Here is a 72,089-nt window from a genome sequence, read left to right on the forward strand (position 1 = left end):
TTTCGAAGACGAGGTGGTGTGGATAAAACATTTTTATAAACGGAGGGGGGGAAAATGTTCGGTTTTAAAAATACCCGGCTACGTGTGTACATGGCATTAGTGTGTTTCATCACTGAGTTACTCACCGCAGTGTCTCCAGTTTACACTCGTGTTTCTTCAGTAGATCACAGAGCTTCTCCACTCCTGAGTCTCCCAGTTCACACCCACGCAGATCCAGCTCTCTGATGTGTGATGGATTTGTACAGAGAGCTGAAGCCAAAGCAGTGCAGGATTTCTCACTGCCGCTGTTCCACAGTCTGCAGAAAGGAAACGGCATTTAGTCCATCAGGACAGAAAAAAAAGAAGAGACACCTGAGGTGAATTTTTTTTTAAATTCTGATTTCCTTTTATCCAAGTGTTCTCATGTACACTAAGGGAGTATTGTTCAGTGGTTACATTGCCCCCCAGAAAACAAACACACACACACTTATTGAAGCTGCATGCTGCCTTTTTCTGACTTATTTGGACCTTATGCCAATCACTAGACTGATAATTCAGTGTATTTTGTGAGTGTTACGGGTCCCACACTAGCAGTCCCAGCATTTTTCTGTCTACCTAGAAGACCCACATAGGGGCCATTTGGCCCGACCGCTTTTCCCCAATACACTAATCACTCATTTTGTTATGGTAATGAGGCTGTTAGTGGCAGTGTGTGGGGTGACGAGGTCACATTTCACACACTTCAGTGGTGAAGTCATGTTGGCTACTTCTGTGTGAATGTGAGAATGAGGAATAAAAACACATTCTATTCTAAAATGTGAACATGTGAATGTCCCATGTGACCATAACGACTCATGTGACTGCAACCAGACAATTGTTTGATGGATAAATACCTCAGTGCACATGGACTATTGCTTCAGTTCCCTCAAGAATTTTGTGGTGAAAGAAGCTCCTCTCCAAGGAACGAAGATGCAGAGATTCAACAGGCATTGTAAGATTTCTTTTCTAAGCTGTAAGGTAACTAACAGCCACATTTCCATAACAAAATGAATGTCTACAGGGAGGACTTGGGGCCAATTGGCCCTCTTGTGGGTTTTCTAGGTAAAAAGGCCAAATGGCCCCTGTCTGGGACTTCTAGTGAAATATCATGTGTTGGGAATACACAAAGATGCAGCAGGTCAGATAGCGCTCTCATTCATGGACATTCATTCATTGACAACACTTCGTTCTGATGTCAGCTCTTTCATATTGGATTCCATACTAACTGTAAATAATAACATAGGTGTTACTTAACATACAACTGATCATATGCCACGTTCTGGTCCCTTACAATAGACAAAATACTGTGTGTGCATTCACTCTCTATGGACATGTATTCCATTAAAAGGAAGTATTTCACCAGTAACCAAATTCAACATCTTACATCAACAATAACAGTCTGCATTTCAATCAATAATCATGTCTCTCTCTACATCGTAAACATGCAGATCAATCTTAGTGTCTACTGGGAGAAGATCTAGTGTGGGTGCGGAGTGAGTGTGTGTGTGTGTGTGTGTGTGTGTGTGTGTGTGTGTGTGTGTGTGTGTGAGAGAGAGAGAGAGTGTGAGTGTGTTCCTGTGCCTGCACGCGCATTTGTAACGTTCCCACCACGGAACAGCATGTGTGTTGCTTATATTCTTGCCATTCAATTTACATTTCTCACTCAACAGGGAATAACAATAAAATAGATACAGAAATAGTGTGACACACAACACTTTAAAGAACAATCGTGTCTTGGTATATCCTTCCCTCAGCAACCACATACAGACCAGTTCCCTCTACTGTAATGCTTAAAGGGATAGTTCGGGATTTTTGACATGAATCTATATGGTATCCCCGTCAGCAGTGTCGTGCATCCACACTGACTTACCCCCGACAGTGTTCTGTGAGCCTAGATATTGTACAGTGTTGGTCAGTGCACAAGTAGTTCCGGCAGGTTTCCTGGGGTCTGCAAAGTAACACGTTTTTCTTCTCAAAACAGCTCGTGTTCGAATGAGTGATTTATTAGCATAACAAAACGAGGGTTATGTATATAACCGCGGTTCTATGAGTTTCGGATGACCGCCAGAGGCGGTGCTTTCAGCACATGGATATCCATCACACGAACGTGCAGGGCGAGTAATAGTAACAACAAAGTCACGTGTGACCTGGGTGACGTCACCCCGTGACCCCGGCATAAAGGACCGGTAAACCCAGGAAGTGACCTCTTGGCAAATCTTCTCGTGTACACTCCGAGTGACTGCCAAGCTCTGGCGGTCATCCGAAACTCATAGAACCGCGGTTATATACATAACCCTCGTTCTATTTCGTTTCTACTGACCGCCAGAGGCGGTGCTTTCAGCACATGGATGACTAATACCAACCAGGTCATGAGGAGTGCCTACCCGTACCCAGTGCTGCTGCGACGGGCCTGGAATGACAGCCGTCGCCACAGGATTATGTGGGACGACATTAAGACGGTAAAACCTGGTGAAGGTGCAGCTGGAAGCCCAGGAGGCTGCGCTGCATATGTCTGAAAGGGGCACGCCCTTCAGTGATGCCCATGAGGCCACCACGCCCCGTGCAGAGTGCGCCCTGACAGCCGGAGGAATCGGGAAGCCACTGTGCCTGTAGGCATGTAATATGGCCTCGACTATCCACTTGGATAGCCTCTGCTTAGAGAGCACCAGACCCTTCGTCGGTCCTGTGTGGCACAAAAACAGGGCGTCACTCCTACGGAAGCCCTCTGTACGCGACACGTACACCCTGAGGGCGCGAACTGGGCACAAAAGTTCCGACCTCTCACCATGGCCCGCCTCGAACGCCGCAAGGCTAAGGGGCTGGTTGACGAAGGTAGCAGAGAGGGTCTTCGGGAGGAAAGAGGGGTTAGGCCACAGGGTGACCCCACTGTCGCCGGAGTGCCACTGCAGGCACTCCCCACTGACTGACAGCGCGTGTAGTTCCCCGACACGCCTCGTCGATGTAATGGCCAGAAGAAAAGCAGTCTTCAGGGAGAGCCATGAAATGTCTGCCGTGAGCAGGGGCTCAGAACGGTGCGTCGCAGAGAGCCTGCAGCACCAATGAAGGTCCCATGTGGGTACCCGGCTCCGTCGGGGGGGTCTCAACCGGAGAGCACCCTTCAAGAAACGTGCCACCAAGGCGTGGGACCCCACGGTCCTTCCCCCAACTCTGGCATGCTGAGCAGAGATGGCAGCTGCATAGACCTTGATGGTGGCAGGGGTAAGACCCTTATCAAGGCAGAGACTGGCGGAACAGTCGAATGGTCGGCAGGGGGCAGCATGTAGGCTCCTCCCCCCGAGTTAAGCACCAGTTGGAGAAAAGCCTCCATCTGTTGGCATAGAGGGCATTGGTGGGGGGTGCCCGAGAGCTTGCAATGGTGTTGACCACTGCCGGCTCACAAGGACCTTGCAGGGGGTGCGGCCCTTCAGCGGCCATACCCAGAGCTGCAGACGGGCTGGATCCGGGTGCCAGATCTGCCCTCCCAGCTGTGATAGCAGGTCAGTCCTCACTGGCAGGCACCAGGGGTCGCCGTTCAGAAGTTGCAGCAACTTGGGAACCACACTCGGCCCGGCCACCGGGGGGGCGACAAGCAGCAGCCCGTGGTGGTCCATCGCAACCCTGTGTAGGGTTGGCATGATCAGCAGCAGAAGGGGGGAGGCATACAGCAGTTGCCTCGGCCAAGCATGCGCCAGCGCATCCTGGCCCAGGGAACTGGGGCCGTGGAGGCTGAACCACAGAGGGCAGTGTGTCGACTCCTGGCAGGCAAAGAGGTCCACCTCTGCCCTGCCAAAACGTTCCCAGATGGCGAGAACCACCGCTGGGTTGAGTCTCCATTCTCCGGGATCGGGGTCCCGGTGGGACAGCAGATCTGCTGCCCTGTTGGCAGTGCCTGGCAAGTACATGGCACGCAGGCTCAAGAGATGTCGATGGGCCCACCGCAGAAGTTGGCCAGCCACTTCCAAGCACTGGAGGGACTTTGTGCCTCCCTGGTGGTTGATGTAGTACACTACCGTGGCGTTGTCCGTCCGCACCAGAACGTGTCTGCCGGTCAGGCCTGGGAGGAAGTGCTGTAGGCCGAGGAACACAGCCCGTAGCTCCAGCACATTGATGTGCTGCGCCCGTGCAGCACCGGGTGGAGGTGGAGACCGTTGAACCACCTCTGAAGCGGCGTAAGTCCAGAAGTCCCAGCGGGACCAGAGAGGAGGCTGCCGTAAGCATGTCCAGCAGGCGCTGAAAGGTCTTCAGGGCGAGTGACCTACCCCGTCCGAAGCGGCCAAGCAGTAGGCGGATGTTGTGGATCCTGGTCTGGGAGGGAGTTACCATCAACGACCTCGAATCCAGGTGCATGCCCAAGAAAGTCGTCTCCTGGCTGGGCACCAGCGAGCTCTTCTTGTAATTCACCCTGAGCCCCAGCTCTACGACATGCGAGAGCACAGTCGCGATGTTGGTGCGGGCCTGAGCTGCTGACCGTGAACAGACAAGCCAGTCGTCCAGGTAAGGCAGGACACGCAAACCCCTTGCCTGAAGTAGTGCCGATGCCGCACACCCGGTGAACACACGGGGTGCCAGCGATATCCCAAAGGGCAGAACATTGAACTCGAAAGCCTGGCCCTCGAAGGCAAACCGCAGGAACTGCCTGTGGTGTGGCACAATGGGAGCATGGAAGTAGGCGTCTTTCAGGTCGAAGGTGACAAACCAGTCGCCCGCCTGGATGTGGTGTAAGACATCCACTGTACGCAGCATGCGGAATCTCATGGTCCTCAAGTGGGAATTGAGGGACCTCAGGTCGAGGATCGGGCGGATACCGCCGTCCTTCGGAACCAGAAAATACCTGGAGTAGAACCCACCTTGCTGTCTCTGCCTGTCGACGGGAGAGACTGCTCCTTTCTCCAGGAGGGTGGCGATTTCCTGCCAGGGGACGAGGGACCTCCCCGGATGGCTCACGGTGGTGTGTTTGACCCCATGAAACGTGGTGGACGGCGGCAGAACTGGATGCGGTAACCCTCGGTGAGGGTCACCAGCACCCAGGGGTCAACGCTCTCCAGCTTTGGAGCTGTTCGCTGGAAAAGCGGCCGACCGCCAGCGCGCTGATGTCAGCGCCGTCCAGAGCGCCCCCGTCGGTCACCATGGGGCGACGAGGAGTGGACTGGGTGTAGGGGGCGGCACCGCGGGTCCGGGAGGTGGTGGGGCGGCGAAAGTCATCAACCCGTCTGGTCTCCTGGCGGGTGCGTGGCCGAGACAGAGTCGGTGTGGGCCCCCTGAAGGACTGGGCAGCATTGCCATGGTGGTGGGCCTGGCGGGGGCCAGCGAACTGCTGTTACGCCTAGATGACCTGGGCACTCCGATCCAGGGCTTGCTGAGTGGCTTCGCCAAACAGCTCCCCGGGGACAACAGGGAGAGAGTGCAGCACACGCCGGTCGGGCTCGGCCAGAGGGGACTGTGCCCGCCCTATCTGCTGGCGGCCGAGGGTGAGATACGACATCAGCCGGCCCAGTTCCCGCGACGAGTAGGCAAAGGCCTGGAGCCGCGTCACACAGCTCCCGTGATGCCGCGCTCGTCCCCTCCAGCGTCTGGGGGTCCATGACACCTGGCTGGCAGAAGGGAACTTAAATAGGGCGAGAACGCTCCAAGTAAGTAGCCCAAAATAAACTACCAGGCGGAAATAAATAAACGACCGGGCGAACACACCCATGGTCAGGAATATTAACAAGGATGGCGCCGTGCGCTACAGAACTGATAAACAGCGGCGAGAAACACCGCTTTAATTTAAATGAATGAAAACCGCTTACCTGAGCGACAACAAACCGGCCTCCAGCAGCGAGGACATGCCTCGGGGGGCTAGTCAGCTAACTCCACTGAGCGAGAGCGCTCAGCTTAACGGAGTAACAAACAATACGAATAAAACACACAAGACAGCCGGCCCGTGAGCAGGCCGGAGACAAGGCTACACAAAACAAGCAGTTGATAATATTAACAAGGATAGGCACTGTGCGCCACAGAACTGATAAACAGTGGTGAGAAACACCGCTTTAATTTAAATGAAAGCCGCTTCTCAATGTTGGGCATCTGCAGGAGGCCATAGGTAGGGGTGTCCTGCATTGCCGCCAGGGCCCTGCAGTCACTAGGGAGGTGGGAAGGCATCTAGGGTCCGCCCAACACCTCTGTAACTCCTCGATGTATGAGGCCGAGGGCGGGACAGACAACGAGGAAGGCTATGTGGGACCTCTGAAGGAAGCGCTCTGATGCTGGGCCACCGGGGCGTGTCCAACCCCAGACGGGCCAATGCAGCCCTCAGCGTTGGCTGGATGGATGAGCATCCGCCTTCCGACGCTGCCACGGTGCCATGGCTGGTGGCCTGGGAACCGGCCGGAGAGGTGGAGCCGTGACCATCGGACCCACCGCAGTCAAAGCTCTCCGAAGCCCGGATCGACAGTTCATCCAGGCCGCGTGCATCAACGGCCGGTGACAGAAGCGGTGGTGATGGTGAACAGTCGGGCTGCCAGGCAGAAGGGGTGGCTGTGGGAACACTGCCCCCTGTGGCGGAGGCTGAAGATTCGCCAGCAGGGCCTTCATCTCCTCCAGCTCGGTGGACATCACCTCCACCTTCTGAGCCAAATCGCCCGAGCGCTTCTTTTTCGCCTTAGAAGCGAAGACGTGTGGGGGAGCCCACGGCGCTTGCTGGGCCCCGCTGCTGCAGCCGACACCGTGTCCTGTCCCCCCGAGGCCCGGGGGATGTCAGACAGAGAATCCAGCCGAGCCAGCCTGGCGGTCCGCGCAGCCACGCTCAGGCACATGCAGTCTGCGCAGGCCATGTCCGTCAGCCCCTGCCGCAGGTGATCAATACCCAGGCATGAAGGGCACTCGCGGTGGCCGTCCTCCGGTTCGAGGGGGACCGGCAGTTGGCGCAGCGAGAGAAGAGGTCCATGACGCCTGGCTGGCAGAAGGGAACTTAAAAAATAGGGCGAGAACACCCCCAGGTAAGCAGCCCAAAATAAACAATCAGGCGGTAATGAAAAACGACCGGGCGAACACACCCGTGGTCGGGAATATTAACACGGATAGGCGCCGTGCGCCACAGCACTGATAAGCAGCGGCGAGAAACACCGTTTTAATTTAGATGAATGAAAACCGCTTACCTGGGCGACAACAAGCCAGCCTCCAGTGGCGAGGACACCGCCCCGGAGGGCTAGTCAGCTAACTCCACCGAGCGAGAGCGCTCAGCTTAACGGAGTAACAATACGAATACAACCCACAAGACCGCCGGCCTGTGAGCAGGCCGGAGACAAGGCTACACAAAATAAGGCGGTTAATAATATTAACAAAGATAGGCGCAGTGCGCCACAGAACTGATAAACAGCGGCGAGGAACACCGCTTTAAATTAAATAAATGAAAACCGCTTACCTGAATGAGGACAAGCCGGCCTCCAGCGGTGAGGACACCGCCCCGGAGGGCTAATCAGCTAACTCCACCGAGCGAGAGCGCTCAGCTTAACGGAGTAACAAACAATACAACACACAAGACCGCCGGCCTGTGAGCAGGCCGGAGACAAGGCTACACAAAATAAGGCGGTTAATAATATTAACAAAGATAGGCGCAGTGCGCCACAGAACTGATAAACAGCGGCGAGAAACACCGCTTTAAATTAAATGAATGAAAACCGCTTACCTGAATGAAGACAAGCCGGCCTCCAGCGGTGAGGACACCGCCCCGGAGGACTAATCAGCTAACTCCACCGAGCGAGAGCGCTCAGCTTAACGGAGTAATAAATCAATACGAATACAACACACAAGACAGCCGGCCTGTGAACAGGCCGGCGGCGAGGCTACACAAAACAAGGTGGTTAATAATATTAACAAGGGTAGGCGCCGAGCGCCGCAGAACTGATAAACAGCGGCGAGAGGAACGCCGCTTAATTTAAATAAATGAAACCCGCTTACCTGAAGCGAAAACAAGCCGGCCTCCAGCGGTGAGGACACCGCCCCGGAGGGCTAATCAGCTAACTCCACCTGAGCAAGAGTGCTCAGCTTAACGGAGTAATAAATCAATACGATAAGAGAAAAGAGTTGGTGGACTTAGCGCAGTTTCTTGGAGGGTGCATAAGCACAGCCCCAACCCTACGGGTAACGAAACTACCACAGCGCTTTGTCCAAATTTCAATCCAACTCGCAACCTGCAAACGCGAGAAGATGTAAGAGGTCACTTCCTGGGTTTACCGGTCCTTTATGCCGGGGTCACGGGGTGACGTCACCCAGGTCACACGTGACTTTGTTGTTACTATTACTCGCCCTGCACGTTCGTGTGATGGATATCCATGTGCTGAAAGCACCGCCTCTGGCGGTCAGTAGAAACGAAATAGAACCCTTGTAGTCCAAAAAGTCACACCTTGTAATTGCTTGGGGCTACTTTCTCTCAATAGCGATCAGTGCGCGCTGTCACTGTTAACAGTTGTGTGCGAGCTAGCCAACAACTTTCATTAGTTGTTCGACAGAGTGTTTAGCAGCAGCAAATTGCTTTCCTCCTCAGTATACAAGTGCGCTTCCATGGCAGGGAAAAAGAAACTACCACTGCTGCCTATGTAGTGCCCTATTTATACAAATGGCTGAATCCTGAATGACTCCTATTTGTATAAATAGGGCACTACATAGGCAGCAGTGGTAGTTTCTTTTTCCCTGCCATGGAAGCGCACTTGTATACTGAGGAGGAAAGCAATTTGCTGCTGCTAAACACTGTCGAACAACTAATGAAAGTTGTTGGCTAGCTCGCACACAACTGTTAACAGTGACAGCGCGCACTGATCGCTATTGAGAGAAAGTAGCCCCAAGCAATTACAAGGTGTGACTTTTTGGACTACAAGGGTTTTGTTATGCTAATAAATCACTCATTCGAACACGAGCTGTTTTGAGAAGAAAAACGTGTTACTTTGCAGACCCCAGGAAACCTGCCGGAACTACTTGTGCACTGACCAACACTGTACAATATCTAGGCTCACAGAACACTGTCGGGGGTAAGTCAGTGTGGATGCACGACACTGCTGACGGGGATACCATATAGATTCATGTCAAAAATCCCGAACTATCCCTTTAAATGCTAAGAGTTAGCAATCGCGATTAGCATTAGGCTAGCTAACGTTCGTTCATTCGGGCTGAGGGAAACACAGAACCAAACCCAACTACCTGCACTATTCATTACTAGCATGTTTAGGCTACGGTAAACATATTCATTACCAGCACATTTCACAGTAAACCTCATACATTACATATCCATCTCCAAACTGCATTCCTCATTTAGCTGACAGGTGATTTTGTACCAAACACTCAGTGGCTTCACTGGTGACCGTTAACTGGCCGCCCTCGCTGCACCACAAACAACTGACAGGAAAACTCATTGCTAATCCCATTACAACCATTACACAGGCCGCTATCTGCGCTCCTATAAGTGTTACTGTTTACAGAATTATGTTTTGAGTGTATTTACCTGTTGGGAATACACAAAGATGCAGCAGGTCAGATAGCGCTCTCATTCACGGACATTCATTCATTGGCAACACTTCGTTCTGATGTCAGCTCTTTGCAAGCTTCCTATGTGTATTTCTATGTGAGAGCTGCTTCTTCTTTTAATTGGCGGTTGGCAAACAACTTTTTGGAAGCATTACCGCCACCTACCGAAATGGAGTGCGAGTCTGGGTGTAAACTACCTCTACTATAAACACACACACACATCACATCACATTATCTCTAGCTGCTTTATCCTTCTACAGGGTCGCAGGCAAGCTGGAGCCTATCCCAGCTGACTACGGGCGAAAGGCGGGGTACACCCTGGACAAGTCGCCAGGTCATCACAGGGCTGACACATAGACACAGACAACCATTCACACTCACATTCACACCTACGGTCAATTTAGAGTCACCAGACTGTGGGGGAAACCGGAGCACCCGGAGGAAACCCACGCGGACACGGGGAGAACATGCAAACTCCGCACAGAAAGGCCCTCGCCGGCCCCGGGGCTCGAACCCAGGACCTTCTTGCTGTGAGGCGACAGCGCTAACCACTACACCACCGTGCCGCCCCCTACTATAAACAAAATAATTAAATAAAAAAAAATATATATTATAATAATAAAGAAAATTAAAAAAAAAGGTAAAGAAAGAGTGAAAGAAATGAAAGAGAGAAGCCATTATATTCTTCTAATCAGTCCAGTGACTTCCATAAAGTGAAATAGATGCTTAAAGCACATCTTGCTTGAGTTCCTCTGCAAAATTGCTTTTACATCAAAAGGCACACTTTCTGACTGTAATCCAAGGATGAGGTGCTGCCTCTCCTGCTCAAACTTGACACAATGTTCAATTGCATGCTCCACTGTCTCAATAGAACCACATACACCACACTTTCCATCCACATGCTTTTTAAAGAGAAATAGAGTACTGTTCAGACCAGAATGCCCAAACCTCATTCTAGATATAATATCCTCCTCTTTGGTGGATCTTGCTGTTGGCCTTGCATGACCTACCACCCTTTGAATTGCATAATATTTCCTCCCAGTAGCTGCACCATTCCACTCACTCTGCCATAACTCTCTGGACTTTGACTTAACTAGTGACTTTACCTCAGTCTTACTATAGGCAATTTCTAAGGTGACCTCAGGGGTCACACATGCTTTTTTGGCGTTCATGTCTGCCAACTCATTCCCTCTTATCCCAATATGTGCTGGGATCCATAAGAAAGTTACATCTGTACCTGAGTTTATAATTCCGCTAACCAATTGCGCAATTTCCAACACTAAAGTCTTGTCTGGACTCTGACATAGTATTCTGAATACTCATCTGCGCAGAAGCAGAATCTGAAGCAATAAGCACTCCACCCTTAGGACTATATCCCTCTATCCAGGATAATGCAGTGAGGATGGCTACTAGTTCTGCTGTGTATACTGCAAGATCATTGGTTAACCTTTCTGTTTTGCAAATTTTGAGCTCTGGAACTACAAATGCAATGCCAACTTTACCGCCTGCAGACTTTGATGCATCAGTATAGACCCTAACGCTACGTTCACACTGCAAGGCTTAATGCTCAATTCCGATTTTTTTGTGAAATCCGATTTTTTTGTGAGGTCGTTCACATTAACAAATATATGCGACTTGTATGTGATCCTCAGTATGAACGAAAAGCAACCTAAAAGTGTTCCGCATGCGCATTGCAGGATACGACGACGTCACACGCAGTGAGCATGGCCAGTGTTTACGGATGTAAAACTGCCCGGTTGCGGGTATGACTCATCCAATCGAGCTTGAATAGCTGTATCCCCCCAAATGGAAATCAGCTCCCTAACCTCTGCGTCCTTCCATTGAGAAGATTCAGAACCTTCACAGCCCGAAGCGTCCCTCGCATTGATGTCATGCGCAGGGGCGCAGATACGTTTTTTGAACTGGGGGGGGACAAAAAACTGGGGGGGGGGGGACAAAGCTGCCAGCAAACCAACCCCAACCCCGATATGCCTGTCAAACTTGTTGTGGGTTACCATAGCAACCAAGCTCGAGCTCGCAACCTGTGCAGTCTGCGCAGCTCAACCAACCGAATATCAGTCTTTGTTTTGTTTTATGTGAGTTGTTGCAACTATGTATACACTGCCGTGCACCTCAATAAACCGAATGGTAATTAGTCTTATGATTTTTCCGTGAGGTTTGCCTTATGCAAAGAAAGACAGCATAGACTTTTTTCCTCCCTATAAGTGGGGGGGACCGAACGAGGTGAATTTAAATCTGGGTGGGACGAGTCCCCCCCTCTATCTGCACCCGTGATTATGCACCATGTTGTTGTAACTTTTTTTGAAAGACCCGCCGCCTACTTCAGCGCAGAATAGTGATGTTTGTGGCTTGTTGATGACGTGCAAGTCGGATGAATGCGACCTGGCGGTTCAGACTGAAGTCGCATATGAAAAGAGCGGATAGGAATCGGAATTAGGACCACATATCCAAATGGCCTGGGTCGGATTTGAAAAAATCGGATCTGTGTCGTTCATATTGTCAATAAAAGATCGGATACAGGTCACATATGGGCGAAAAGATCGGATTTGAGTCACTTCAGCCTGCAGTGTGAACGTAGCCTAAGTTTGTCCTTGTACTGTGCACTAATATGGCACTCGACCATATCTTTGCTGAAGTCTTCGCTCTTCAACTCCAGAAGTACTAAATCTATTACTGGCTTCTTTAACAACCATGGCGGCACAACTGGATGTGAAACAGCTGGGCACAGAGCTAGCGCCTGCAAGCCCAACGCCTCTACTTTTTGTGGAACCACCCACCCAAAGCTTTTACCTGGTTTATCTCTCTCCTGGCAATGTATTAACGTAGACTTACTAATAAGATCATTTCTTTGCCCTCTGAGGTTAGCCCAATAGACCAAGGCCAGCTGATCCCTCCTTATATATAGTGGCATTTCCCCCATCTCTACCTGTATAGCATTAACAGGAGTAGATTTCATGACCCCACAACATAATCTTAATGCCTTATGCTGGATGACATCTAGTTTCCTCAACAGCGTCTTAGATGCAGATCTGTATGCCACACACCCGTAGTCAAATACGGATCTTATAAGGCTGACATATATAGTCCTCAAAGCTGACCTTTTGGCTCCCCAATCCACTCCACGCAGGCAGCGCATTACATTTAGTACCTTTTTACACTTGTCTAGCATGCTCTGTATATGCGCAGACCAGGTTAACCTCTTATCAAACCATAGGCCCAAGTATTTAAAACACTCAACTCTTTCTAACTCACATCCAAATAAGTTCAACTTCAACTCCATAGGAATATTTCTTCTGGTAAAAAACAGTTTTAGTTTTATCTATAGAAATTCTAAATCCCCACTGCAGAGCCCAGTTTTGGACCTTAACAATTGACTGCTGCATTTTGTGGACAATGAAATCAACATTTCTCCCCCTTTTCCACATAGCACCATCATCTGCAAACAAAGAAACATTAACTGATCCCTGCACTTCCTTAAAAACATCATTAATCATGATCAGGAACAATATCGGACTGATGATGCTTCCTTGAGGTGTGCCATTTTCCACTGCATGTTCACTGCTGAGCTCTTCATTAATTTTGACCATGATTCTTCTACCTGTTAGGAAGTCTCTAACCCACTGAAACATTCTACCCATTATGCCCATCTGTCTCAGTTTAATTAGAAGTCCCTCTCTCCAGACCATATCATATGCTTTTTCTACGTCAAAAAACACTGCCAGCACTGTTTCCTTGTTAACCTGAGCTTTCCTTATTGAATCTTCTAAGGCCACCATAGGATCCATAGTACCCCTTCCCTGCCTAAATCCACTCTGGTAGCTGTGCAGAATATTTTGCGTTTCTAACCAGTAGACCATTCTGTCATTCACCATTCTCTCCATTATTTTACCCAACTGCGATGTCAGCGCTATGGGTCTATAGTTTGTTGGAATCTTTGGATCTTTCCCAGGCTTCCTTATTGGGATTATTACTGCCTGTTTCCATTCAGTTGGAATGACTCCTTCCACCCATACCTTATTAATTAAACCCAGCACCACCTCCTTCCCTTTATCTGTCAGCTTCTCCAACATAATATAGCAAATCCCATCTCTTCCAGGGGTAGACCTTCCCACTTTCTTTATTGCCCTATTAAATTCACTCAAATCAAAGAGCGTATTTAAAACATTCTCATCGCCCATTTCCTCTTCTAAAACATGCCTGTATTTTCCTATTGTCATTTCTCTTCCCCTTGCCTCAGCGGGAGTGAGGTTTCCTGAGCTATGTACCTTTACAAGTGCCTTAGCAATGGCTTCTGCCTTGCCCTTACTACTTATAATAGCTCTGCCTTCTTCCATCATTACTGGATACTCAAAGTGTCTCCTATTGCCTCTCATTTTTTTAATCATTCCCCATACTCTTTCTAATGGGGTAGTTCTATCCAAAGTGTCACAAAATGCTTTCCAATATTCCCTTTTTGTTTTTTTTAATTGTAAACCTCACTATCGCTTGACTCTGTTTGTACTGAATCGGATTCTCAAAATTCAAACTTTTCCTTAAAACTCTAAATGCTTTATTACACTCTTTAATAGCCTTCCTACACTCCTTGGACCACCAAGGCACTATTCTTCCTTTACTACCTGGCTCAGATTTAGGGATAGCAATCTCAGCTGCCCTTACAACACTGTTGGTGACAGCCCAGCACATGCTTTCAATGCTATCATTGGACCCAATATGCATTAGATTGCCCTCACTTAACTCTGAGTAGCTTTCCCAGTCCGCTTCCCCTAGAATCCATTTCCCTTTTCTCACCACCAACTCTCTAACTAGCTCTATCTCAAGCTGAACTACTACAGGAAAGTGATCGCTGCCCAATGTGCTGTTTAGTACCTGCCAACTGCACCTGGCGGCTAAAGGTTGAGACACTATTGTGAGATCGATGGCTGAGCCAGTTCCTTTTGTCACATCTATTCGTGTGTATGAACCATCATTTAAACAAACAAGCCCTTTCTCATCTAAAAACTTCCACAATACTTCCATTTACATCATCTTTATCCCCCCACAGTGTGCTGTGTGCATTAAAATCCCCACACCATATAACCTTTTCACCCAGCCCCTCCCAGATCACCTCTAACTGTTCCATCTCAATTAGTTTACATGGATTGTAGAAGTTAACTATACTCACACTACCTTCCTTAGTGCCCTGTCACACTACGACGTTCTCACCAGCGTTCGAGTAACGTGTTGCGAAACGCAGAGGAACGTCGAGAACGTTAGAAAAAAGTTACAAGAAAGTTAGACGAGCGTCGGCAAACGTTGGGGAATGTCGAGGGACGTCGGCGAACGCTGAGGGTGAAAAATAGTTTTGGGTGTGCACAAAAATTCAGGACGTTCTATCAAAACGCTACTTACACGTTAGAGGAACGTTACACGAAAGTTTGCGGGCGTTACTCGAACGTTACTCGAAAGTCAGGACGTTCCCTGGACGCTAGGCGGACGCCGGCCCATCAGGGTCGAGTGTCCAGCGCGTGCCTAGCGCTTGGGTAACGCTTGCCTAACGCCTGTGTAACGTCCATCGAACGTCTGTCCAGCGTGTCGCCAACGTTTTTCAGCGTTCGTCAGCGTTCGCCGAGCGTTCTTAACGCTCATGTAACGCTCTTTCAACATCTTTCTAACGTCTGTCAGCGTTCTGAATTTTTCCAGCGTCTGTGTAACGTCCATGTAGCATCCTTGTAACGCGCCTGTAACCTACTGGTAGCGTTCAGGAGCATTTGGCAGGCACTTGCCAGAAATATATTTAAAAGGGGCTTGCAGAGGCCACCGACAGTCCTGTTGGAACTTTCACAGAGTGAAGACTTCAGAACAATGACAGACCAAGAGAAACACCAGTATGCTGTTGCTGCTCTCATGCATCACAACAACCTCCTGCAGTTGGCATTGCACCAGGTTAAGATGTCCAAGGCAGAGGCAAAGAAGAAAAGGAAGAGGAGAGGGAGAAAGAGCTGGGTGAGACCCTGGATAGGAAGGCGACCACAGTTTGGTGTTTATGACAAGCTGATGGCTGAACTCCGAGCTGAAGACCAAGCCTCCTTCCACAACTTCCTGCGCATGCCAGCAGTGATGTTTGATGAGCTGAGACAGAGAGTTGGTCCCAGGATCACCAAGAAGGACACTCGCTTTAGACCGGCCCTCGACCCTGGTATGAAGCTGGCCCTGACTTTGCGACACCTTGCCTCTGGTGACAGCTATGCTTCACAGAAGTTTGCCTGGAGAGTACCTCACAACACACAGTCACTGGTGGTCAGAGAGGTTTGCCATGCCATACTGGACGAGTACCTGGATGAGATGCTGACCTGCCCCAGTACGCCAGAAGAGTGGAAGGAAGTTGCTGACAGATTCTATCAGAGGTGGAACTTCCCCCATGTCCTGGGAGCATTAGATGGCAAGCATGTGGCCATTAGGTGTCCTGCAGAGAGTGGCTCCTTGTATTACAACTACAAGGGGTTCTATTCCATCGTGTTGCTGGCCCTTGTGGATTCTGACTACAAGTTCCTGTGGGCAGATCTTGGAGGCCTGGGATCAGCATCCGATGCCCAGATCTACAACTCCAGTGAGCTGAAACATGGAGCTGAAGAAGACCTGCTTGGGTTTCCACAGCCTATACCTCTCCCACAAGACACTACAGATGTTCCATACTTCTTCATTGGAGATGACGCCTTTGCCCTGAGAGCCTACATGATGAAGCCCTACAGTCTCCGTGGTCTATCACAGGAGGAGCGCATTTTCAACTACAGACTGTCGAGAGCCAGGAGGGTCGTGGAGAACGCCTTTGGGATCCTTGCCAACAGGTTCCAGGTGATTCTTGGCACTATGCAGCACAAGCCAGAGACTGTGAAGCTGATAGTGAAGACCTGCTTGGTCCTTCACAACTTGATGAGGGTCAGATATCCAACACTGCAGAACCAACAGCTGGACCAGCCAGAAGGTCCAGAAGAAGACTTTGTGCCTGGTGCCTGGAGAGATGGCTTCAATATGGAAGACACACAGGTTGTTGCAGGCCCCAACACTGCGACCAAAGAAGCCAAGAAGCAGAGGAACCTCATCAAGCACTGGGTCAACTCCTCAGCTGGGGCACTGGACTGGCAGGACAGGATGGTGTAGACCTGGACCCTAGTGTTGCAATGCAGAATGGACTTAATATAGACTATACTTTTTGGTAGAAACTGAAATATTGTATGTGTAACTTAATTACAATGACTTATTTGTCGATAACAGTAATAATAAAAGTAATTGTGTGTGTCATTTCGAAGTAATTATTTTTACTGATCGCCCTACTTTTTTAGCCAATCTGTTCTAGGCATGATCTCTTTTTCAATTATTTATTTTACTGAGTTCCCGGTCGACCCCTTTTCACGTAACCAAACGTATAAAGCAGTATTAATAAATGTCATAGTTTTATTTTGTATTGTTTTATTCTTTTTCATTTTTTTAACTTTATTTTTTGGGGGGGGATTTTGTATTTTTTTATTATATTTTTTATTTTATTTTAGATTTTACTTTTTTTTTTTATTTTAAAATAAAAAGTAAACTAAAAAATAAAATAAAAAATAACATAAAATAAAATAAAACATATACAATAAAAGAAAAATATAAAATAAAACAGATAAAATAAAAGAAAAATATAAAATAAAACAGATAAAATAAAAGAAAAATATAAAATAAAACAGATAAAATAAAAGAAAAATATAAAATAAAACATATACAATAAAAGAAAAATATAAAATAAAACAGATAAAATAAAAGAAAAATATAAAATAAAAAATATATTTTACTTTTTATTTTATTTTTTATTTTATCTTTTATTTTATATTTTATTGTATATTTTTTATTTTACCTTTTATTTTTTATTTTATCTTTTATTTTATTTTATAATTTTTTTTTACTTTTTTTATTTTTTTTTCCATTATTTTTTTGGGGGGGAAATTATTAAAAACAAGAAATTGAAAGTTTCACGCAAGAACCAGGCAAAGTTCAAACTATGTACAACATTTATTTACAGATTCCTAAACAAAAAGTTCTACGAGTCAGTCTCTGGGTCCACTGGTGGCTGTGGAGTGTTGAGCGTGTCAGTCAGAGAGGTAGCCGTGGACGGGGTGGCAACTGGACCTGGACTGTCCAGGGTGCTGAATAAGTCGCTGACACTGGCTGCTGTAGACACTCCGGTGGGGAACACGGTAACGTCCGTGGCGGCACAAGTGACAACCAGGGCTGGAGAGCTGCTGCCTTGGTTGCTCTGGTCCATGGTGTGTCTGGCAGAGCTGATGGCCGTAGAGACGGAGGCATGGGTGGTGGCTGGTGCTGTCAGCGTGTGGAAGACGGGAGAGTTCCTACTCTGTGGCTGGAAGAACCTCTGTGGCTGGTAGTAGGAGTGAGGCTGCTGGAAGGACGAGTGAGGCTGCTGGAAGGACGAGTGAGGCTGCTGGAAGGACGAGTGAGGCTGCTGGAAGGACGAGTGAGGCTGCTGGAAGGACGAGTGAGGCTGCTGGAAGGACGAGTGAGGCTGCTGCTGGTGGTATCTGGCCATCCACTCCCTGGTCTGTGACTGCCAAGGAGTGCCAGTGGGCGGGTTGTCATGCCACTGGCTAGGGTCCGGCTGAAACATGTCGCTCTGGGCTTGCCTGGTGTTTGTGATGCCAGGAGGGGGGGCCGACCGACATGTAGCTGAGAAGGTCGGCAGGTCCTCCTCTTCCTCTTCACTGTCTTCATCCATCAGCCGCGTGAGGATCATGTTGATACTGGCCCTGGCCTTCTTGAACTTCCAGCTCGACATTGTGAGAAGGCTGTCCCTCACGTAGTTCGCAAAGGTTGACTCAGGGGTCACTGCTGGAGGCTGGAACAAACCCCTGAGTATAGCCTCTGACTCCTTGACCTTCTCCTGCAGGGTAGCCAACACGTCATCCTCAGTGGTGGTATCCTCATCCTGTCCAGATCGTCCGGGCCTCTTGGAACTGCTGCTGCTGGAGGCTGCTGTGGCAGGTGTGGAAGATCTGGAAGGTATGGCAGCACACTCCGTGATAGAAGGTCCAGATACCGGTAAATCCTCCTGGACAGTTGCTGCAGCTGAGGCTCTGCTGGGTAGGATGGGCTTGGCTGGCTCCGGTCTGTGTCGCACTACCTCCTGCAGGAACCTGAAGTTGTTGAGCACCCACTCGTCCCTCTCTGTTCTTCTTGGGGCACCGTCACCGCTCTTGTGTTTCAGGAGTCTGGTGTTCTTATCCCGCAGTGACCGGAACCAGCCCTTCAAGTGCTTCACCGTCTTCTGCATCTTCTCTGCCTGGGCCTCCCACAACTTCTCCTTGTTTGTGATCTTGTGGTAAGCCTGGAGCTTAGAGTCCCACAATGTCCGGTTCTCTTGCAACCACTCGACCATGATGGCCTCATCAGATTCAGAGAGGCTGTAATTTATCCTGTCACTCTTCTTCCTCTTGCCTCTGTCCTGTGAGGAGGCTGCTGACAAGCTTCTGGAGGAGGAGGAGGAGCAGCTAGACCCTGGAGACCCTGGAGAGGCTGGAGATGGCGACTGGGACCTGGAGGGGGTGACTGTTGCCCTCTTGTTCTTCGGCTGCTTCTGCTGCTGGCTGCCTGCTGGCTGGCTGTCAGCCTCGCTTTCAACAGGAGGGGGATGGACCTCTGCAGTGATGGAAACAACCTCCTGGCTGGGAGAGGATGCTGCTCGTCGGCCCCTGCTGCTGCCCCGACCTCTGCTGCTGGCCCTCTTGCTCTTGGGAGGCATACTTCTTTTCTTTTTCTTTCGTTCGTTCTTCTTCGTTTTGCGATGTTGACTGCGCGGTGGTTGAAATGGAAGTGATGCACTCTGGCCAAAAGCCCCCCCTTTTATACTGCGCGTCCAGCCGCAGGTTGGCGAAACGTCACAGGAACGTCACACAAACGCTCCACGCGTTACTCGAACGCTACAGGAACGCTAGGCAGACGCTGTGGAAACGTCGAGAACGTCAGCTAGACGCTGGACAAACGTCGAGAACGTTACCTGGACGCAAGGCAGACGCTACCCAAACGCTATGATAACGCTATCAAAGCGCTGTGGACGCTATGAGAACGCTAGGTTTTGCTGCTATTTTGGACCACAAACGTCGCCTGACACTGAGGGAACGTTGGCTGAGCGTTACCCAAGCGTTACAAGAACGTTACAACATCGTTGACCTAGAAACTTAATTTGAAGAACGTCGACGTTCCCCGGCGTTTCGCAAATTTTTAAAAACGCAACCAAACGTCGAACAAAACGCTATAGTGTGACAGGGCCCTTAGTCCTTACTTCAACACATAAAACCTCCAGCTCGCCCCCTTTCTTTAGTTCTCTAAATTGCATTCCACTCTTTACACAGATGATGCAACCGCCACCACCAGAACCCCCCACCCTGTCTCTCCTAATGCACATATACCCTTTGATTGCAAAGTCTAATGAGCTCTTTAGCCAGGATTCCTGAATACAGATAACATCTGGTTCATCACGTAGCTCTTGAACAAACTCTTTGAATTCCTGCCCATTAGCTATAAGACTTCTTGCATTCCATTGCAGGACCACTAAGCTAGACTTATTAATACTGGTGGAGAAGATGTTGACTCTGGGGACTCGCTCAGCCTACTCAGGTCAGAACTTATCTTTTCAGGGGACAACTCAGGTACATTCAGGAACTTCCCTGCAGCCTTGGATATTATCTTAATTTTCTCGGACTTAGATTTTACCCCCTCTGAACAATTTATCACATACGCTATGAATAGCACTAGCCGCTCTGAGCTAACCATCACCTCACTCTGCTTTTGTCCCTTGTTAATATTTCCACGCTCCCTTTTATCCTTGTCGACCTCCTTCACAGCTTCAGCGTAGGACAAATTTTTTGTAGCTCTGATCTGTTGTACACTCGCGGCCCTTTTCCTCACTGGGCAACCCCCATAAGCGGCTGTGTGATCCCCACCACAGTTACAGCATTTCCTCGCTACCCCCTCACCACACTGTCCATATTCATGGCTCCCCCCACATTTTCCACATCTCTGACTCCCTTTACAAACAGCAGCTACATGGCCATAGCGCTGGCATTTAAAGCACCTAATCGGGGGAGGAATGTATTCCCTCACACTAAAGCTCATATAACCGATCATCACTCGCTCCGGAAGGCGTTGCTCTTTAAACCCCAATAGCAGGGATGTACTTTCAACTATTTCTCCATTTCGCTTAGCCATCAGTCTCTTGACAGTTACCACTGTTCCTCCTTTAATATTCTTTTTAATTTCCTCCAAGTTTTCACCAAGCGGCACTCCTGAGATCACCCCTCTGGCCCCACGCTCTCCAACCTTCCTTACTTCTGCTATTTCCTTTTGACATATCACCTGGGCTTTCATAACTTTATCCCTCTGATTTGCATCTTTACATGCAACCAATAAACTCCCATCTTGCATCACTCTCGCCATCACAATATCACCCCATGCCGCCTTCAACCCTGCTGTTAAGCGAACCAAGCCAACCTCCCTGATGTCATGTCCCTCTTTAAACTTTACCACCAGTTTTAACTCCGATGTTGGTTCCTGCCCTACTCTCTTTCTAACATCCCTACTTCTTTCTCCTACCTCCTCATCACGGTCTTTCCTCTTATTCTCCTCCTTACTACCACCCGTCACACTAGTCCATTGAGAACTACCTCCATGTCCTCTACCCCTACTTCCACGAACAACTCCACGACGTAGGTTCTGACTAATATTCCCTACTTCCGAGGACAGAAGGTCCTCTTCCATATCCTCATCTCCCATGCCCTAAACTAACCCAGACTCAGTCACAGATCGGTTTATGCCAACACGCCACTCCAGACCTATGTGAGAGCGCCATCTGCTGGTGAATTTATTCTCAGCAGGAGTGAATTATATCACTGAAATTTCTATAAAGTGGCAGTTCTATAATATAAATGACATGTGTTCAGTCTTTTCTCTAAATCAAGTCTTTTTCCTATCTGTCAAATCACACTCTGCCACATGAGCTGCTGTGACTTTTCTTATTTGTAAGATAGAAGTGTAAAGGATGGAATGATGACGTAAATGTAAATAAATGTAAATATTATTTTGGGTAATATTAGCCTCTTTTGGGCGGCACGGTGGTGTAGTGGTTAGCGCTGTCACCTCACAGCAAGAAGGTCCGGGTTCGAGCCCTGTGGCCAGCGAGGGCCTTTCTGTGTGGAGTTTGCATGTTCTCCTCGTGTCCGCGTGGGTTTCCTCCAGGTGCTCCGGTGTCCCCCACAGTCCAAAGACATGCAGGTTAGCTTAAAGGTCCCATGGCATGAAATTTTCACTTTCTGAGGTTTTTTAACGTTAAAATGAGTTCCTCTGACTTTCTTAAGTCACCCCAGTGGCTAGAAATTTCATAATGTGTAAACCAAACTATGCCCAACATTTGAGAATGGCGCGTCAAAACGGCACGTTGATAAGCTCTTCCCTTTACTACGTCAGCAAGGGAGATGATCCCCACGCCCCCCCTCTGGATTCCCACCCACTGTATGGATTGCCCGCCCAGTTGTAGTGAGGAGACCATAGAGGACACAACAACATGGCATCACCTAAGCGAGCGAAACATGGAAATTGCGCTGTACATGGATGTGACAACACAGAAAAGAGTCTGTTTTTACTGCCGACGGGAGAGCCCCTGAAGACGCAGTGGCTTAATTTTATTTACTCCAATAATACGCCGTCGAGTCTACCTAAGACGGTGTATGTTTGTCGGAAGCATTTTCCTGAGGAATGTTTCCACAACTTGGGACCGTACAGGGCAGGTTTTGCACATCAACTGTCACTGAAGCCTGGGTCCGTACCAAGCATCCCTGCCGCATCAGCCACAAACACCGAACAAGTAAGTGTATAACTGTTAAGTCGTTTTGCCGTGTTTTAAAATCGGTGCGTTTGCAATGGCTACATTAGCTGTGCAGCTAACCGCTTCCTGCAGTTAGCCAGGTACTCTGTGCTACCTCTGTTATAATAGCCAATCAAAACAGTTTTTACAAAGACACCCACATTCTTTTTTTTAAGTCACTCATTCATTTTATTTGTTTGTTCAGTAAAAACCCAAACATTTGTTGAATTTATTTTATTTCCTCGCGTCGCACCTTAATGACGTCAGCGCGCGGTATTTTTCCCTGATTCTGGGCCGGGGTGTCGTGAGTGGCAGAGCAGCTCCATCACTGCGATCCATTGAAAGTCAGCCCTAGATCCAATCTTTTGTCGGGAGCCGAGGTCGCGCGGGCGGCCCTCCAGCGGCACCGGCTGCCCGTGGAGGCAGCGGTTCTCCCAGGGGCGAGTTGGGGGGAGGAAACGGCAAAGTCCCCACTCCTCCATGGTAAAACTGCTCAGTTTTATCATGGGCCTCAGGCTGAAAAAAACCCAACAAAGTCCCAGTTTTACCATGGGCTCGAGTTGTACCTTTTTTTTTTTTAGACAGGGCAGACGGACCAGGGCATTCGCTTGCCTGGCCATGCCCGACGAGGAGCGCTCTCGGCCAGCTTGGGAGGCAGACGGCAGCCCCTCCCCCCATGGCACGCCCCCACCCTCTACACTTCCCCGCCTCCATGCTTCTCATTAGCAAAACGACGCACTGGGAAAAGCGCTGAAATGGGGCTTTCTTCCAGGAGGCTATATCTACGTTCCGAGGGTTCATTTCGAGAAAGGCTGCGGATATAACATCTGGAAGCCTCCACGATCCCGTTTAAAGCATCAACAAACCACCATGCCATGGGTCCTTTAACTGGTGACTCTAAATTGACCGTAGGTGTGAATGTGAGTGTGAATGGTTGTCTGTGTCTATGTGTCAGCCCTGTGATGACCTGGCGACTTGTCCAGGGTGTACCCCGCCTTTCACCCGTAGTCAGCTGGGATAGGCTCCAGCTTTCCTGCGACCCTGTAGAACAGGATAAAGCGGCTACAGATAATGAGATGAGATGAGCCTCTTTTAAAACTGTTCAAAATAACGACAGTTTTTAAACTACGTTTTCATCGTCTGTTCAGTATTAGTGCTGACAGATGTTTACAGCTGTTTACTAGTGCTGAGCCAGTGTGTGTTACTGTCAGAAAACTTGTGTTGAATTACAGTATGATTCTCTTTAATGTACCGTTGTTCTATCAAACTGTGCTACCTATCGAGATGTGCTACCCTGCGTCTTTGCACAGGCCCATTTTTTGAGCTCCGTTTCCACGCCCATCATTTCATGCTACCTTGCAGGAGTGACTTTGCTGGAATCTGAAATGTATATTTCAGAATATGAGAATAGAGTATCAAAACATGCTCCCCATGCTCTGACAGCGCCCTTGGAGGGACTGGAGGTGTAAAATAGAATGTGTATCTACTGGGAGCATTATTTGATGGAGAATATTGGTAGATCAAAATGTGCTACTTTAAAAATGTCAATCAAAACATGCAAGCCAAGCTCGGACAGTACACGTGACCTGGTTTGTAAAGTAAATAAATATGTAACGTAACTTGTTGTGAGTTATATCTTTAGGAGATATACAAAAATCATACTGATAATCAACGGGAGCAGTTTTTGACAAAGTAGCATAAATCGATGGACTCTGCTGTCGATTAGCGCTACGGTAGCATTTTTCAGTAGAACACCACAAACCATCAGAACACCGTCCATTGCAGGGCTCCATGCACACACACTTTTACACACTCATTCACACCTAAAGGGCAGTTTATCTTCACCAGTCCCCCCACTAGCAGGCGCCCTTGTTCTGCATTATTATAAAACTTCGTGTGTTTCATCACTGAGTTACTCACCGCAGTGTCTCCAGTTTACACTCGTGTTTCTTCAGTAGATCACAGAGCTTCTCCACTCCTGAGTCTCCCAGTTTACACCAACTCAGATCCAGCTCTCTGATGTGTGATGGATTTGTACAGAGAGCTGAAGCCAAAGCAGTGCAGGATTTCTCACTGACGCTGTTCCTCAGTCTGCAGAAAGGAAACGGCATTTAGTCCATCAGGACAGAAAAAGAGACCCGAGTTGAAAATTGTTAATACATTTTTTTTTAATTCTGATTTCCTTTTATCCAAGTGTTCCCATGTACACTAAGGGAGTATTGTTCAGGGATTACATTGACCCACAGAAAACACACACACTTATTGAAGCTGCATGCTGCCTTTTTCTGACTTATTTGGACCTTATGCCAATCACTAGACTGATAATTCAGTGTATTTTTGTGAGCTGCTGTGACTTTTCTTATTTGTAAGATAGAAGTGTAAAGGATGGAATGATGATGTAAATGCAAATAATGTAAATATTATTTTGGGTAATATTAGCCTCTTTTAAAACTTAAAAATAATGACAGTTTTTAAACTAAGTTTTCACCGTCTGTTCAGTATTAGTGCTGACAGATGTTTACAGCTGTTTACTAGTGCTGAGCCAGTGTGTGTTACTGTCAGAAAACTTGTGTTGAATTACAGTATGATTCTCTTTAATGTACCGTTGTTCTATCAAACTGTGCTACCTATTGAGATGTGCTACCCTGCGTCTTTGCGCAGGCCCATTTTTTTGAGCTCCGTTTCCACGCCCATCATTTCATGCTACCTTGCAGGAGTGACTTTGCTGGAATCTGAAATGTATATTTCAGAATATGAGAATAGAGTATCAAAACATGCTCCCCATGCTCTGACAGCGCCCTTGGAGGGACTGGAGGTGTAAAATAGAATGTGTATCTACTGGGAGCATTATTTGATGGAGAATATTGGTAGATCAAAATGTGCTACTTTAAAAACGTCAATCAAAACATGCAAGCCAAGCTCGGACAGTACACATGACCTGGTTTGTAAAGTAAATAAATATGTAACGTAACTTGTTGTGAGTTATATCTTTAGGAGATATACAAAAATCATACCGATAATCAAAGGGAGCAGTTTGACAAAGTAGCATAAATCGATGGACTCTGCTGTCGATTAGCGCTACGGTAGCATTTTTCAGTAGAACACCACAAATCATCAGAACACCGTCCATTGCAGGGCTCCATGCACACACACTTTTACACACTCATTCACTGTCTGTGCAATACTTTTATAATGTGCAATACCTCACTCCATAATGTGAAACGCAACACATTCACCTCAGGACTGTGCACCTTACCTTACCTTGCAATACTTCATAATGTGTAATATTTTATTTTATAATGTGACTCTCTCGTTCTAAATTGAGCGTAGGTGTGAATGTCAGTGTGAATGGTTGTCTGTGTCTATGTGTCAGCCCTGTGATGACCTGGCGACTTGTCCAGGGTGTACCCCGCCTTTCGCCCGTAGTCAGCTGGGATAGGCTCCAGCTTGCCTGCGACCCTGTAGAACAGGATAAAGCGGCTACAGATAATGAGATGAGAGGAGTTGAAACTCTCTCATGCAATAATTTATAATGTGACTCTCTCTGTGCAATACTTTATATGTGCAATGAGCAATACCTCACTCCATAATGTGTAACACAACACATACACCTCAGGACTGTGCACCTTACCCCCCCCTTTTTTCCCTTCCTCTCTCTCTCTACACGCTGTTTGCACTGTTATTGGAGATGCTTTAATCTCATCGTACATGTGTATAGTGACAATAAAGGCATTCTATTCTATTCTAAAGGGCAGTTTATCTTCACCAGTCCCCCCACTAGCAGGCGCCCTTGTTCTGCATTATTATAAAACTTAGTGTGTTTCATCACTGAGTTACTCACCGCAGTGTCTCCAGTTTACACTCGTGTTTCTTCAGTAGATCACAGAGCTTCTCCACTCCTGAGTCTCCCAGTTTACACACACTCAGATCCAGCTCTCTGATGTGTGATGGATTTGTACAGACAGCTGAAGCCAAAGCAGTGCAGGATTTCTCACTGACGCTGTTCCTCAGTCTGCAGAAAGGAAATGGCATTTAGTCCATCAGGACAGAAAAAAAGAAAAGAGTCCTGAGGTGAAAATTGTTAATACATTTTAAAAATTCTGATTTCCTTTTATCCAAGTGTTATCTCATGTACACTAAGGGAGTATTGTTCAGTGGTTACATTGCCCCCCAGAAACAAACACACACAAATTGTGCTGCCTTTTGTGAACTTATTTGGACCTTATGCCTATTCCATGACAATAAGACCCTCTTCAAAAGTTTTATTGACACGTTTTAATGGCAACCTCCATCTTCCTCCCCTCGAACGACCACATCCACTTCCGCTCCTTTCACAATACGAGTTTCACCTTTGTCATTCAGTGTAAGGAAACATATGTGAACATATACAGCTTTAGCAAATTAAATACAACAAAAATCATAAACATGCAAAACATACACTACCGTTCAAAAGTTTGGGGTCACCCAGACAATGTTGTGTTTTCCATGAAAAGTCACACTTTTATTTCCCACCATAAGTTGTAAAATGAATAGAAAATATAGTCGAGACATTTTTCTGGCCATTTTGAGCATTTAATCGACCCCACAAATGTGATGCTCCAGAAACTCAATCTGCTCAAAGGAAGGTCAGTTTTATAGCTTCTCTAAAGAGCTAAACTGTTTTCAGCTGTGCTAACATGATTGTACAAGGGTTTTCTAATCATCCATTAGCCTTCTGAGGCAATGAGCAAACACATTGTACCATTAGAACACTGGAGTGAGAGTTGCTGGAAATGGGCCTCTATACACCAGGGGCGATTTCTCAGACAACAAGGGAAGCCGAGCTTCCCCTAAAATTCTCTCCCCAAACTGCAGCATCTATGACATTGAATTCTCATTAAAACAATAACTTGCATAACATAATATATGCCCAAGATTGTATTTACATTCATAACTATCCTGTAACTTATTTGAGTGATGTCTGACGAACTTGCAGTTCGCTATGAGAATCACCTTTGCTGCCAGGCTGTAACCAGCGTTGCCAGATACTGCTGACGTTTTCCAGCCAAAATATGTTCAAAACCCGCCAAAATGCACTTAAAACCGCCCAATCTGGCAACACTGGCTGTAACCTTTCTTATTTCAATGGGCTCTATGGACTGGCAGACGGGTGTCCGTTGCAGTCTATGAGACGGCTCTGAACAGCCAATTTCGGCTAGTTGTTATTGGTTAAAATCGACAAAATCGTCACTTCCAGGGAAGCCGGGCTTCTCTGGGACTAACGAGACAGTGGGAGGGGCAAGAAGCCGGGCTGATGAAGGATTATTGGAGGTAGTGTTTGAAAGACATGAGGAGGGCGGGCTCTGTACTTTGGCGTCGGCGAGGAACACGGAAGCATGATCAGTCCCTAGCGGATGTCGAGAAAGTGTAGTCGTGTGCCAAAGTGCTGTCTGAATTTCTTTTCATATAAACATTTCTTCTCATTGATGTCTCTGTACATTACTCTGTAAATAAATGTAAATATTACTCGTTGTGCTCCGTTAACTTTCATCCATTCTATCAGTTTGATCATTCGTGAATTCACTCGTTTATTTCATTTGTAGTTCAATCTGGTTGTAGGCTAGCTTGAGCCTTATTGGGATCTGCAGTGCTAGCTGCTAACAGAAATTGGTGAAGTCTCTGGAAAGCACAACCAGCTGGTATGACAGGGTCACAGACCATTTTCTGGGAAAGGAGCGGAGGGCAGTATTTGTGTATAAATAGTGTGCATCATATAATGTTCATGAATCTGAAGTGTGTATATTGTTCAGTAATGTTAAGAGAATGGTGGGCTCTGTGTTATAGGTTATACCTGGGTATAATATTCAAGGTTCTGTGTGTTGCATAGCCTACCTGGTTATGAATTTCCAGACTGTGTTGCAGAAGATGTTCAAGGATGTGTTGCACAGCTGGGTGTTGTGTTAAAGACTCTGTGTTGCATATCAGGGTATGATGTTCAAGGCTCTTCGTTGAATAGCCAGTGATTTTTGGATGTTTGATATTTTTGATTAAGGATATGAGGCACTAGCCTGGCAAGCCAGATTATAACATGAAATGTACAAGCAAAAATACTTTCTGCCACTAGGTAGGGTTGTCTAGTTCACTATGCTAATGGGGCACACCTTTCTATGCTTTGATATCCGGCCTACAGGTTTTACGATGAATGCGTAAAATGGGCTTCCCCTGTTTTAAAAACCAGCAGCCGCCACTGCTATACACCTATGTAGATATTGCACCAAAAACCAGACATTTGCAGCTAGAATAGTCATTTACCACATTAGCAATGTATAGAGTATTTCTGATTAGTTTCAAGCAGGGGTCACCAAACTCCGGCCCGCGGGCCAACTCTGGCCCGCCACCCCCCTTTGACCGGCCCCCCAGCCCCCCACCACTTGAACCAGCCCTATGAGACAATCCCCAAAAGTGGTCATGGCCTATTTTTTTCTAAATTGCTTTTTGGCAAATAACATGTCTGCATCTTGTATTTTGTTGATTTTATCAATTAAAATTGATATTTAGTTATAAAATGAACTATTAATATTTTCCGAATTTTCGTCATATGCTCGCGATCAAGCAGTGACAGGCAGCGCACGCACAGAGAACTGTCAGTGTTCAGGACAGCAAAATGGCTAGCGGTCAGCAAAAAGCTGACAGAGAGTGGAGAGTTTTTAAAGAACAGTGGACCACCGATTATTTTTTCGTTCAGTGTAAGGACCGTGCAGTTTGTCTTGTATGTAAAGAAAGTGTGTCAGTTTTCAAAGAATATAATCTGCGTCGTCACTACGAAACCCGCCACAAAGAGTATGCTAGTTTGCGAGGGCAAACAAGAGAAGACAGGATTCGGAGGATGAAATGTGGACTGGCTGCACAACAGAATGTATTCCTTCACCAAACCCAGATCAACCAGGCTGCTGTCCGAGCTAGCTATAAGGTAGCTCACCTACTAGCTACCCATGGAAAGCCGTTTACTGATGCGGACTTTGTTAAAGTATGCATGCTTGCTGTGGCCGAGGAGGTGTGTCCCGACAAGAAGGATGCGCTCAACGCGGTGAGTCTCTCCGCACCTGCTATGACCAGGCGAACCGAAGATTTGGGGGGCAACGTGTATGACCAGCTGAATGAGAGAGCATCAGAATTCGAGTTTTTTGCTTTGGCCATGGATGAGAGCAATGACGTGCAGGACACAGCACAACTGCTGTGATCTATTGCTCATATTATAATTTCACTGTTTTTTTAAGTGTATTTATTTTATAGGCCTATTTATTTGACCTTTATTAAGTGCTGCACATAATTATTATTAATAATATCAACAGGCCTACCTACAATTTATAATTTTCCACTCACCTTTGCCAGTGTCAATCACCTCAACTAGGCAGATGTTTCTTACCTTGACAGCTTTGATGTTATTTTTATTAGAAAATAAATAAATGGAATATCTGTGGTATTTCAAATTAAAACAAAGTGTGAAGACTCGAGTACTACTTTTGCAAACCACTAGTAAAGATAAACAAATATGTGCCAGGAATCAAGTGTTGATACAGTAGTGTGGATATAGTAGTGTGGATATAGTGGTGGGGATACAGTGGTGGAGATGGCCGTGCCAGGCTAGTAATCTCTACTACGCAATGAGGCCTGCTGGTGGTCATATTTGTCTGGGTCATACAATTCTATGTTATATAGCTGACTCGACCCCGGCCCCCCATCACAGTCAGGAACGACAATGTGGCCCCCAGAGAAAAAAAGTTTGGTGACCCCTGCTCTAAATTGAGCGTAGGTGTGAATGTGAATGGTTGTCTGTGTCTATGTGTCAGCCCTGTGATGACCTGGCGACTTGTCCAGGGTGTACCCCGCCTTTCGCCCGTAGTCAGCTGGGATAGGCTCCAGCTTGCCTGCGACCCTGTAGAACAGGATAAAGTGGCTACAGATAATGAGATATGAGATATATAAAATCTGTAAAATGTTTAAAATAATTGAGTCAGTTGTGTATAATTAGGAGTTGAGGTGAAATGTGGCTGTAGTGCTGTGGCCTACTATAAAAGCCGTGTGACAATTAGTGAATATCTACAAAACTGAGCTGTAAGAAATGGAATATTTAAGCCTGGGCTTCAATGAAAACAGCGTTTTCTCGAAGAGGCAGGGACTCGGCAGGTTGTAAGGTGAGTACAATTCACTGTCAGCGGCTTTCCAATCAGCACAGGCACAGTCCGCATGGATACAGTCGCTTCTGGCTGTAAAAACAGCAACTGAGTGAAAACAGAAAATAGAGATCGATGTGTTTATAGTTGTTTCTTACGTAAGTTTCTGCAGTCTGTAATGTGGATCCTGCAGCAGAGCCGAGAGCTGATCCACTCTGTCGTCTGTTAATTTTCTGGAGCTCAGATCCAGCTCCGTGTGCAGTAAGGGGTTTTTACTGAACATTCGAGTGAGAAGGTTGTAGGCTTCCTCTGCTTCAGCACTTTTCAACAACCTGTAGGGATTTGAAGAGAAAGGTTCTTTTCACAGTATTTGTTTGTTTGTTTGTTTATTTAATATGATGTTTACTTGTAGAAGAATCACCTGAGTGTCAGTTTGTTAGTTTTGCAGTCAGTAAGTTGTTGGACTCCTGATGCTCCAGGGTCGTTCCCTCTGAGATCCAGCTCTCTCAGGTGTGATAATGGGTTTAGTCTCAGAGCTTCAGCCAGAGCAGTGTATCCTTCCTCTGTTATACTGCAGTCTGAAAGTCTACACAAAAACACACAACTCTCTGATTTTATGTCCAAAATAAATTAATGAAGATGTGATATTGTATACAAATTGAGAATTTAATCTTTTTTCTTGTTAATTTATTAACTCTAGATTGTCACTGAATGGATCATGTACAAATTACTGGGTTGTCATTAAAAACTGATATTATAATAATTCAGTGCTTGACTGAGCACGACTTCAAAAGTAAAAGAAATAGTGTTGAAGGATAAAAGCATTTCATGACACTTTGTCATGTTTTTAAGAAATGACATTGACATACTTGAGTGTTTCCAGGAGGCAGTGTGAATTCTGTAGGAGGTTCGAGATCTGCTTTATTCCTGAGTCTCCTGCTTTATTCCCGCTCAGATCCAGCTCTCTGAGCTGTGAGGGATTTTCTTCCAGAGCTGCAGCCAAAGCAGCACAGCCTTCAGCTGCTACACTGCAGTTACACAGTCTGCAGAAGGAAAGAAGGAGCACAATGAACAGATCGCATCTCATTTGTTCAATAAGAACGCAATATTTTCATTCTTTTCTTTAACAGTTACCTTAGAATTACAGCAATTAGACGTTTACATTGGAATAGAACTTTTACACACTTAAACACCTTTTGGTTAAATATAATAAAACTAATAATCTATTTTTTTAATCAAAACATGCTGTTTAATTATATTGTGTTCTAGTTTAGTTATTTTTTTCCTGATCTCTTTGCCAGACTTGGACACAGAGAATATGGAGACTCAGAAATGTATTAACAGCATTAAAGTCTGTAGAACATGTACTGCTTTTTTAATGACACATAATTCTGCAGTCGTTTAAACTCAGAGATTAAAATACTGAATTGATGCTTCACTGAAGGATTAGACATCATTTCAGATGTTCCTTCACCTCAGTGTTCTGAGTGGAGACTGTGGATTCTTCAGTCCAGCAGAAAGCTGAGTGACTCCTGGATCCTGCAGACTGTTGTTGCTCAGGTCCAGCTCTCTCACACTGCAGGACTTTAATTTGAGAACGCTGGCTAAAGCTGAACAGCTCTCCACAGTCAGATTACTTTTATTCAGCCTAGATATGAAATATGATGTAGGCAGAGCTTTCTACTCAATATTAATACTTCATTGTGCAGATATTATGGAAAACACAAGTCATTTTATTTTCATGTGCACTGAAGTCCATATTCTGGGTTCATCTGGGTCATAAGGGGTCATTAGAGGTTATTTTTAACATCATTCTATTCATTTATTCCTCTTTTAATTTGTCTTGTCTGTTATGTCTCAGTGGTTAAATCAAGTGATTTCATTGAAAAGGTCAAACTTGTTGATCATTTCTACTCTTCTGTTCCTTTCTAGTTTCAGGAGCTTAACACTTTCCAGTGATGGAACAGAACCCAGGTGTTTCTAGAAGGACTATGAGGTTTCTTTGGAGAAACACAGGATATATTATGTTATGTCAGCACTTATAGAAAACAAACAAAAAAAATCTATTATTAAAAATACATTTTGCATACTTGGGTCATCCTTAATGGCAGGTCCCACTAGAAAACATTCTGTGAGTAAAACTCAGCTGACAGTGATGCATAAATAAAAATACTTACCGAATTTTCTGAAATTTACAGTGAGAGTCTTCCAGTAGAGCTGAGAGCTTCTTCACCCCTGAGTCTCCTGGTTCCTTCATGCTCAGATCCAGCTCTTTTAGGAGTAAAGGGTTTTCATCTAAAACTGAATTTAGCCAAGTCCAGGCCTCTTGTGCAGCAGGACGTTTCAACAAACTGCAGAAAGTAAATTGTTTTTGTACTTGGTGTTTCCAGAATAATAGACCCACATTAACCAGAACAGTGTGGCTGCTTTTGCTTATTTCCTGATGACTTCTCTCTCAATTTAAATGATTAGGCACTATGTCTGTAACACACTGGGACATAGTGCAAGTACAGCATTACTTTCTGTTTAATATTTATATAATTGTGTTAGTTTATAGAAGAATCACCTCAGTGTTGTTAGTTTACAGTCTGGATCCTGGAGTAAATCAGTGAGCAGCTTCACTCCTGATGCTCCAGGGTCGTTCCCTCTGAGATCCAGCTCTATCAGGTGGGATGATTTCAGAGCTTCAGCCAGAGCAGCGTATCCTTCCTCTGTTATCCTGCAGTCTGAAAGTCTAAAGAGAGAACATTTGATGGCATTTTTATAATAGTCTGATGAACATCTATACAATATAATATGTAATGCCAAGGCCATTTAAGGATTATATGATCTAGATGTATGTGTTTGTTTGTGGGACCTGAAACCAACCTCAGGATCTGCAGGTTACATGGCTGATGTTTCAGTAGATCACAAACTCTCTGCACTCCAGAGTTTCCAACTTTATTCTCACTCAGATCCAACTCTTTTATGTGTGCAGGATTGAATAGAAAAGATGAAGTCAAAGCAGAACAGCCTTCTTCTGTAACACCACTCTTCCTTAGCCTAAGGATAGAGGGCAGATTCATTTTAGTTCAAGCATAATAATCAGAACTGCAAACAGCAATTTATAAAACAACATTAGAATACACACGTAAGTTTCTCAGGTCTACAGTGTGAATCCTCCAGTAGGGCAGAGAGCTGCTTCACTTCTGACACTGAAGAGATCTTTCCACTCAGATCCAGTTCTTTCTGCAATAAAGGGTTTTTATCCAGAACCTCAGTCAGAAAATCACAGGCCTTCACTGCTTCATCACTTTTCAACAACCTGCAGTGAGAGAAAGGCACAAAATTACAAAGACAAAAATATTACATTATTAGCAATCTCATTTTATTTTGTGTTCAATTATATTTAAGTAGTGTTTTGTTCAAGTATTAAAATGGATTTTGTAATGAAGTAATTAACCCCAGTACATATTGTTCACCTCAGTTTCTAAAATCTGTTTGTTAGAATAACAAATTATCAGGGACCTTAATAACAATCATCATTTTGGTTGTTTCCTTGAAACACTTAAACACTGAACATTTCCCTTTCAAACATTCCTGTTATTTATAATTTGCTCACCTCAGTGTTGTTAGTTTACAGTCTGGATCCTGGAGTAAATCAGTGAGCAGCTTCACTCCTGATGCTCCAGGGTCGTTCCCTCTGAGATCCAGCTCTATCAGGTGGGATGATTTCAGAGCTTCAGCCAGAGCAGTGTATCCTTCCTCTGTTATCCTGCAGTCTGAAAGTCTGTGTAAAATATTGCCATCGAGGAGACAGAATAAACTGGGTGAACATCTCAGGGAACAATATAGAGTTCAGAAGGTCTTTGGCACATTGAGAAACATCTCATCTCATTATCTCTAGCCGCTTTATCCTGTTCTACAGGGTCGCAGGCAAGCTGGAGCCTATCCCAGCTGACTACGGGCGAAAGGCGGGGTACACCCTGGACAAGTCGCCAGGTCATCACAGGGCTGACACATAGACACAGACAACCATTCACACTCACATTCACACCTACGGTCAATTTAGAGTCACCAGTTAACCTAACCTGCATGTCTTTGGACTGTGGGGGAAACCGGAGCACCTGGAGGAAACCCACGCGGACACGGGGAAAACATGCAAACTCTGCACAGAAAGGCCCTCGCTGGCCATGGGGCTCGAACCCGGACCTTCTTGCTGTGAGGCGACAGCGCTAACCACTACACCACCATGCCGCCACTGAGAAACATGGCGTTTCTAATTATAATATTATATTAAAATACTGAAGACACCAAAATGATGAAATAACATCTGGAACATGTATGGAATTATGTGATGAACAAAAAAGTGTTAAAAAAAAGAACAAAATATGTTTCATATTTTAGATTCTTCAAAGTAGTTTCATATGCTTTGCACACTATTGGCCTTATCTTAACCAGCTTCATGAGGTAGTCACCTGGAAAAAAATAAAAGTGTGTGTGTGTATATAAAAATCAGGGTTCTAACGAGACCAAAATATCAGTGTAGTGGCACCAGTCATAACGGCCGGGGGTTCGGGGCCGCCTTAGGCCCCTGAAAGCTCATGGGTTCTACATGCTCAGAGATGCATTCTAGTGCATTGCCTGACACTTGCAGGCCTCCCTGAAAGTCACTCTTTTTTGGTAATATTAATGAGATTTTTTTTTGCCAAAAGTTGCTGTGATTGTTTTTGATTGAAGATTTATTATAATTAATCTTCAACTACATTGGTGATACATTTATGGAATAAGAATAAAACATCCAGTTGATGTTCACCAAGTGTCAGCTTTATTTTCAGCTTCAGCCGGTCAATTACAGTCCATGACTATCCAGATCTAACTCATATCAGACCTTCCCCTCCTGATCCGACAGGTTCAATGCACCGTGTGAAAAAAAATTTGCCGTGAACCAGCACGTATTACATACATGGCGCGTTACCGCTAACACAGCATAAGGAAGGAGGTAAATTGGACTAGCATGATCAGTGACGATCTCCACACGGAACTACTCGGGCAACTTTGCACTGGGCGCTTACGTGGACAGGGAGTGGAGTACATCTAAATGTAGAACATACGCATGGCGGCGTGGGGATAACAAAAGAAAATTAAGCAAAAAACCACATTTTCAAGATTGACAAGTCTGAAAAGAAATAATGTGGACTGAGAAATGGAGAAGGAAGCTGGGGTCGGCAGAGTCCTGCTGCAAGATGACAGCCGTGGAGAAAATGAGAGCCTGGGCCTAATCCGTGAAGTGGTGAGTGAGATCATGGCTACAGGGATGGAGACGCTTTGAGCTGAGCTGAAAAGTGATCTGTTGGAGTTTCGTACGTGCTTTAGAGAGGACATTAATAAACAAATGGATGAATTCACAACAGAAATACACAGGAAGATACAAGACATGACAGGCCAGATGGAAGGATTAGAGAAGCGCATCAGAGATGTGGAGAAAAACATGGCCAACATGGAGCAATGGGACATCGGCGTCAAACGTGCTCTCACCCAGCTGCTTGAAAACCAACAAGCACTAAAAGATAAAGTGACTGAGATGGAAGGACATTCCAAACGCAACAACATATGGATTTATGATATCCCGGAGGATGCTGAGGGCACTTCTGCAGTTACTTTTGTTGTGAATATGATAAAGTCAGAACTTGGAGATGACCTCAACCCGGACTGAATAATAATAATAATAATAATGTACACACATGACTGTCTCAGCTCTGCAGTGTGGATCCTTCAGTAGAGCAGAGAGCTGCTTCACTTCTGAGTGTCCTTTTATTTTCCCCCTCAGGTTCAGATGCGTCTGCAATAAGGGGTTTGTCTCTAAAACTTTAGTCAGACGACCACAGGCTTCTTCTGCTTCAGGACTTTTCAACAGTCTGTGAGGGGAAAAGTTTACTCGAACACTTATCAACATCAACTGCATTATCTTAAATATGCCTCGCTGTAGCATTCGGGACTCATCAAAAACAGATTTTTAAAAAAAATATTTATCTTTGAAAATATCTTTGAACATAACAGGACACTGCATTATCAAAAAGTTACAAGTGTTTTTAAATAGAAGAATACATGCTTATACTGTTATAAATCTGTTTGTTAGAAAAACAAATTATTAGGGACCTTAATAAACATAATAATTTTGGTTGTTTCCTTGAAACACTTAAACACTGAACATTTCCCTTTCAAACATTTCTGTTATTTATAATTTGCTCACCTCAGTGTTGTTAGTTTACAGTCTGGATCCTGGAGTAAATCAGTGAGCAGCTTCACTCCTGATGCTCCAGGGTCGTTCCCTCTGAGATCCAGCTCTCTCAGGTGGGATGATTTCAGAGCTTCAGCCAGAGCAGTGTATCCTTCCTCTTTGATATTGTTGTCAATTACTCTGGGAAAAAATAAAAAATATCACAAATATTGGATAAAATAAATGAATAAAGATGTGACATTGTATACAAATTAACAATTTAATCTTTTTTTTTTTTGTTAATTTTTTAATCCGAGATTGTCACCGAATGGATCATGTACAAATTACTGGGTTATAATTAAAAACTGATATTATAATAATCTGCAGTTACACAGTCTGCAGAAGGAAAGAAGGAGCACAATGAACAGATCGCATCTCATTTGTTCAATAAGAACGCAATATTTTCATTCTTTTCTTTAACAGTTACCTTAGAATTACAGCAATTAGATGTTTACATTGGAATAGAACTTTTACACACTTAAACACCTTTTAGTTAAAAATAATAAATCTAATAATCTATTTTTTTTAAATCAAAGCAAGCTGTTTATTATATTATGTTCAAGTTCTAGTTTAGTGAGGGTTTTTTGTTTTGTTTTTCCCCAATCTCTTTGCCAGACTTGGACACAGAGAATATGGAGACTCAGAAATGTATTAACAGCATTAAAGTCTGTAGAACATGTACTGCTTTTTTAATGACACATAATTCTGCAGTCATTTAAACTCAGAGATTAAAATACTGAATTGATGCTTCACTGAAGGATTAGACATCATTTCAGATGTTCCTTCACCTCAGTGTTCTGAGTGGAGACTGTGGATTCTTCAGTCCAGCAGAAAGCTGAGTGACTCCTGGATCCTGCAGACTGTTGTTGCTCAGGTCCAGCTCTCTCAGCTGGGAATATTCAGAGCTCAAAACTTCAGCGAGAGCTGAACCGCTTCCATCAGTTAGAGCACATGCATTAAGCCTAAAGATGAAACCAGAGGAAGGAAGAGCAACAATAAACTGACACATTCAGAACAATAATCGTGTTTTATACCAAAATTCTCCCACATTTTACATTTTTTAATCTGACCCGACTAAATATTCATAACCTAAATGAACTGACCTCAGAATCTCCAGTTTACAGTGACGGTGTTTCAGTCCAGCAGAAAGCTGAGTGACTCCTGGATCCTGCAGACTGTTGTTGCTCAGGTCCAGCTCTCTCACACTGCAGGACTTTAATTTGAGAACGCTGGCTAAAGCTGAACAGCTCTCCACAGTCAGATTACTTTTATTCAGCCTAGATATGAAATATGATGCAGACAGAGCTTTATGCTCCATCTTAATACTTCATTGTGCAGATATTATGGAAAACACAAGTCATTTTATTTTCATGTGCACTGAAGTCCATATTCTGGGTTCATCTGGGTCATAAGGGGTCATTAGAGGTTATTTTTAACATCATTCTATTCATTTATTCCTCTTTTAATTTGTCTTGTCTGTTATGTCTCAGTGGTTAAATCAAGTGATTTCATTGAAAATCTCAAACTTGTTGATCATTTCTACTCTTCTGTTCCTCTCTAGTTTCAGGAGCTTAACACTTTCCAGTGATGGAACAGAACCCAGGTGTTTCTAGAAGGACTATGAGGTTTCTTTGGAGAAACACAGGATATATTATGTTATGTAATCACTGATAGAAAACAAGAAAATCTATTATTAAAAATACACTTGTGCATACCTGGGTCATCCTTAATGGCAGGTCCCACTAGAAAACATTCTGTGAGTAAAACTCAGCTGACAGTGATGCATAAATAAAAATACTTACCGAATTTTCTGAAATTTACAGTGAGAGTCTTCCAGTAGAGCTGAGAGCTTCTTCACCCCTGAGTCTCCTGGTTCCTTCATGCTCAGATCCAGCTCTTTTAGGAGTAAAGGGTTTTCATCTAAAACTGAATTTAGCCAAGTACAGGCCTCTTGTGCAGCAGGACGTTTCAACAAACTGCAGAAAGTAAAATGTTTTTGTACTTGGTGTTTCCAGAATAATAGACCCACATTAACCAGAACAGTGTGGCTGCTTTTGCTTATTTCCTGATGACTTCTCTTTAAATTTAAATGATAGTGCCCAATGTCTATAACACACTGGGAAAAAATTAGGACCAGTCGAATAAACCATAAATTACAGTCAATTATCAACTTTATCCTTTTTTTTCAAAGAAACTATCAAAGTATTTTGTACAGCATTCCTTTATGTTTACTATTTATATAATTGTTTTAGTTTATAGAAGAATCACCTCAGTGTTGTTAGTTTACAGTCTGGATCCTGGAGTAAATCAGTGAGCAGCTTCACTCCTGATGCTCCAGGGTCGTTCCCTCTGAGATCCAGCTCTATCAGGTGGGATGATTTCAGAGCTTCAGCCAGAGCAGCGTATCCTTCCTCTGTTATCCTGCAGTCTGAAAGTCTAAAGAGAGAACATTTGATGGCATTTTTATAATAGTCTGATGAACATCTATGCAATATAAGATGTAATGCCAAGGCCATTTAAGGATTATAAGATCTAGATGTATGTGTTTGTTTGTGGAACCTGAAACCAACCTCAGGATCTGCAGGTTACATGGCTGATGTTTCAGTAGAGCACAAACTCTCTGCACTCCAGAGTTTCCAACTTTATTCTCACTCAGATCCAACTCTTTTATGTGTGCAGGATTGAATAGAAAAGATGAAGTCAAAGCAGAACAGCCTTCTTCTGTAACACCACTCTTCCTTAGCCTAAGGATAGAGGGCAGATTCATTTTAGTTCAAGCATAATAATCAGAACTGCAAACAGCAATTTATAAAACAACATTAGAATACACACGTAAGTTTCTCAGGTCTGCAGTGTGAATCCTCCAGTAGGGCAGAGAGCTGCTTCACTTCTGACACTGAAGAGATCTTTCCACTCAGATCCAGTTCTTTCTGCAATAAAGGGTTTTTATCCAGAACCTCAGTCAGAAAATCACAGGCCTTCACTGCTTCATCACTTTTCAACAACCTGCAGTGAGAGAAAGGCACAAAATTACAAAGACAAAAATATTACATTATTAACAAGCTCATATTTTATTTTGTGTTCAATTATATTGAATTAATGTTGTGTTCGAGTATTAAAGTGGATTTTGTAATGAAGTAATTAACCCCAGTACATATTGTTCACCTCAGTTTCTCCAGTTTACAGTCTGGATCCTGGAGTAAATCAGTGAGCAGCTTCACTCCTGATGCTCCAGGGTCGTTCCCTCTGAGATCCAGCCCTATCAGGTGTGATGATGGGTTTAGTCTCAGAGCTTCAGCCAGAGCAGTGTATCCTTCCTCTGTTATACTGCAGTCTGAAAGTCTGTGTAAAATGTTGCCAAAGAGGATCGAGAATAAAAAGGGTGAACATCATAGAAAACAATATAGAATTAAGAAGCTATTTGGCACACTGGAAAACATGGCACTTCTATTCATAATATTATATTAAACACAATACTGAAGACATCAAAATTATGAAATAACAAATGGAACATATGTGGAATTATGTTGAAAATAAAAAGTGTTAAAAAACAAAATGTGTGATATTTTAGATTCTTTAAAGTAGCCACCATTTACCTTGATGCTTTGCACACTATTCGCATTATCTTAACCACCTTCATGAGGTAGTCACCTGGAATGATAATCACCTCGAGTGATGTGGCAAAATGGCAGCCAATCGCTTTGTCACCATGCTACTACAACATCGACCTCAGTCGGGCATACAGTGGTGCCTGAAAGTTTGTGAACCCTTTACAATTTTCTATATTGCTGCATAAATATGACCTAAAACATCATCAGATTTTCACACAAGTCCTAAAAGTAGATAAAGGGAACCCAGTGAAACAAATGAGACAAAAATATTATACTTGGTCATTTATTTATTGAGGAAAATGATCCAATATTGCATATCTGTGAGTGGCAAAAGTATGTGAACCTTTGCTTTCAGTATCTGGTGTGACCCCCTTGTGCAGCAATAACTGCAACTAAATGTTTCCGGTAACTGTTGATCAGTCCTGCACACCGGCTTGGAGGAATTTTAGCCCATTCCTCCGTACAGAACAGCTTCAACTCTGGGATGTTGTTGGGTTTCCTCACATGAACTGCTCGCTTCAGGTCCTTCCACAACATTTTGATTGGATTAAGGTCAGGACTTTGACTTGGCCATTCCAAAACATTAACTTTATTTTTCTTTAACCATTCTTTGGTAGAACGACTTGTGTGCTTAGGGTCGTTGTCTTGCTGCATGACCCACCTTCTCTTGAGATTCAGTTCATGGACAGGTGTCCTGACATTTTCCTTTAGAATTCGCTGGTATAATTCAGAATTCATTGTTCCATCAAGGATGACAAGCCGTCCTGGCCCAGATGCATCAAAACAGGCCCAAATGGGATAAGGTTCTTATGCTGGAATGCAGTGTTTTCCTTTCTCCAAACATAACACTTCTCATTTAAACCAAAAAGTTCTATTTTGGTCTCATCCATCCACAAAACATTTTTTCAATAGCCTTCTGGCTTGTCCACATGATCTTTAGCAAACTGCAGACGAACAACAATGTTCTTTTTGGAGAGCAGTGGCTTTCTCCTTGCAACCCTGCCATGCACACCATTGTTGTTCAGTGTTCTCCTGATGATGGACTCATGAATATTAGCCAATGTGAGAGAGGCCTTCAGCTGCTTAGAAGTTACCCTGGGGTCCTTTGTGACCTTGCCGACTATTACATGCCTTGCTCTTGGAGTGATCTTTGTTGGTTGACCACTCCTGGGGAGGGTAACAATGGTCTTGAATTTCCTCCATTTGTACACAGTCTGTCTGACTGTGGATTGGTGGAGTCCAAACTCTTTAGAGATGGTTTTCTAACCTTTTCCAGCCTGATGAGCATCAACAATGCTTTTTCTGAGGTCCTCAGAAATCTTTGTTCGTGCCGTGATACACTTCCAAAAACGTGTTGTGAAGATCAGACTTTGATAGATCCCTGTTCTTGAAATAAAACAGGGTGCCCACTCACACCTGATTGTCATCCCATTGATTGAAAACAATTGACTCTAATTTCACCTTCAAATTAACTGCTAATCCTAGAGGTTCACATACTTTTGCCACTCACAGACGTGTAATATTGGATCATTTTCCTCAATAAATAAATAAATGACCGAGTATAATATTTTTGTCTCATTTGTTTCACTGAGTTCTCTTTGTCTACTTTTAGGACTTGTGTGAAAATCTGATGATGTTTTAGGTCATATTTATGCAGAAATATAGAAAGGGTTCACAAACTTTCAAGCACCACTGTAATAATGGACTCTCCACTCCTCTCTATCCATCATTAGGGTCCTCAATTCAGTGGTGCCGACCACTCCAGCATCTTCTTTGAGGACATCCACCACTGTTTTGAGTGGCCGCCCAGGGCATCTTCTGCCATGTGTGGGCTCCCATAATACCATTACCGATACTGGGATCTCTGGATGTTGGAAGCAGTGGCCGGCTAGCCTGAGTCGCTTTGCTGCTATTTTCTCTGAGACCCTAGGGAGGCCTCCATACAATTCTTTATTGGTGATGTGTTGCTGCCAGTTGATATTGTGAATGGCCCTCAGCATTCTTGTATAACACCTGTCCAGGGACTTCGTAAGGGGAGTGGTCAGGGTCCAGACCTCCCAGCCATAGAGCAGGATGGATTTAATGGCTGCTGTGAATATCCTGGCTTTTAACCCTCTTGATAACTTGGATGTCCAAACTCTTTTCAGGTTGTGGAGGGTGGATGACCTTTCTGTTTCTTCGCGTGCAGCAGTAAAAGACCTCGGAGTGATTATTGACCCCAGTCTTTTATTTGAAACTCACATTGATAGCATTACCCGGATAGCTTTCTTTCATCTCAGAAATACTGCTAAGATAAGAAATTGAATGTCACTACATGACACGGAAAAACTAGTTCATGCTTTCGTTACCTCCAGGTTGGATTATTGTAATGCCTTACTGTCTGGATGTCCCAAGAAGTGCATAAACAAGCTCCAGTTAGTTCAAAATGCAGCAGCAAGAGTCCTTACTAGAACTAGAAAATATGACCCCATCACCCCTGTCTTATCCACACTGCATTGGCTCCCAATCAAATTTATTACTGATTATAAAATACTACTGTTGACCTTTAAAGCACTGAATGGTCTCACACCACAGTACCTGAGTGAACTTCTGCTCCTCTATGACCCGCCACGCCTACTTAGATCAAAAGGTGCAGGCTATCTGCTGGTACCTCGTATAGTGAAGGCTACATCGGGGGCGGAGCCTTTTCTTACAAAGCCCCACAGTTATGGAACAGCCTTCCAAGTAATGTTTGGGAATCAGACACAGTCTCAGCATTTAAGTCTAGGCTGAAAACATATCTGCTTAGTCAAGCCTTGTGTTAATGGTGTTTATGAGGTAAAGGTGTAGATCTGGAGGATCCTCAGACAGAGTGTTTCGGTAAACTGGGATGTATGGATGCTGTCAGTCCCCCCAGGGGCGCAGATAGGATTTTTGAACTGGGGGGGACTGAGCTGTCAGCAAATGATTCCATTTTGTGTGTATATATATATATATATATATATATATATATATATATATATATATATATATATATATATATACACACACACATACACACACTACCATTCAAAAGTTTGGGGTCACTTTGAAATGTCCTTATTTTTGAAAGAAAAGCACTGTTCTTTTCAATGAAGATCACTTTAAACTAATCAGAAATCCACTCTATACATTGCTAATGTGGTAAATGACTATTCTAGCTGCAAATGTCTGGTTTTTGGTGCAATATCTCCATAGGTGTATAGAGGCCCATTTCCAGCAACTCTCACTCCAGTGTTCTAATGGTACAATGTGTTTGCTCATTGCCTCAGAAGGCTAATGGATGATTAGAAAACCCTTGTACAATCATGTTAGCACAGCTGAAAACAGTTGAGCTCTTTAGAGAAGCTATAAAACTGACCTTCCTTTGAGCAGATTGAGTTTCTGGAGCATCACATTTGTGGGGTCGATTAAATGCTCAAAATGGCCAGAAAAATGTCTTGACTATATTTTCTATTCATTTTACAACTTATGGTGGGAAATAAAAGTGACTTTTCATGGAAAACACAAAATTGTCTGGGTGACCCCAAACTTTTGAACGGTAGTGTGTATACATGTTATTTCACCTCCCTCACTGCCATCACCAGGAACTACTGCAGGCCAGGACAATGATAACATTTTAACATAGGCTATGGAAATCCAAAGTTTACACATTATCATCACGCACAGAAATTGCAAAACTAGTTTTAAAACCGCCAAGTTCCAACTGTTAAACATAGCGAGAGGCTGGGCTACGTGTGTGTGTAAAGTGTAAACCAGTGCATCCTGACTTTCTAACTATGCCTGTGTGTTGCGTGAGCGGCAGTCAGTCAACAACTCTTCGCAAAGTTTCCTTATGAAACAATATGCTCGCTGAAATTATGGCAGGGAACGCCAGATTAAACATTAAAACTGCCTTCTGAGCACTGTATCTACAGGCTACCACCGAAAGAAGGAGGCTACCAGAAAGGCATCTCTACTCCGTACGATTTTACTTTCACTACGACATTACTTTGAACAGACTATCAAAAAACTGCAAGGTGATATGATAAAGTAAGGCACAGTTTACTTACAGTCGTTTTTTTTTTTGAAAAAACGATGCAATCGTTTTCTGCCTTTTGGCACCCTTCATCATACCATGTTGGGGTCCTGAACTAGGAGGCGCTGTCCCCGATATGCCTGTCAAACTTGTTGTGCGTAACCATAGCAACCAAGCTCGAGCTCGCAACCTGTGCAGTCTGTGCAGTTGCAACTATGTCTGTACTGCTGTGCACCTCAATAAACCGAATGGTAATTAGTCTTTTGATTTTTCCGTGAGGTTTGCCTTATGCAAAGAAAGACAGCATAGACGTTTTTTCCTCCCTATAAGTGGGGGGGACCGAACGAGGTGAATTTAAATCTGGGTGGGACGAATCCCCCTGTCCCCCCTCTATCTGCGCCCGTGGCTGGAGCCGCCGATGGGAAAACGAAACCTTAAGCCGAGCACCGTGGCTCTTCGGGGGAGGGCAGAGGACTCTGGCTGTGCGGGGCGTGGCATCATGTTACAGAGCGTTAATCTCGCGATAAAAAAATTATCGCCGTTAAAATTGAGTCAAGTTAACGCGTTAATAACGCGACATTTTTGACAGCACTATTTAAAACATCAACGAAACTGACTTCATATTAAAACTGTTAATGTTATAGTCATGTTGCCTGTTGGTGCCCAAATATGGATGGGTTCCATTTTGAGTCTGGTTCCTCTCGAGGTTTCTTCCTCGTGTCGTCTGAGGGAGGTTTTCATTGCCACCATCGCCAAAGGCTTCATCATTGGGGATAGATTAGGGATAAAATTCTCATGTTTGAAGTCATTCAAATTCTGTAAAGCTGCTTTGCGACAATGTTTATTGCTAAAAGCGCTATACAAATAAACTTGACTTGACATTCTTTGACTGCCTTCCTCGCTGTTTGTATGCTAGGGTGGTCAGAGGCTTTTACTTTCTTGATGCTTTTAACAGTTGGTAAAAGCTTCATTGCCTCTCTGTTCGCATTAATAAATCTGGAGTAGCAGTCAGTGGAGCTTTCTTAAGAGCCTCAAAATGATTCCTTACCTCGATGGTATATTGGGCTTGGAGTGTAGGATCTCCCGCAAAGGCCTTCCAGTCAATCTTTGGTGCAGGGATTGTCTTTGGCTGGTGTAGGCTGAGCCTAAAACTCATACTGATGACCCAACGGTCTGAGCCCGCTGTGCTGAAGCTGTTATAAGCCTCAGTATTGATTACACTGTTCCACCACTTTCTTCAGACAATGATATAGTCTAGTTGGCTTTTAGTCAGGGTGGACCTATCCTCCTGAGTCCAGAGTGTGGACAGTAACAAAGTATGACTGTACAAGCAGGATTCCCTTTAAATTCAGTAACTAAAATACAGTTGCAGACAGAGGTTATGCTTCAGAAGGACTTTCTCGCTCTAATGCTGAGCATTAGTCCAACCCCTCCTTGGGATGAATTTGTGATTATTTCTCTCCATACAGATGTGACTCGGTGAAAATCTTCAACTACTTCAAACTTAAGCTCTTCACTTGGGTGTACTCTCCTATGCTCCTGGATACCAAACATGTCAATCTTGTGTTCTTGCATTCTTGATGCAAGCTCTTTTGCATGATTTCTGAGGTGCAGTGTGTTAGCATTGAAGGTGTGACAATGTGCATTAATATGAGACCCTCCAGGCGCCACTTTATCTGGAGAGTCTTGAATTTCTTGACTTGAGAGGCTGTTATGTCAGAATTGTTTGAGCTCATGGAAGCAATAATAGACCTGCAATAATAGACTTTGTCACTGTAAGTGAGGAAGAATTACAAATGATGAAAGAAAATGCTGTTCCTAAAAACACTAAAGATGATACGCAGTTTGGTCTAAAACTATTCAAAGGTAAGGTGGAATTGTGATTTATTTTATCGATTTCAAAACAAAGTATTTTATGTGACTCGGCTTAAATAAGTGACACAAGTCTGCACTGCAAAGTTATTACATTTACTTGTCGTTTTTGAAGTTTGAAATACTTTTTTTTCCAATATTTTTTACAAAATAATCAAATGTATTTTACAATAAAACAATGAGTCACAGGCTCAGTGAATATCGGTGAAAATGAACTTTTTCACGATATTCTAATTGTTTGAGATGCACTAATATATACAGATCTAAAAATAAACATTTCTGTAATTATTTTCCTCTTTATTCTTTGTGTATCAGTTGCAATAAGCAATTCTTCAGATCAAGTCGACCCAATAGGAGAGATGAACTCACCTCAGTTTCTCCAGTTTACAGTTTGGACTCTCCAGTCCAACACAAAGCTGCTTCACTCCTGAGTCCTCCAGATGGTTACTGCTCAGATCCACCTCAGTCAGTTTGGAGGATTCAGAGCTGAGAACTGTGTGTAAAGCTGAGCAGCTTCTCTCTGTCAGGTTACAATCACTGAGCCTGAAAGGAGGGAGAGACATTTCAAACAAAAATACTATTCGACCATTCTTTAAAGAATGATTCACCACCAACACCCCCCCAACATGCGAACGAACAGAGAGAGAGAGAGAGAGAGAGAGATTGAATGTTAACTTTACAGTACCTGGTGCTAGTAAAAACAAAGGAAAATATATTTTGAAAGACAATGATGACATAAACTATTCAATTTTTTATATTTTAATGACGACGTGAATATTTTAAAATCCTGACCCATCCACACCTGAAAGCTGAAAATATCAGAGGAACTCATAAAACACTGAGCCCTTCATGAACACAAACACAAAACTGTTTGTGCTGTAAGACAGAAAATCACTGCTGTACACAGAATATTCACAGCATTACCACGGCCACAGCATCACGACTGTTTCACTCTGTGCTGGTTGCTGTCATATCCTGTTCAGAATGAACTCCTGATGAGTTTTGATGATTAAACAGTATATTTAATCGATAGTGTGAGGGAGAACTGAACCATGACTCTCTAGCAAGGTATTGACCCTGACAAAAGGAAGTGTGTGTCTCAGTACTCAGTGTATTAGTAATTCACACACACGGTATTTATTCGGCCCGCTCACGTTAATAATCCAGACTCAGAATATCTTTGTATGTGTTCAATTCCCAGCGGCTTGTGCTCATTTTTAATGATCTACTCGCCAATACTGCTCTGTGTGCTCAGCTCAGCCGTCCTCTCTATTTAATACACTGTTTATACACAATAAAGATGTTTTTATTGCGTTACTTGTATTGTAGGAAGATGGGATAGCTCTGCCTCCTGATATTTAATGGTTTTCAATCTGATTTGCTTTGAGCGTTCATCATTTTAGTGCGTCAAGAACAGTCATTTCCTGTTAATCTTTTCATTAGTGCTACAACTTACATCACATGGTATCAGATGTTGGGACTGGACACTTTTTTAGGAGTACTGTCAGTAATGGCGCTGAAAACCTGAGTTCAGAGCAGCCTCCACACATGGCCACTCTGGACTATACTTCCCAAGATCCACAGCGACCCTCGTCACCAGAGTTCTAACAACATCACCTGTCTTCAGTCTACCTGCTATCACCTTCTCCATATACAGTGGGGCAAAAAAGTATTTAGTCAGCCACCAATTGTGCAAGTTCTCCCACTTAAAACGATGAGAGAGGCCTGTAATTTTCATCATAGGTACACTTCAACTATGAGAGACAGAATGGGGGGAAAGAATCCAGGAAATCACATTGTAAGATTTTTAATGAATTAACTGGTAAATTCCTCGGTAAAATAAGTATTTGGTCACCTACAAACAAGTAAGATTTCTGGCTCTCACAGACCTGTAACAACTTCTTTAAGAGGCTCCTCTGTCCTCCACTCGTTACCTGTATTAATGGCACCTGTTTGAACTCGTTATCAGTATAAAAGACACCTGTCCACAACCTCAAACAGTCACACTCCAAACTCCACTATGGCCAAGACCAAAGAGCTGTCAAAGGACACCAGAAACAAAATTGTAGACCTGCACCAGGCTGGGAAGACTGAATCTGCAATAGGTAAGCAGCTTGGTGTGAAGAAATCAACTGTGGGAGCAATTATTAGAAAATGGAAGACATACAAGACCATTTATAATCTCCCTCGATCTGGGGCTCCACGCAAGATCTCACCCTGTGGAGTCAAAATGATCACAAGAACGGTGAGCAAAAATCCCAGAGCCACATGGGGGGACCTAGTGAATGACCTGCAGAGAGCTGGGACCAAAGTAACAAAGGCTACCATCAGTTACACACTATGCCGCCAGGGACTCAAATCCTGCAGTGCCAGACGTGTCCCCCGGCTTAAGCCAGTACATGTCCAGGCCCGTCTGAAGTTTGCTAGAGAGCATTTGGGTGATCCAGAAGAGGATTGGGAGAATGTCATATGGTCAGATGAAACCAAAATAGAACTTTTTGGTAAAAACTCAACTTGTTGTGTTTGGAGGAGAAAGAATGCTGAGTTGCATCCAAAGAACACCATACCTACTGTGAAGCATGGGGGTGGAAACATCATGCTTTGGGGCTGTTTTTCTGTAAAGGGACCAGGACGACTGATCCGTGTAAAGGAAAGAATGAATGGGGCCATGTATCGTGAGATTCTGAGTGAAAACCTCCTTCCATCAGCAAGGGCATTGAAGATGAAACGTGGCTGGGTCTTTCAGCATGACAATGATCCCAAACACACTGCCCGGGCAACGAAGGAGTGGCTTCGTAAGAAGCATTTCAAGGTCCTGGAGTGGCCGAGCCAGTCTCCAGATCTCAACCCCATAGAAAATCTTTGGAGTTGAAAGTCCGTGTTGCCCAGCGACAGCCCCAAAACATCACTGCTCTAGAGGAGATCTGCATGGAGGAATGGGCCAAAATACCAGCAACAGTGTGTGAAAACCTTGTGAAGACTTACAGAAAACGTTTGACCTCTGTCATTGCCAACAAAGGGTATATAACAAAGTATTGAGATGAACTTTTGTTATTGACCAAATACTTATTTTCCACCATAATTTGAAAATAAATTCTTTAAAAATCAGACAGTGTGGTTTTCTGGATTTTTTTCTCATTTTGTCTCTCATAGTTGAAGTGTACCTATGATGAAAATTACAGGCCTCTCTCATCTTTTTAAGTGGGAGAACTTGTACAATTGGTGACTGACTAAATACTTTTTTGCCCCACTGTAAGCTCAGCTCTCACCCTCAGTATTTGTGAAGTATTGTTCTGTGTCCCTGTGCCTGACTTTACTGAGCCGTTTGACTATCTGCCTGACTTCCCGTTATTGAACTCTGTTTACGTTTACTTTCAACTTCGTCCTCTTGCCTTATCTGTGATATCCTGTTCGCCGATTGACTGACTCTTGCTCGTCCCTGACTACGTTTCTAGTTTCCCGATTTGGATTTGTTCACAGTTCGCGATGCACCTGCTCTCCCCTGCGACTGCATCTGGAAGTGCCTGCACCCTGACAAGTACATGTAACTCAGCACAGTATCAGACTGGAGCGGTGGCTACAATTATCGACACCTTAACGATCTTTTGGCCGTTGCAAAAGTAGAAGACTTTCAATACATAAATTGTGCATGAATAATTCCTCAAACTTCCACTGAAAAAAAAAAAAAGAGTTGATTCCTGATTGATTCTTAGAATTTGTGCACTTTTAGAGTCTCTGGTCATATTTTTAAAAATAATAGCAATTTTGGACAAATTCCTCTTTCTATGTGAAAAAGATAATAATAAACTCTTATAAAAAAATTTACCACCTCTTAAATAAAATTTTTTTAATACTTTTCACCCCCCTGGAAGTTGCAAAATCACTGTTTTTCCCTTGTCACACCCCCAGAGTTTCCAACCTCAACAATGCAAAAAAAGGTTAAAAGTATCAGTTATATGAGAAATGTTGATGCAGTTAAATTAAGAAAGACTAAAATAAATAAAATATAGTGTAATATTTCATTTAAGTCCACTGTCAATATTATATTTTATACAAAATGTACCTGTCACACACCATTGGCGTCATTTCCACCACAATGCCTACTTTCCCTTTAAAAAAGTTCTTGTGAAAGATTGTTTGGGTAGTTTCCATGGAAATGTGAAGTGACATCAGAGCACATGTTGGACATGGAGGCCAGTTAAATTTCCACCCATAACTATTGAAGAAAAATCAAGGTAAATATTGCTTGATCAGCAAATATATTTATTGTATGTCATTTCCAAACATGCTGCAGTTCCATTGTTGTTTTGAAAAAGATTGCAATTTTTGCATAAAAAGAATAATGTTGCATGCATGAAATGCTAACTATCAAGTCAAAGCTAATCAATGAAGCCATCATCCATTTTTCATGAAAAAAAGTAGAAATGTCATTTCCACCACAGTCATTTCCACCACACTGCCATCTGTGGTGGAAACGACAGTATGTGGTGGAAATGACATTTCAGATTATAAATGAGTGGTTTAGATTTTGAAAGTGAATATATTCCTTTAATTTGTGCCTGTTTGGAAAGAAATCTGTGAGGCACTTCATAAAATGGAGCTCTGAACAGAGATAAAACACACACACACTCTCTCTCTCTCTCTCTCTCTCTCTCTCTCTTTCTCCCTCCCTGTCTCACACAGACACTCACACTCAAACACACACATACTCATACACACAGTTGCAAAATACAGTAGTTTATACTGCAGTTAAAAGTTTTTTGTATTGTTAAGAATTAAGGTCAAGAGTTAATTGATTTCCTCAGTACACACACACACACAGATTGAGAACAAAAAAACAGTTGTCTATGACACTAAAGTTACTGAAATAATCTTTTATTTGAAGTACTGCTGCCAACCCCCTGTTTTTGGGTTATTTACAGCATGTACTGTTACGGTTCTGTGAAAGTTTGAAGATTTTTTGAACAAGCCATAATTTAAATGTTAACCGCAACACTGAAGTGGACAGGTGTGCTCAGTTTTTTCACATGGTGTTGTAAAACGAAGTTGAATGATTGACATTTTTTTCTAATAAATATATCTACATGTTCTCTATGTGTTAAGTCATTGTCATTTCCACAACACCATGTCATTTCCATCACAGCTTGTCATTTCCATCACCACACATATTTTTCAGAAAATTTCCAAAAACTAGTCAGTTCATATTAAAATCACATATACATTTCTTGATGGTTTGCCTTACTTTATGTAACAAGACAGATTATTCATTATTTACAAGGACCTCCTCAAAGTAATATTGAATTTCACGCTGTGGAAAATGTACCTTTCAGCATTTGATCCTTAGAACTGTTAATTTACATCATTCAGAAATTAATGATTGTTGTAAATACTGGTAACTGGTACAACTAGTTAAACTAATGGTCCTAGAAGGATCCTGGGATGTTTAAATTATTGCACTGTTTATTTATTTCTGTTAATTGAAATGTGGTGGAAATGACAGTTGTTTATTCCGGGTCAGGTAAAATGTGAAAAATAACAATTATTCTTGTAAATTTAGTTTGAAATCTTATGGATCTCAATACTATAATGGTTATTTAAACATATGAATCTGTGTGAGTTCAAATTGCATAGTCTTTTTTTCACTCAACTTCACAAGGCCAAAGGTGCACATAATCTAAGAATCACCCATAAATATATGGATGTCGGTGTTTACGTAAATGAGGAAGTAATTCTCATGTTTGTAAACAAATGAACTGATAATGTTTAACCTGCATCAGAAAATCTTTTTGTTCCACTTTCTCAGGATTTTCGTAGATCACATTTTGTTAATCATTCATTGTTGTTTGTATTAATTTCTAGTTTTGTCGTTTAATAATAAATGTCAACAGGCAATCGACACTGTAACCACATTAACATCCAGGTCAAAGGTCGCATCTCATTCCTTGAACCAAAATTAAAAAAAAATGTCTACTGATACTGTAATATGTGGTAGATATTTACAACAAACTGAAAAAAAAATAATTAACCAATAATAACTGTTGGAACTGAAACTCACCTTTGTAAAATTTGTTTTTTATTGGTAAATCTGAAAAGGTGTCGATAATTATGGACTGTCGATAATTGTAGCCACCGCATACCAGTATCAATAACAATGCATCCCGAATACATCCTTTAGGAAGAATAAATTATCACGAGCAGTTTCGTGTATTGCTGTGAAATGCAATCAGAACAGCTCCTCTCCCTCCCAAAACCTGAGTTTAATAGAGAACTGAGTTTGTGGAAGTGAAGGCGTGGTCAAGCATCAGTTTGGGAATGGAGAGTGAAGGTGCGGGAGGTGAGTGGCAAAGGGACACCTGGGACTGATTAACAGTGATGAGTGAGTGTGTGTGTGTGTGTGTGTGTGTGTGTCAGAGTGAGACTGTGAAACAATAAAGCTGCTGAAAAGTGCAAGTTGAAAGTTAAAGCGAGACGGCCTTTCAATTTCATAAACTCGGTGAAATTTAGTTCCGTCTGAAATGTGGTGATTGTGATATCTGTTTATTTCTGTAATATCCCACAAAATATCAGGCCATTCTGTGGCTGGGAAGTTATTTAATTTGAGGGGATTAAAGCAGATAATGTGCATGAAATCGCTCGCTTGGCGCAGTCAAGCAGACAGAGGAAGTCCGTGTGCGCATGCGCAGGTTTACCTTCTTCTTCTTTTGGGTTTTACGGCAGCTGGCATCCACAGTGTTGCATTACTGCCATCTACAGGTTTACCTTTGAGCGTGCACTGACAGTTCCATCATTCTGTCGCTAAACGAACAGCTGATCACACCGAGGTGCTCGCTGAGCGCCCATATTTATTAGTTTGGTCCTGCGTTTCCTTTCCTTCATATACAACGTAACGTCTTTTCTTCTCACTTTCCGTTACTGTAGTCGCTCTTTCACATTTCATTCGCACACTCACGTCCTCCGTTTTCCTCTCCTGTTTCAAATTTGTATCCCACAGTGCCTTGCATGAACGGGGAAAGCCCACCACGTGATGCATTATGTAGTATCTCGTATTGGGTCATGGTGAAGCAGGAAAAAATAGCGGAGAATTTAGGGACACATGGAGATAAATGCATTAATTGTTCTATTTAAAAAAAAACTAATAAAATTGGAAGTCTGTGATTTGAATTCAGTAGCTTTCGATCACTAAACAAAAATAATTGGGTGTCGGGAAAATTCTTTTCATGACCTACACCTGAAAATCTGAAAGGCAATCTACTTTGAATAAAGCAAAAGTAATCGGCCCGTCTCCATCCCATCAGTCTCCCAAACCCCGTAAAGTGTCACAGGGTTTTACTTACAGAACTGTTGTGGCTTGCTGGACGACTGGTAGCAGCCTCTTAAAGCATTCATCTGACTTTATGAACTTCTGTAGCTGAAACACTTCCAGATCCTCATCTGATGTCAGCAACACAAAGACCAGAGCAGACCACTGAGCAGGTGAGAGTTCAGCTTCAGAGAGACGTCCTGAGCTCATGTAACTTTGGATCTCTTTCACGAGTGAATCATCATTTAACTCATTCAGACAGTAGAAAAGGTTTATTAATCTCTCTGGAGATGGATTTTGTTCAAACTTGAACTTGATGTACTCAACTATGTCCTTCTGGCAGTCAGAGCTGCTTCCTGTGTGTGGCAGCAGATGTCGAATGAGCTTCTGATTGGACTCCACTGAGAGGCCCAGAAGGAAGCGGAGGAAAAGATCCAAGTGTCCGGTGTCACTCTGTAAGGCCTGGTCCACTGCACTTTTGAGGAAGTCAGACATTTCTGATGTGTTGAAAAGACCAGACAGATCAGTAGTTTGTTCTTTTGTTGAGTTTTTGTCAAGAAAGCAGAGAAATGCATACAACGCAGCCAAAAACTCCTGAATGCTCAGATGCACAAAGCTGAACATCTTCCCCAGGTGGAGTCCTGATTCTTTTCTGAAGATCTGAGTACACACCCCTGAGTACACTGCCACTTCTCGAACACCAATGCCACACTCTCTCAGGTCTTCCTCATAGAAGATCAGGTTTCCTTTCTCCAGCTGTTGGAAAGCCAGTTTTCCCAGTGCCAGGATACTCTCTCTGGTCTGCTGAGGATCAGGCTCATATGTTCCATGGTACTTTTGTCCCTTGTGTTTGATCTGAAAGATCAGGAAGTGTGTGAACATTTGAGTCAGAGTCTTGGGGATCTCTCCACTCTCTGCTTCACCCAACATTCTTTCGAGAACAGTGGCTGAGATCCAGCAGAAGACTGGGATGTGGCACATGATGTCGAGGCTTCTTGAAGACTTCATGTGTGTGATGATTTTATTGGCCAGGCTCTGATCACTGATCTTCTTCCTGAAGTACTCCTCTTTCTGAGGATCACTGAACCCCCGTACCTCTGTTGCCTGGTCTACACTCTCAGGAGGGATCTGATTGGCTGCTGCTGGTCGAGTGGTTATCCAGAGGAGAGCAGAGGGAAGCAGGTTCCCCTTGATGAGGTTTGTCAGCAGCACATCCACTGAGGCCGACTCGGTCACGTCACACAATCTCTCATTGTTCTGGAAATCTAGACGAAATCGACACTCATCCAGACCATCGAAGATCAACAGGATTTTGTAGGTATCACTGTCTATTACTTCTAGGTCCTTAATATCAGGGAAAAACTGATGAAGAAGATTCATCAGACTGAGGTTTTGCTGCTTCATCAGATTCAGCTCTCTAAAGGGAAGTGGAAACATAAAGGTGACGTTCTGATTCACTTTCCCTTCAGTCCAGTCCAGAATGAACTTCTGCACAGAGACAGTTTTTCCAATTCCAGCAACTCCTTTAGTCAGCACACTTCTGATGGACGTGTCTTTAAAGAGATCATTACATTTGATGGGTTTCTCCTCTGTTACTGGTCTCCTGGACACTGTCTCAATCTGTCTCACCTCATGTTCATCACTGATGTCTTCACTCCAGCCCTCTGTGATGTAGAGCTCTGTGTAGATCTGATTCAGAAGTACTGATGTCCCATGCTGGGAGATTCCTTCATTTATCCTTTTAAATTTATCTCCAAGTCTGGATTTGAGTTTTCGCTGATATACAGAGGCCAGCTCTAACAAACAGAACAATGTGATGGCCATTATTTTCATGTATAAACAATATCCACAATGTGAAAGTCAATATCGATAAAAAAAAGAACTGTCATACATTCCTAATAAATACATAAATATTATGGAAAAGAACCAAAACACTCGGATTATCTTGGAGTCGTTTATTTGTTGAAATAACTGTAGTCATTAGGATAAACAGCAGTATGATAATATCGACCAGTGGCCCAGTGTGTTTCCTTTAAACTGAAAGAATATTGTAATAATCTAAAGCTCTTACTGATCTGCAGTTGGTGAGCGAGATCTTTCTGCTTCAGGTTCTTCAGGATACGCAGTGTGATCTTCAGCACACTCTCTCTAATACAGTCCAGATCCTCCTCCTCCTCCGCTTTCTCCTCCTTCTCAGAGCATTCTGGGTAATCAGCACTCAGTAGCTTCTTTAAATTGTTCAGTTCATTCTTCACCAATGTGATGACTTTGTGCTCCAGCTTGTGATTTAAAAAAAAAGCAATAAAATTAAATAAATCAATAAAAATGGGACATAACCTGATTTTACACCACGTTGCTGTTGAATTCTGGATTCTGATTGGTCAGAAGGGGTTAACTGGATTTATTTTCTCATTCTAATACATTTCTATAGCTGATGTACAGCTGTTTCACAGGGACCTGTACAGCAAACACTCCAACTAAATCGATTAAAAATGTGAGTAATCGTTAATATGGTGACATTTTCAGTAAACAAATGTTTATTTCACATGTAGATAAGGAGTCTCCATTATCAGTACTTTGTAAGTCAGAAGCTGATTTTAAAACAGATTGAAATGCAGTTTTGCCCGATTACCCATAATGCTGCTGTAACTGTAAACTGTTAACTGTAAATTACTGCCATCGTTTCAAATTAAAAATTGTGTATATTAATTACACAACAAAACACATACAAACACACCTGGAATACGGACTCTATCAAATTTCTGCAGCTGTTTTCTGGTTCCTGTTTTGGGGTTCTGTAGATAAACAAACATTGGAAATTACTTTTTTAATTTTAATATCAGAACACATCCTGTAGATCTGGTCCACACAGCTGTGATATATAAACCTCTGGAACTCCACACGCGAGTCTCTTATCATGGGAGAATTGGCTCCAATGGCAACATGAAGGGCGTTTCCTGTTGAGACAATCTGAAGAGTTCCAAACCGCGATAAATCCACTGTAAGGAACTTTGAGAAAAAGGTATTTTCTTTCCCAAAAAAGTAGTTGCAGGAAAACCACGATGTTCTGTTTGAAACTTTAATATAACACTAAGAAGCTATAATAACATTAAAAATACAAATCAAGATTTTGATTTTTAAATTTTATTTAAAAAACTGATTGTTTTTTCCCCCAAAATGCGATATATCCATTACATCAATAAAAACATTATTTTTTTTTAGTTTTAAATATAACTAGAAACAAGAAGTAGAGTTGATCTCCACATATGACAGCCTCTGAACTTGGACCATCTCTTCTATTGGACCACAGATTGTCCCACATTACATTCATCTCGTCATCTACAAGCAACAATCTATTTTACACACATTACACACTCATCGGGAGCTGCGTTTTTAGGCAGTGCATCAATATATATATACAGTGTCATATCTCCACCCAGGAGGAATCAGGGGCTCAAATCAGAAAATAACACTGGACCACATTCTCTACTGGAATAAAAATATAAAACATTAAAATAAGAAATGTTTGATTCCATCACCGTTATTCATTTATCGAGTTCAAAATCTCACTAAAAGACAGGAATTCTCCACGATGTTGACAGTCGGTGGGAGGGGTTATTACTGTTTCCGTATTTGAATGGTGTGTTGTGATTGGTTGAGAGCAGAGATAACACGTTCTGCTGAAAATCAGTAGTGGCGTTTGTCATATTTTGAAAAGAAAGGAGATATTCAATGCAGAAAAATGTGGTGGATATCACATTTTGTATAAAATTGATTTTGGAACTTTGAATTGCGATCAAATGCCAAGCTTATTTTAGCAGAAACTCAATTTATTTTAATGGCGCTTGGAGTGTTTTGGAACCAAACTCTTCATTTGTACCAGGAGATAAAACACTTGGAACCCCCAACTCTAGCTCGCAATAACTTGTGATTACTGCCAACCAACAAGAGCCCTTCAAGGTCACATGGTGGGTTAGGGAAGTCAACCATGAGGTACTGCACCAGGGAAAACATGGTGGGTTTACCACCACAATTTTAACAAACTGGTGGTTTCTATTGTTCTGGCAATGATAGTGACAGAGAGAGATGAGCTGTGGCTCAGGGCAAAAACATCAACTCTATCATGGTAGCGCTGAAAACAGCACTGGACTACGTTTCCCATCAGGCACTGCACCACACCTGTTTCACGTTTTGGTTAATGAGCAACACTATTTAAGTCACGACTGTCCACACTGTCGTTCTTTAGTCTCTCCTCCCTGATGTGTACCATGTTCCTGTTATGGTTTTGCCTCATTTGTGTTGCTTGGTCTTTGTGTTATCTGTGTTTCACCGTTAATAAACATTCTGCATTTGCATCCACGTGCTGTTCACTTTCCCTGACAGAATCTCACTCAGAACCCACTGGGACACCATCTCTAACCCTCCTATGGAGCAATAGTTGCCCAATTGCAAGATAAATGTTTTGGACATTTGCTCCCTGACCTACTTGGTTAGGTTTGGGTTTTGCACTGATCTAACGGAAGACAACACAGAGACTCCTCTGACCACTAACCCCATCCCCCCCACCCGCTCCTGGAGTTTACCAAGGGCTAATGGCAGATTCCCTTCTGGAAAAACTTTTCCTTTTCTACCCAGAAGTTATTAGGGTAGAATTATTATGGGCTTGTTATGAGTAGTGATAGGACTAGAACACACGTTCATAACGGTTCATATGAACTCTGAATTTGATACCAGAAATTTAATCAAGAAAATTTAGCACAACACATTTTATACTGAAGCGAACAAGAATTGGCCTGTCGGGAGTTATTTCTACAGATATTCAGAGAACTGAGTGAGAGGAAGATAGAGGAATACCTTTCCACAGAGGATGCGCCATCTGTAAAACGGAGAGGCTGCGTCATTGAGTGGTCACTCTGAAAGGACACACAGCTGGGTCCAGGTGAGACAGGCCTTTCCTTCGTTTCACTAGAATGAAGAGAAAGTAGTTTTAGATTTTTATCTATAAAATATAGTCATTTATATCTGAAGATGCCATTATGTATATATAGCTCCAGAGTTTTATAATTATTTGCATATCCTAATTTGATTATTATACTGCACCTCTGGAACAGAGCAGAATAAAGACCTTGCTTGACGGACCAACAGGGGCTTTGTAGCTTGGCTACAAAGTAGCAGCTAGTTATGAGGAGACACTGAGTAAAAGGACTGAACATGTGATATGAACATACTTTTTTGACTTTTCACCCCTGATTCACCCCCCACACACACACACCCCACACACACCCCATCACCTTTGAGAACCATAAGTGATGATAACAAGTATAAAAAATAAACAATTACAGTGGAGAGGGAAAAGAGGAATACACACACACACCTCCACCCACCCACACAAATATATAAAAAATAAACAATTATAAAGAAAAAATATACCAAAATAATCAGTTTCTCTGGTTTTATGATTTACAGTTGTGTTTGAAGAAAATGAACATTTTTGTTTTATTTATTCCAAAAATTACTGACATTTCCCTCAAATTAGACATAAAAATATTGTCACTTTGAGTATTTAATCATCACTTAGAGTATTCAGTAATGACCCTGAATATACAACGTTCTTAACTGAGGAGAGAAAAGTCTTATCTATGAAAAAATGATCGATTCTGGAATATGTATTGTGTGCATGGGGGAAAAAAAGAGGAAAGTTCTTTGTTGTAAGGAAAAAGGGTCTGCCAGGGGTCAATGCACCCCACCTGGTTCATAAATACAGATAAGGTCATAGCCATTTTAGAGAAAGTCATAAGTTTAGGGTTCGATGAGTCTAAGGCTGGGTCAGTAACAATTCAGATCAACACCTAAAATCAGATCATGCGAGTTCTAGCTAGGCAAGGAAGAAATGAGCTTGTTAGTAAAGCTCACGTAGTCCCAGTTGTGTGTGTGTGTGTGTGTGTGTGTGTGTGTGTGTGTGTGTGTGTAAAACATGTGTGTTAGAGAGAATTCTCTAAAAAACAAACAAAAACTTTCTGTTTTAAAAGTAAATACACATACAAAATCAAATTTTATCTTTCACAATATTTCATGATCTCTTTAAAAAGATTTTCTCCATTCCAGGTTGAAAAAGACAGACTAACACTCACTGCCACCAGAGGTCTCTGTCTCACTTTTCTCCTTTTTCAAGTTAGATTAGATTAGATAGATTAGATAAAACTTCACTGATCCAATCTATCTAATCTAATCTAACTTGAAAAAGGAGAAAAGTGAGACAGAGACCTCTGGTGACAGTGAGTGTTACTCTGTCTCTTTCAAGACAGTTGTTATTGTTTAAGATATTTTTCTGACGATCACGCAACATTAATGGTCTTGGTTCTGTTGGTTCTGTTCACAAAGAATTTCTGAGCAGTTCCTTCAGTATACCTGTCTCCCCCCAATGCCTGTGTTCCATTAACGTACCCTTTTCCCACTAGAAATACAGGACTTCTTCCTCATGAACATTTCAACAATATGTGAAACCTGAACCATTACCAGTTTGTTGCTAATTCACTACTAGGCCCACTTTACACGGGGACGGTCTGAAACAAAAACGCAAAAGTCCGTTTTCGTTCTCACTTTTTTCCACGTCTACACGACCGTTTTCAAGGAGGAAATCTGCATCTATACGGTGACGCATAAATGTGTGGAATTCAATTGGATGTGCATGCCAGGTGGCTAGGCGGTGCTGTGAAAGACCTCCGCTATGTCTGCACGCATGCACAACGTCTTCCGTCTTGTCTGATCTGCACATCTGCGCCGCGAAAACTTTGACTACTCTGGCTATGGTAAGTAAGAAAGTAAGTAAAAAAGTAAGAGCGTACTATACCCGCCTCTGTTCATTAACGGTATATGTGCAGATTTGGTATAGATGTTCGAAGGACTCCTGGACGTTTATTAAAGCTGCCAGAGCAGCTTGAAGGTCCGTTGGATCGATGTAATCAGACATGCTCTTACTTTTTTACTTACTTTCTTACTTCCCGGGCTGGCATGTACAGTATATGACATATGTATGACGTAAACGCGTACCCGACGTGAGCAGATCCGAGCAGAGTTTCACGTATTGGGTAATTTTGATGGATATGCAATGGGGGCTGTTTTTAACTTATCCACTCTGGAAGGCGTTTTCAATTTTTTCCGTTTTTCAGCCTCGGAAACGCTGTCCCCGTGTAAACGAAAGGCACTTCCGATAAAATATTTAGTCGTTTTTACCCAACAGCGTCCTCGTGTAAACAGGCCCCTAGTTTTCAGCTGATCTCTTACAATACACCACAGCACTTGTGAATCCGCATGGGACTGAACTGAAATTCACCGCTGCCTGTCTATAGTTGAAACGAGCTGTCAATCAAAGAAAATATCCAGCCGCTTTCACCAATCACCAGTCTCCTCGCAGAAACTGCCATATCCCTCCCACTGTGAGGCTGGGAGTCCATGGGGCGGGCATTTTCATGGTATTTGTCCAATAACCGTCTTGCATTTTGAGATTGAAAAGCGCATAGCTCCCAAATGCCATTGAAGTCCACTGAGGCTGGGAGTCATTGGGACTCCGTGGGCGGGCGTTTTCGCAGTATTTGTCCAATAATCATCTTGCATTTTGATATTGAAAAGTGCATAGCTCCCAAATGCCATTGAAGTCCACTGAGGCTGGGCTGCATTGCGCTGTCACGAGGGGGAAAAACTCACACGCACATTAGGCGAACTGGGGAAAGTTATAACGGAATGATTTCGCGCTGTAGTTGGGTTGAGCACATATATTTCTATGATTCTGGATCTGAAATAGCAATGTTATAAGGTCGGCTATAACATAAGCCTAGCGCAATTCATCCTACACGATGTTCATCATTTTTAGAGGAGGCTGAGCCTCCCTCGTTGTCTTAGAGCAATCGCCCGTGGTCCACACTAACACGGCAGAAAACGCAGGGCCATTCACATCCATTAGGCATGTGCGTGCCGGCAGAAACAACTGGTGTAGGGGAGACCGGGGATGAGTGTAACACTTTTTGTCTTAGCACCTCTAACTTGCAGAATTTTTGTGATAAAGTGCTCAAATTTTGACACAAATATCAATATTTTCACAAACTATGTCACAGAATTCATTATTTGATGTCAAATGCAAGGAGTGCCATTGTTACAGCCGACCCCACTAACAGAGTATGTTGTAACACAACCTGGGGTTAATTGTAACAGTAAAAAATTGAGACCACACCGCAAAATATGTGTCTATGTAAGTTTATTGTGCACGTACCAACACTTGAGCATCTTCCTGTGGTTCACTAAGAACAGAAGGAACTCATTGTCATCATCGTCATCATTGTCAGGTTCCATCCTCGGGTCGAGGGTTGGATGCAATAGTTCTCCAGCCACTTCTGTTGTCCTGAGCCATTCACACTGCTTTGGTGTAACTGAGGCCTGTCCATCTACAGAGGTTGGATGTCCATAAAATTCTTAGCCTTTCTCTTCCTCTTTTTCCATAAATTTTTCCCTCTAAAAGCATGCGATGAAAAGTATTGTGGCAAATAATATGCCCCAAATACTTGAGTTTCTTGATTTGTATAATGTTCATGAGGCATTCCTTGATGTTAATCCTCTCTAATATCTCCTTGTTGGTGATTTTTGGAAGCATTAGAGAGGATTAACATCATGGAATGCCTCATGAACTCAAATGCCTCATGAACACCTCAAAATATGCATTTACATTAGTTTATTGTGCACGTGCCAACACTTGAGCATCTTCCTGTGGTTCACTAAGAACAAAAGTGTGGCAGTTCATAGGAGGGGGAGGAGCACAGAAAGACGGCAGGCCAGAATAAAGTTCCATAACTTATGGTTTATTTGTTCTTTTCAGACACAAAATAAATCTCCCAGTCATACACACACACACACACACACACACACACACACACACACAAGTCGTCTGGTTCAGGAGAGAGGTCACTTCCTCTGCTCTCTCTCTCTCTTTATATAGGGCACATTCACTGGGAAGACACACAAACACAGGTTAATTGACATCAGGTGTAGTGATTCTGCCACTTACCTTCCCTGACTCCACCCTCCGGTCACAGACCGGCACTTGACCACGCCCCCGCTGCCACATACCCCCACCACCCGACTCAGGCCGGGCAGCCATCCGGCCTGCAGCCAACTTCCCCCCCCTTGACAGGAGAGAAAATCCGCCACAACCATCTGCGCCGCCGGCCTGTGGATCACCTTGAAGTTAAAGGGTTGGAGTGCCAGATACCAACGGGTGATCCGTGCGTTGGCATCCTTCATGCGGTGGAGCCACCGGAGGGGTGCGTGGTCCGAACAGAGGGTGAAAGGGTGTCCCAGCAGGTAGTAGCGGAAGGCGAGGACCACCCACTTGATCGCGAGGCACTCCTTTTTGATCGTGCTGTAGTGCCCCTCGCATACTGACAGCTTTCTACTGATGTACAGCACTGGACGGTCCTCCCCCTCCACCTCCTGGGACAACACGGCCCCCAGCCCTCTGTCCGATGCATCTGTCTGTAACATAAAAGAGAGAGAAAAGTCAGGGGAGTGTAACAGTGGCCCCCCACACAGTGCAGCCTTTACCTCAGAGAAAGCCCGCTGGCATTGCTCCGTCCACTGGACCGGATCTGGTGCCCCCTTTTTAGTGAGATCAGTCAGTGGGCTGGTGACGTCTGAATAATTAGGTATAAACCTACGATAGTAGCCAGCCAGCCCCAGGAACTGTCTCACCCCCTTTTTGGTCTTGGGCCTCGGGCAGGCCGCAATTGCTGCAGTCTTGTTAATTTGGGGACGCACCTGCCCGTTGCCCAAGTGGAAGCCCAGATACCGTACTTCCACCCACCCAATCGCACACTTCTTGGGTTGGCTGTGAGACCCACTCGCCTCAGCAACCTAAGGACGGCCCTCAGGTGTTGTAGGTGCCGCTGCCAGTCATTACTATAAATAATGATGTCATTGAGGTATGCGGCCGCATAGGTGGAGTGGGGGCGGAGGACCCTATCCATCAGCCGCTGAAATGTAGCGGGCACCCCAAACAGCCCGAAAGGAAGTGTGACAAAATGGTGTAAGCCGAACGGTGTGGAAATGGCCATTTTTTCTTGGGATAATGGAGTCAAGGGGATCTGCCAATAACCCTTTGTCAAATCCAGTGTCGAGTAAAAGCGAGCCGTGCCTAGCCGATCGAGCAACTCATCAATATGAGGCATTGGGTACGCATTGAATTTAGATACCGCGTTGACTTTTCTGTAGTCCACACAGAACCGGACCGACCCATCGGCCTTGGGAACCAAGACCACCGGGCTGCTCCAGTCACTGTGGGACTCTTCGACGATGCCCATCTCGAGCATGGCCTTGAGTTCTTCCCGAACCACTTTTTTCTTGTGTTCGGGTAGCCTGTATGCACTACCACCCCTGGGTGCGTCTCAATGTGGTGCTCTATGAGGTCGGTGCGGCCGGGCAGGGGCGAGAACACGTCCAAAAACTCGGTCTGCAACTGGGCAACCTCCACGAGTTGGGTCGGGGAGAGGTGGTCTCCACAGGGGACCAGAGAGGTACGCGATGCCAATGCTCCCTTTTGAACCTCCGGCCCCAGCTCCGTCTTCTCTGGAACCACCGACACCAATGCTACGGGGACCTCCTCATTCCAGAGTTTGAGTAGATTGAGGTGGTAAATCTGTAGCACCCCACCCCTGTCCGTTCGGTGCAAACTCCCTAAGGCGTGTACCCCTGTCGTACAGGTGGGTTTGCCGTTCTTGGGCCTGCCGCAAATTCTCCTGGGTTAGGTGTGTGAGTGTGTGGAGTTTTTCACGCAGGTCAATAACGTATTGAATTTCACTTTTACTTGGTGAAGGTCCCTCCTCCCAATTTTCTCGCAACACATCTAAAATGCCGCCTGGCTTAAGCCCATATAATAATTCAAATGGGGAGAACCCCGTGAAGGCTTGGGGGACCTCTCGCACTGCAAATAACAAGGGTTCGAGCCATTTATCCCAGTTACGTGCGTCCTCACTTATGAATTTTTTAATTATATTCTTGAGGGTGCGATTGAACCGTTCAACTAAACCGTCCATTTGTGGGTGATAAACGCTGGTGCGGATCGGCTTAATACCTAATAACCCATACAGTTCGTTCAGTGTACGTGACATAAACGAGGTGCCTTGATCAGTCAGAATCTCTTTCGGGATTCCAACTCGGGAGATGACACGGAAGAGTGCCTCCACAATACTGTGTGCTGAGATATTGCGGAGAGGCACTGCTTCCGGGTATCATGTTGCATAGTCCACCAGAACTAATATAAAGCAGTACCCTCGTGTTGACCGATCTAATGGCCTGACGAGATCCATCCCAATTCTTTTGAATGGAGTCTTGATTAATGGTAGAGGGCACAAAGGCGCTTTTGGAATGGCCGCTGGATTTACTAACTGGCATTCGCGGCACGCCGTACACCACCTACGGACATCGCCGCGAATCCCCGGCCAATAGAATCGGGCCATTATTCAGGCTAGTGTCTTATCCTGCCCTAAGTGTCCAGCCATGGGATTAAAGTGAGCCACCTGGAATACCAATTCCCGGCGGCTTTTTGGAATCAAAAGCTGTGTGATTTGCTCTTTCGTCTGCACGTCCTGTGTCACTCGGTATAATCTATCTTTCATAATATCAAAATAAAAAAAAATCAAAATCAAGTTTATTTGTACAGCGCTATTAACAATAAACATTGTCGCAAAGCAGCTTTACAGAATTTGAACGACTTAAAACATGAGCTAATTTTATCCCTAATCTATCCCCAATGAGCAAGCCTGTGGCGACGGTGGCAAGGAAAAACTCCCTCAGACGACATGAGGAAGAAACCTCGAGAGGAACCAGACTCAAAAGGGAACCCATCCTCATTTGGGCAACAACAGACAGCCTGACTATAATATTAACAGTTTTAACAGGTATAACCCTCAACTGTCCTCATGGGGCCGTCCTTCACAGGAGTGGGGCGATAAAACTCCGACCAGACACAGGGCACCAGGATGGATCAAGCAGGTCCGAGAAATATAATAGAAAAATAGGGGAAGGATGGGATGGCATTTGGCAGGATCGTTTGACCATCGTTTGACCATTGTTTGACCATTGCAAGGGATTCCCTGAGAGAGGGAGGAGGGGCCTGTGGCTCCTCACTCTGATGCGGAAATGACGTAGACGGCTCTGTGACAGCTGCTCCCACCAAGGCGACACCGGGACCTTCCCCTGCTGAACTACGGCAGGACCCACTCTTCACTAAATGACTCATCAACTCCCCGAATCCCAGCCAATCAGTCCTCAAAATTATCGAGTGGGTGAGGCGAGGATAAACCGCTGCCTTTACTATAAATTTTTTCCCTCAGAAAAAAATGTGGACCGACACCAAAGGGTAACTGTGAACATCCCCGTGCACACACAACACCTTCACCCCCTGTGCTCCCCCCAATGCCTCGTCTTGCACCAGGCTTTGGTGAATTGAGGTCTGATTACAACCAGAATCCACCAACGCCTGATATGTATCCCCTTGGATACTCAGCAGTATGCGATACGCTCCGGCCCGATCGAGGGCAGCTCCTGGCGCGTCGGGGATCTGAACCACCATGCCCACTTCCATTGCCGAACACTGCTGTTGGAGGTGGCCCGGCTCCCCGCAGCGCCAGCAAACTGGCCCAGGCTTCCTCTCTGCACCGGCGCCCTGGGGCTCACTCACCTGAGGGGGGAAGAGACAGACACAGAAGGGAAAAATGGGAGGGCACCACGGGTGCGACGAGCGGGCTGGGGTGGGGCCAGCCCCCGCCTCCGCGGTGGGGGAACAGGGCGAGGACGAGACACAGGAGGAGAGAGGGGGAGAGAGAGAGAGGAAAGGAGAGAAGAGGATGTCCACTGTCCTGCCGTCGGAACAGCCGCCAAATGGTCCTCCACCAACTCGATGGCCTGATCCAGCGACGCCGGGTGGTGGCACTGGACCCACTCCACGGTTCCCTCTGGCAGGTGGCCGATGAACTGCTCCAGCACCACCTGATCGAGGATTCCCTCGGCGTCGCGGTTGTTGGCCCTCAACCACTGCCAGCAGGCGTCCCGGAGCTGCTGGCCAAACGCGAACGGCCGGCCGACTTCCTCCAGCCGCAGAGCGCGGAAGCGCTGTCGCTGTTGTTCGGGGGTGTGCCCCACCCGCTGGAGGATGGCCCGGCGAAGGTCCGTGTAGGCCAGCCGGTGGTCGGTGGGGAGCTGTAGCGCGGCCAGCTGCGCCTCGCCCGTTAGCAGGGGGAGGAGGCGCGCCACTCGCTGTTCCACCGGCCAGCCCGAGGCCTCTGCTGTCTGCTCAAAGAGTGTGAGGAAGGCCTCAGGGTCGTCCTGCGGGCCCATCTTAGTTAGGGTGAGGGAAGAAGGGCCCGCGGCGGTGGAGATGGTGGACCCCGCCGACGCGAGGAGGTGCCGGAACGCCTGTCGATCTTCCTGCTGCGCCAGCACCAGGGCCTCGAACCGGCACTCTTGCTCCTTCCGGAGGGTGACTAGCACCTGGTGCTGGCTCTGCTGGGCCGTGGCGAGGGCATGGACCAGGTCTGCAAAGTGGGAGGACTCCATGGGGCTGTTCTTTTCCTGTACTCCGTCCCGGGTTTTGGCACCACTGTGGCAGTTTGTAGGAGGGGGAGGAGCACAGAAAGACGGCAGGCCAGAGTAAAGTTCCATAACTTATGGTTTATTTGTTCCTTTCAGACACAAAATACTGTAAATCTCCCAGTCATACACACACACACACACACACACACACACACACACACACACACACACAAGTTGTCTGGTTCAGGAGAGAGCTCACTTCCTCTGCTCCCTCCCTCTCTTTATATAGGGCACGGTCACTGGGAAGACACACAAACACAGGTTAACTGACATCAGGTGTAATGATTCTGCCACTTACCTGCCCTGACTCCACCCTCCGGTCACAGACCGGCGCTTGACCATGCCCCCACTGCCACAAAAAGTAACTCGTCACTGATGGCTAAATGAAGAACAGTGTCAGTGGTGTGCATCCGAATATTAGAAGAGCTTTCTTAAAATAAATGATCTCCCAGAGTTATCAACTTTGATTGGGTCACTGTCAGCCCCCGCAGAACTTGATCAGGCAACTGTATGCTTAGAGTCAACGTTCCGCTTTACTTTAGATAATGTAGCTCCTCTTAAAAGGAAAATAATCAGAAAAAAAATAGCACCCAGGTATAATGATGACACTCACACTTTAAAACAGACCACTCAAAAACTGGAACATAAATGGTGCCAAATAAAATTGGTAGCATTCAAATTAGCTTGGAAGGAGAGCTTCCTGAAGTATAGAAAAGCTCTCAGTGCTGCTAGATCAACATATCTCTCCTCCCTAATAGAAGATAACAAAAATAATCCTAGATTGCTATTTAATACTGTAGCAAAATTAACCAGGAATAAGTCCACTATAGACACATGCACACCTGCAGTACGTAGTAGCAACGATTTCATGAATTTTTTTAATGACAAAATGTAAAATATCCGACAAAAAATTCAAACTACTAATTTAAGGTCAGACAATGGAAGTGACAATTTAAGTAACCCTGTAGTTAACTATTGTTAACTCAGATCAGCAATTAGAATGTTTTACTCCCCTTAGAGAAATCGAGCTACTTTCATTAGTCTCCGCATCAAAATCCTCATCTTGTGTACTAGATCCCTTACCAACACATCTATTCAAACACATCATACCTGAAGTAATTGAACCGCTTCTAAAAATAATAAATTCTTCTCTTAGGATTGGTTATATACCCAAATCCTCTAAACTAACAGTTATCAAACCCCTGATTAAAAAACCTGACCTTGATCCCTGTCAGCAATTATTGGCCAATATCAAACCTCCCCTTTATCTCCAAGATCCTAGAAAAAGCTGTGGCACAGCAGTTATGCTCATATTCACATAGGAATAACATCCATGAAATGTATCAGTCAGGATTTAGACCTCATCATAGCACAGAAACAGCTCTGGTTAAAGTAGTAAACGACCTACTGTTGGCGTCTGATCAGGGCTGTGTCTCGCTGCGTGTGTTGCTTGACCTTAGTTCAGCATTTGATACCATTGATCATTCCATTCTTTTGAATAGACTAGAAAATGTTGTGGGAGTTAAGGGAACGTCCCTCTCCTGGCTCAGGTCTCATTTAACTGGTCACTATCAGTATGTTGATATAAATGGTGATTTTTCTAGACATACTGAGGTAAAGTTTGGTGTTCCACAAGGTTCTGTCTTAGGCCCACTGCTTTTTCCTTTATATTTGTTACCTCTGGGTGATATTATTCATAAGCATGGTATTAGTTTCCACTGTTATGCTGATGACACACAGTTGTATGTTTCTGCAAAACCAGATGAGAGACACCAGCTTAATAGAATTGAGGAATGTGTAAAGGACATTAGACACTGGACGCTTATTAACTTCCTTCTGCTTAACTCTGACAAGACTGAAGTACTTGTACTCGGACCACATGGAGCTAGAAGTAGGTTTTCTGATTACACAGTAACTCTGGATGGCCTTTCTGTTTCTTCACGTGCAGCAGTAAAAGACCTCGGAGTGATTATTGACCCCAGTCTTTCATTTGAAACTCATATCGATAACATTATCATATCATATCATAATGTTATCAATATCATATCATATCAATAACATTGGGCGGCACGGTGGTGTAGTGGTTAGCACGGTCGCCTCACAGCAAGAAGGTTCCAGGTTCGAACCGAGCAGCTGGTGAGGGCCTTTCTGTGTGGAGTTTGCATGTTCTCCCCGTGTCAGCGTGGGTTTCCTCCGGGTGCTCCGGTTTCACCCACAGTCCAAAGACATGTGGTTAGGTTAATATGGGACGGCCTTGGGCTGAGGTGCCCTTGAGCGAGGCATCGAACTCCCAACTGCTCCCTGGGTGCTGTTAGCATGGCTGCCCACTGCTCTGGGTATATGTGTGTGCTCATTGCTCGTGTGTGTTCACTACTTCAGATGGGTTAAATGCAGAGAGGAAATTTCACGTGTGTGATGAATAAAGTTGTTCTTTCTTTCTTTCTTTCTTTCTTTCTTTCTTTCTTTCTTTCTTTCATTACCCAGATAGCTTTCTTTCATCTTCGAAATATTGCTAAGATAAGAAATTTAATGTCACTACACGATGCAGAAAAACTAGTTCATGCTTTTGTTACCTCTAGGTTGGATTATTGTAATGCCTTACTGTCAGGATGTTCCAATAAGTGCATAAACAAGCTCCAGTTAGTTCAAAATGCAGCAGCAAGAGTCCTTACTAGAACTAGAAAATATGACCACATCACCCCTGTCTTATCCAAACTGCACTGGCTCCCAATCAAATTTCATATTGTTTATAAAATACTACTAATGACCTTGGCGGCACGGTGGTGTAGTGGTTAGTGCTGTCGCCTCACAGCAAGAAGGTCCGGGTTCGAGCCCCATGGCTGGCGAGGGCCTTTCTGTGTGGAGTTTGCATGTTCTCCCCGTGTCCGCGTGGGTTTCCTCCGGGTGCTCCGGTTTCCCCCACAGTCCAAAGACATGCAGGTTAGGTTAACTGGTGACTCTAAATTGACCATAGGTGTGAATGTGAGTGTGAATGGTTGTCTGTGTCTATGTGTCAGCCCTGTGATGACCTGGCGATTTGTCCAGGGTGTACCCCACCTTTCGCCCCAGTCAGCTGGGATAGGCTCCAGCTCGCCTGCGACCCTGTAGAACAGGATAAAGCGGCTAGAGATAATGAGATGAGATGAGACTATTGACCTTTAAAGCAGTGAATGGTCTTGCGCAGAATTCAAAAGTACCTGAGAGAACTTCTGGTCCTTTTTGACCCGCTATGCCTACTTAGATCAAAAGGTGCAGGCTATCTGCTGGTACCTCGTATAGTGAAGGCTACATCAGGGGGTGGAGCCTTTTCTTACAAAGCACACACACACACACACACACACACACACACAGACAACAGATAAATAAGAATGTGATCTGCAGGAAGGTGACGTATCAAGTGTCATATGCAGTCTTGAACAGGTGGGTTTTGAGATGGCGCTTGAAGGAAAGTAGTGTATCAGAGTTACGGATGGCCAGGGGGAGGGAGTTCCAGAGGGTAGGGGCAGCGATGGTGAAGGCTCTGTCACCGAGGGTCCGGTACTTGGACGTGGTGATAGGAGTGAGGAGGTTGGCATCTGCAGAGCGTAGTCGGCGGGTGGTGGAGTGGCGATGGAGGAGATCAGTCAGGTACGAGGGTGCAAGGTTGTTGAGGGCCTTGTAGGTGATAAGGAGGATCTTGAAGTATATGCGTTGTTTTATGGGAAGCCAGTGAAGTTGACGGAGGACAGGGGTGATATGTTCTCTGGAGGGAGAGCGGTTGAGCAGCCGAGCAGCAGAGTTTTGAACATATTGTAGTTTTTGAAGAACAGTGGAGGGGAGGCCATACAGGATGCTATTGCAGTAGTTGAGTCTGGAGGTGATAAAGGCATGAATTAATGTCTCTGTAGCTGGGGTGGAAAGAGTGGGTCTCAGGCGTGCAATGTTTCATAGGTGGAAGAAGGACATTTTGGTTACATGGTTAATGTGTGATTTGAAAGAGAGTGCAGGGTCCATATAGATTCCAAGGTTTCTAACGAGGGGGGAGGGAGTGACTAGGGCTGCCACAAATGATTATTTTGATAGTCGACTAATCACCGATTATTTTTTCGATTAGTCGACTAATCGGATCATACGTAAATTGACTATAAAACATACATCTTATCGCACCAGCATGCAGCTGTTCAGATCATTAGCTTTTTGCTTGAAGTGTTTAAGGTATGTGCTAAGTGAAAATAAAAACAGTTAAGATGATAGCTCATTAACCCTTTAATGAGATGTGAAGCTTGTATCAACAAACAGAGCAGCATGAAGTGCAAACAGCTGAGTAAAATAAAGACAAGGCACAATAAAGACTGGCCTAAACAACACAAAAATAAATACTTCCGGTTACCTAGGAATTATTCACAAAAATAAAATTTGGTCTCACTCAAAAAAAAAAAAGTGCATTTTGTGCTCAGTGATCAGTCACAAATGTATTTTGCTACACTCTGACACTATTTAACCCAATCCCACAAGACTCTTGTTCATGGCCAGGAAGGTTAGCATTTCTACATGGCTTGGAGAAAGGCTTGCTCTCTTTTGAGAGCAGATGTTCCCTGCTGCAGAGAAAATCCGCTCCGATGGGGTAGAGGTTGCAGGGATGCAAAGAAAATTTTTAGCGATCTTTGACAGTGTGGGGAAACGCCCCTCATTTTCACTCCACCATTTGAGAGGATCATCCATTTTAGAGAGTGTGGTGGTCTCTCCAAAGTACAGCCGAACTTCATTTATTGCAACCTGGATCTTTTGGTCCTCCTCAGATTCTCCATCCTCATTCTCACT

General features: G+C 44.3%; 1 protein-coding gene across 1 annotated transcript; it reads right to left on the reverse strand.

The window, feature by feature from the left end:
* Window positions 1-30,730: 30,730 nt before the first annotated feature.
* Window positions 30,731-58,613, reverse strand: LOC132888446 (NACHT, LRR and PYD domains-containing protein 3-like). The gene is made up of 15 exons (XM_060924496.1): window positions 58,509-58,613; window positions 56,392-56,449; window positions 55,726-55,933; window positions 53,689-55,450; window positions 46,724-46,897; window positions 40,001-40,177; window positions 39,104-39,271; window positions 36,809-36,976; window positions 34,178-34,345; window positions 33,516-33,618; window positions 32,754-32,827; window positions 32,051-32,224; window positions 31,446-31,619; window positions 30,998-31,162; window positions 30,731-30,908 (listed from the first exon to the last, which is right to left on the reverse strand). The coding sequence occupies exons 1-15, from the start codon at window positions 58,553-58,555 to the stop codon at window positions 30,731-30,733; spliced, it is 3,798 nt and encodes a 1,265-aa protein (XP_060780479.1). The 5' UTR covers window positions 58,556-58,613.
* Between the last annotated feature and the right edge of the window lie 13,476 nt (window positions 58,614-72,089).

Source organism: Neoarius graeffei, chromosome 6 (assembly GCF_027579695.1).
Source record: "Neoarius graeffei isolate fNeoGra1 chromosome 6, fNeoGra1.pri, whole genome shotgun sequence".
NCBI classification, from domain to species: Eukaryota; Metazoa; Chordata; class Actinopteri; order Siluriformes; family Ariidae; genus Neoarius; species Neoarius graeffei.

Coding starts and splice junctions, on each gene's coding strand:
- LOC132888446 (XM_060924496.1), bottom strand. CDS start 58,555: ATGACGCAGCCTCTCCGTTTTACAGATGGCGCATCCTCTGTGGAAAG. Junction 55,934..56,391: donor TGATAGAGTCCGTATTCCAG/GTGTGTTTGTAT, acceptor TTAAATCACAAG/CTGGAGCACAAAGTCATCAC. Junction 39,272..40,000: donor TGTAAACTGGAGAAACTGAG/GTGAACAATATG, acceptor TTCTCTCTTTAG/ACTTTCAGACTGCAGGATAA.